Genomic DNA, 72089 nt, shown 5'->3' on the forward strand with positions numbered 1-72089 from the left:
GCCGATAAGGAATGATGTCCCTCGGTAGGGTATCACTTGATCGTATTACTTCTATAATAGCCTGCACCACACTATTTGGATTATTGTTAACTAATATTCCTGTCAGTAGATCGAACTTGTTTCTCCCAATGAATTGAATTGGTCATACTACTTCCTTATAAAAATAAGCTTCATTGGTATTCAAAGTGGCCAAGAAGGGTTTATTATCAACTCGGACCAGTTCAACCTTACCTTAGTTCCAGAAAATCACGAACGAATGTAGGGAGGATGGGATACATACAAACAAATGAATCTAATATCTATCTAACAAAGCATTACAATTTGATGAAGTATCGACCACGAAAAATGACATTAATACTGTCTTGGTCCCAATGGTCAAATCGACCGATAGGACACCATAAGTATTTGTAACATCTTAATGGTAATTATTACTTTTTTTACCGTCCACTACGCTGCATTAACGTGATTTAACATGATCTAAACACATTCTTAATGATTTGAGCCAAAGCCCACTCAATGTTAAATTGTGACCCTGATCGGACGTCTTTCAGAGTGGATTAGCTTTTACCCAATAACATCTCAGTGGGTGTTACGCTTATAGCGTGGGGCACACCTGATGAATGTATTATATATCCATGCCACATTTCTGTTTTCTCAGCTCATCTCTTGATGTTATTCCAAAACTCAAGGCTATCCAAATTTCCCGTAGATCATACCACTGTAAATAGTGGTGAATAACCATTAAAAGGTTGTCATAAGTGGTAGAAATTTTGGGTTGGATGGATAATAAACATTACAGATTTTCTTACATGGGGCCTTGGGAAGTTTTTAATGGTGAGTATTCAATCACCACTGTTTCCTGTGATGTGGTCCACCCGGGATTTAGATCTGTTAAAATTTTGGGACATCGTCCTAAAATGGGCTTGAAAAACGGACAGATGGCCTTGATATATAACAAATTATCAAGGTGGCCCCACAGTAAAGGTAACACCCATTAACTTGCCACCGGAGTAACACCTAATCCGACGGCTTTAACATTTTCACGGAGCAGGGACTCTACCGGGGGCGGATTAACCTCGGCCTCACCTAAGAAATGTGGCCATTACGGTGGGGTTAGCATGGGCCCCACCTGGATGTATGTATTAAGTAAAATGAAGCGGATCTAATTATCAGGTAGTCCATACAACAAGAAACATAAAAAACGGTTGTGATTGACTATTAATGGGCTACAAAAGTTTTGGATCAGGCTGATATTTTCCCTTCATCCAGGCTTACGTGACTAGGACGGTCAATCACCACTGTTTCTTATGTATGGTCCCCTAATAATTGGATCTGCTTCTGTTTTAAGATAAGAACCTAAAATAATCTGAAAAAACGGATGGACCGCGTGGATACATAATACATACATCAAGGTGGGCCCCACGGTAACCCCACCGTAAGGCCCGCACCGTCTTGGGTGAAAACGGATGGGCTACTCCCCTGCCACCAGTCGGTGATCTGTGGGTTCCACCATGATGTATGTGTTTCATCCATGCCGTTCATCTATTTTTTTTAAATTATTTTATGGTATAAGGTCAAAAATTAAGTATATCCGAATCTTAAGGGGACCACATTACTTGAAGCAGTATTGAATGAATTTCGACCATTAAAAATTTTTTGGGGCCCGTATAAGTCTTGGATCAAGCTGATCTTTGTTTTTTTTTTCATCTGGGTCTGTATGACCTAATCAACAGATTAGATGTCAAATAAACAGTACGGTGGGCCTTAGGAGGATTTTAATGGTGGATATCCAATCACTATTGTTTTCCTGTGGTGTGGTCCACCTGAGAATTATATCCCTCTAATTTTTGGGATCAAGACTAAAATAATCTTTAAAATTGGCTGAACGGAATTGATGAAACACATACATCATGGTGGAGCCCACAGAGCACAGACCACCAGCCACCAGGCTGGTGGCAGGGGAGTAGTCAATTCGTTTCCGTATTGGGTGAGGCGGGGTTCTGGACTCTACCGTATCATCTCCCGTAGAGGCAAAAAACAAGACACTCCAGAGAGCAAAGCAGTATGTCCGTATCTTCCACGATACGTCGCTCGCATCTTAGAACCTGATTTACGGGTTTTCAGTTTTGACAGAAGGGGCCCACGATTTGGTAATCGAAACCATCCATTGGTCTGTTTCTTCCCACCGAGGATCCCAGGGAAGGACCCTACGGTTTGTAACCTACAGATATCAATGATTAAGAGAAAAATAAAAAATACAGCGATGGTCAACATTCAACCGGAAATATTTAATATTGGTGGTTGAGGTCTTCTCATCTTGGGAAACTTTCCATGGACGGTACTATAAAACATACCAATAGGCTACAAATTTCGAATTGAGTGGGCGTGAATAGTGTGCGAAGATGCGGCGATACCACGTATACATTTCTTTTGATCCCGATGCTTTCGTCTTAACATAAATTAAACATAAAGCAAGACTACAACCACGCGGAGTTATTTAATACTCTGGCGGCTTGTGATGCTCCATACGCATCCACAAAGAAATTACAAGCGTGGCAATTATGTACTGAAAATTAAATTACTTAACTACTGTAGACGTGGAATATCCCATAAATCAGATCGATTGGAGCGATTCTGACCTCTGATCATGGGGAATTCGTTCGTTGAATTCGGAAAGTTTTAGCCCGTCAATGAGATACCACCGAGCAGCCAGCCAGTGGCATATATTCAATTCAACATGGAACTTTCCGCTCATGGGCCATGGTCTAATTCGATGTACATTATCCCACGTGTGCACTTATAGTTGACTTGGATTCGTTAGTGACCCTCCATTACTGATGTAATGATGTTGGTGTAGCGTGACTCAATATGATATACGTTTTATACATATATCCCATCTATTTTGTCAGCCCATTTCCAGCTTTTAGCCTAATAACGAGACATATCCAAATCTCAAGTGGACTCCATTATGGGAAACAATAGTAATTGAGTGACCAATATTAAAAATCTATTAGGATAACAAAAGTTTTGGATAAAGTTGATATTATCATTATTAATTCATGTAACTTAATCAATAGGTTGGATGGCAAACAAACATTACAATGACCTCGGTGAGTTTTTAATGATGGACGTTCAATGACCACTGTTTTCTTTAATGTGGTCCAACTTAGATTTATATCCACCTTATTTTTTGGCTCATGTCCTTGAATGAGCTATAAATGTTGGATGAACGGCACGAAGAAACCACATACATCATGGTAGAGAGCCAACCATTACCGAATCCGAGTACCTTATAATTTGCAAGAGTATGGAGTAGGAGGCGCTGTGGGAGCATCAAAGGTTTTCTCCACCTAACCTCCCTGTATAAGAGTTTTTTCTCGTACTCCTCACTTTTGAGCCACGTACCTTATCATGTCTGGCCAAACCTACCTTCTTAGACTACTCCTTTACTGTGTGGATAACTTTTCACTAGACCAAAATACCCCTGCCTCCCTTTCAAAAGCAGATTGACCGGTGTGCAAAGATGAGTGCTGATGCTCCTTGAACTCCGAGTTGTACGAATGGTTCAAAAGAGATCAAAGTAGTTACATGGGCCCACAATTATGTATTTATCATATCCACAATGTTCATCCATATTTCGAGATCATTTCAGAGCATTATATATATATATATATATGTATGTATGTATGTATGTATGTATGTATGTATGTATGTATAAATCATATTCAAGGATCAATTGGACCACACCACAAATAGTAGCAGGAAAATTGATTTTCACCATTAAAAATTTTGTGGGGCCCACCATAACGTTTATTTTCTATCCAATCTATTCATAAAGTCACAAAGACTTGGATGAAGAGGAAAAGCAAATTTCATATTGATCCAAAACTTTTGTGACCCTTAAAAGGGTTTCAATGGTAGACGTTCAATCCCCCATTACTTTTTATGGTGTGGTCCACTTGATAGTTAGATCTATCATATTTTTCGTCTCAAGCCTTAATACAAGCTCGCCAAATAGATGGACTGTTTGGATATAACACATATCCCATGATAAGACCCACAAAAGCAGCAGAGAATTGCAGCAGCTAAAAAAAAAATTATATCCAAAGATCAACTAGACCACACCACAAATAGCAGCGGGGAAATTGATTTTCACCATTAAAAATTTCGTAGGGCCCACCATAACATTTATTTTCCATCCAATCTATTCATAAGGTCACAAAGACTTGGATGAAGAGGAAAAACAAATTTCATATTGATCCAAAACTTTTGTGACCCCTAAAAGGGTTTCAATGATAGACGTTCAATCCCCCACTACTTTTTACGGTGTGGTCCACTTGATAGTTAAATCTGTCATATTTTTTGTCTCAAGCCTTAATACGAGCTCGCCAAATAGATGGACGGTTTGGATATAACACATACCCCATGATAAGACCCACAAAAGCAGTAGGGAATTGCACCAGCTAAATAAATAAATATAAAAAAAAACAAACTGGATAGACTATGGCGGTAATGCCGCCGCACTCTGTCCAAATTTTTTTTTTCTTTGAAAAAAATTTTGAGGAGAACTTTTTTCCCCCTACATTTTTCTCTAATACATATTTACGCAAATATGTATATATAAGCATATAAAAATATTTTTCTCTTTTTATTCATTTATTTCTTTATTAATTTAACAAGCATATCTCCTAAACCAGAATGAGTTACTTGACGTACCATATATGATTTTGGGGTAGGAGAAGCTACTTTAACCAACCAACCTAGTTATTTTCCAAGATTCCGTCAGGTCGATGGTTGAAAATCCATTTTATTCACTTCGCGATCAATTTCAATCAGTTCGTGGTGAATTTTATTCACTTCATGGTCAATTTCATTCACTTCGCGGTCAATTTTAATCAGTTCGCAGTCAATTTTATTCACTTTGCGGTGAATTTCATTTACTTCGCAGTCAATTTCATGCACTTTATTCACTCCGCGATCAATTTCATTCACTTCGCGGTCAATTTCATTCACTTCGCGGTCAATTTCCTTCACTTTGTGGTCAATTACATTCATTTCATTTACTTCACGATGAATTTCCTTCACTTCGCAGTTAATTCTCTTCAATTTGTGGTGAATTTCCTTCACTTCGCGGTGAATTCCATTCAATTCATCTACTTCGCGGTGAATTTCACTTACTTCACGGTCAATTTTATTCACTTCGCGGTGAATTTTACTCATTTTATGGTGAATTCCATTCAAATCATTTACTTCACGATGAATTTCCTTCACTTTGCAATCAATTACATTCACTTCATTCACTTCGCGGTCAAATTCCTTCACTTCATGGTGAATTTACTTCACTGCGCCATCAATTCCCTTCAGTTCGGGGTGAATTCCATTCAATTCATCCACTTCACGTTGAATTTCCTTCACTTTGCGGTTAATTCCATTCACTTCGTGGTCAATTCCATTTACTTTATTCACTTTGCGGGGAATTTTTTTCATTTTGCGGACAATTTCATTCACTTCGCGGTCAATTTCCTTTACTTTGTAGTGAATTTCCTTCACTTCGTACCTAATTCCATTCACTTTGTGGTCAATTTCAATGGATATGGTTATAATCCGTAGCCATAGCTAACCCCATCTTTAAGAAATGACATTTCTGACAAAGCAGGGGCATTTTGGTTTAGTAAATGTGTGTTTGTGCAACAGGGGGGTAGTCTGGGAAGAAAAGTTGGGAAGTGCTTAATAATGTACGTGGCTTCAGAGTGAGTTGTACAGTAGAAAAAAACTCCCCATTTAATCTCTTCTTTTCTCAACGTTTTCCTTTTGCAAAGGGGATGGATTTGGTTTTGATTTGTGGAGATGGACATCGAGTAAAAGAAAATGGTCGTTATTAGAAGGATGGGAGTGTAGTAAGTATAGATAGTTTTCTCCTTTTCTTTTGACATAAACCCAAAACAAAACCCATCCCAATCTCAAAACAACATGCACTGTAGTTAGTTGTTGGAATTTATTGAGAAATCAAATCAACGGTAAGAAAAAAAGGAGACACATTCTTTCTCATTTCATCAAACATCATCATCCCAAATGCATTTGTAATAAAAAAGCAGAGAGGTTGTCCTGCCTCTCTAAATCATCTGGAGGAGCTTGTTGTAAGTAGAAGATCATTCCTTTTCTTTTGGGTCGAAAAGACTGCTTTTTCTTTTTTCCTTTCCTCCCTGACTTGCACCTTTTGTTTTCCTTTCAATTTTCGTTGTATTTTTCTATAAATTTTTTTTTTTTCTTTTTTTTTTTGGTTTTATGGATCATGGCAGATCATCTTTCATCTTTTGATCTAGCTGAACAATAGAAGGTGAAAGAAGAAAAAGAGAGAAATAGGAAAAGATTGTAAATTTGGCATAAAAAGGAAGAACAAAGGGGAGAAAAGAAGAGTTGGTTTGATTTGATTTGACCTTATTTTTTTTGTTGATACTTTTTTCTGAAATGGGGTTTCTTGCATCTGGGTTTTCGATTTGAAGGTTAAAGGTTGGATTCTTTTCACTTGATTTGGAGGAGAGGAAGGGGAAAGAGAGAAATCTCCCCTTCTTATGTGGAAAAATAAAGAAGGTTTTTGGGGTGGATTCAAAGCTGAATTCTGTTTGTCTGTTTCCTGTTCTGAACTGGGTTTTCTCCATCAGGGTTTTTGTTGTAGTTTTTTTCTCCTTGATTTGGAGAAAGAAAAGGTAGATAAATGCAAAAAATCCCCAAATTTCGAATGGAAGAAAAGATAAAAAAGTTTCTGGGCTGGTGGGAATATCAGCCCTTTGATGATCCCTCGATCGAAATGGGTATTTGCATCTGGTTTTTTCTCATCTGACTAAAGGTGTGGTTTTCGTCCTTGGATGGAGGATATTCTTCGTTGAAGGAGGTTTGGACTGCAGCAGCTTGATATCTTTTTGGGTCTTAGGGGTTGTTATTTTCTCTCTCAGTTATGATCAAACAGATACTGGGGAAGCTCCCCCGCAAGCCATCGAAATCGGCAGAAAACCGTGAATTGGGGGGAAATGCTTCCATGTCTTCAAATGCTTCTACAAATTCTAGAGGCAGCGGAAGCAGCGAGTCAATGAGTAACCGATCTGTGTACCCAAACAATCCAGTCCTTCAAAGTGCGAATTCTGGGTTGAGTCATGGAAACAAACAGCCCCAGGCTGTTAGTTCGAAGCTGAATGGGAATTCTTCCACGTACGAGGCACTGCCTGGTTTCCGAGATGTCCCTAGCTCCGAGAAGCAGGGCCTGTTTATCAGGAAGTTGAATTTATGCTGTGTTGTGTTCGATTTCACCGACCCGACGAAGAACCTGAAAGAAAAGGACATCAAACGACAGACACTGTTAGAGCTTGTGGACTATGTTACATCTGCAAATGGGAAGTTCACAGAAAATGTCATGCAAGAAATCACAAAGATGGTGTCCATGAATTTGTTTAGGACACTCACTTCTCCTCCACGTGAGAACAAAGCTTTAGAAGCATTTGATTTGGAAGAGGAGGAACCTCTGATGGACCCAGCATGGCCCCACTTGCAAATCATCTACGAGTTCCTTTTAAGGTTTGTTGCGTCGCCTGAGACAGATGCAAAGTTGGCCAAGAGATACATTGACCATTCTTTCGTTCTTAGGTTGCTCGATCTCTTTGACTCTGAAGACCCTAGAGAAAGGGAGTACTTGAAAACAATTCTTCATCGTGTATATGGGAAGTTTATGGTGCACCGCCCGTTCATCAGGAAAGCCATCAATAACATCTTCTACCGTTTTATTTTTGAAACAGAAAAGCATAATGGGATTGCTGAGCTGTTAGAGATTTTGGGCAGTATAATTAATGGGTTTGCCTTGCCCCTGAAAGAGGAGCACAAATTGTTCCTTGTACGTGCACTGATTCCTCTCCACAAACCAAAGGGCATTCCCATGTACCATCAACAGTTATCGTACTGCATCACACAATTTGTTGAGAAAGATTGCAAGCTTGCTGACACTGTTATCAGGGGTTTATTGAAATACTGGCCAGTCACAAATAGTTCGAAAGAAGTCATGTTCTTAGGAGAGCTAGAGGAAGTTTTGGAGGCAACCCAGCCTGCAGAATTCCAGCGTTGCATGGTGCCCTTGTTCCGCCAGATTGCTCGTTGCTTGAGCAGTTCACACTTTCAGGTAGTAAGCTCTTTGAAAATATCATGTCGTGAAAGAAGTCATTCTCTGATTTTTCTTGTAACACAAAAATATTTCATAATTCCACTCTGACATGATTTCCTTTTTGTGAAATGTGCTTCCATTGTTCTAAACTAAATATTGGATCTGGAAACCTGCTTTAAGCTTGTGCTTTGTCTCTCTAGACATCAGTGGTTCTCCTAATATTACATTTTCCTGTTTCTCTATAATTGCTACAGTTTTCCCCATTGCCTGTTTATAGTTGGGTCCTTTAATTGTTGATCATTCTTGTCCGTGGTAAATGGGTCAGGTTTTATTAACTTTGCCGTCTGACTAGTGACTAGAAACCCTAGAAGTATATTTCTGTAACTCAGTTAAGAGGCAATTCTCAAGTCGAACTTGGGAAAACGATTTTTTTTTTTTTTTTTATTTTTTGTGACTGAAATTTATTTTGAGGACCAGCACTCCCTTTGACTGTAGTTGTTGAGATCGTACTTTTAAAACTTGTTGAGTAGTTGCTGAACTCCAGCCAAGTTTATTTGATTGTTTGAATTTTTGAACAAAGGTTGGCAAACCGACTTGGACTCAACTTGGTCCACCTATATTTTTTTTCTTTTCTTTTTTTGATTAGTAACGGAATTTAATAAGAAAAGCCCATGAAAGCACAAGCTAAGTGGGGAAAGAATGCAATGCGAAACGAATTGTATCCCAAAAAAAGCTTAAAAGGTTACAAATATCATTGCTTCCACTTGAGACTCCCCATCCCACCACCTCCACCTTTCTCATCACCTCCTCCGTGGATCCACTCCTATTCTTGAAACATTGACTATTCCTTTTGCCCTTGATTACTCACAAAATAGCCATGAGGATAAGATGCCAAACCTCCTTGCCCTCTTTCCCAACCCCACCACCATGCCAGGCCCACAAAAGGTCTTTGGCCCAGATAGGCATCACCCACTGAACGTTGGATAGGACAAGAAAGTGCTCCCAAACCTTGCGGGTAAAAGAGCAATGGATGAACTGGTGGTTGTCTCGGCCTCGTTCATGCATAACATATAGATGTTGGGGAGAACCAAAGCTCTCTTCTGAAGGTTATTTATGTTCAACACTCTTTTTCTTCCCAGCAACTAGATGAAGGTCGCAAGGGTGTCATAGTGCCAAAACAAGAAGCACGTGCTAGCTTCTCTCCCGATTGCTTTTTTTGGACCAAGCTATATAATGACTGGACCTAGAAGCAACTTGAGCTATGCTTGTGCCATACCATCGACGACTCACCCACAATAGGATGATGCAGTTGATCTAGTAGCTTGATGAAGATCCACTTCGAAACTCAACAGATCCCTATCACATGAAGGCGACAAACAACCAAATCACCACAAATAAAGTAATAGTGAGCTACTGTAACACTCTTATTCGGTAACAAGCGAGCTAATCTTGGAAACTCTTCCTGAAGCGGGCTTCCTTTACATCACATATCCTCCTAGAAGCGCACATGTCTTCTCTCACCAAGCAAGAAGGGCACTGCTCTAAACTTCGGGGTCAAAGAGATAACTGCCTTCCAAACAAGAAGACTCCTGATGGCTTTTTCCGCACCAAGCTATAGAATGACTAGAATGAGAAGCAACCTGACCTATGCACATGCCACACCATCGAAACCTTCTTACCTGCTATGGGTTGATTGCCCTACAGTTGATCCAGAAGCTTGATGAACTCACCCACTTCCTCATCCAAATGATCTCTACGACACGAAGGTGACCAAACGACCAAATCGCCACAGATAGAGTAAACGGTGAGCAGTGTTCAAAATATCGGTATCGCGTTACATATCGCACCCTTAGGATACTGATACGTATCAGTTATCGCATGGGATATATCGGTTGTATCACATAATGTATCACTGTTGTTGGAAACATTGAGAAATTGGTTGAATTTTTCAATGAAACTTCAGTGATTGTTAAAAGGACATCAATACACACTTATAAATCAAAACATTAGAAAAAACAAGTGCGCATAATAGATTTTCTTTGTATGGGGTCCTAATTTATGTGTTGTCTAACTGAATTGATGTAAGTATATTCAAACTCTATTCATATAATTTATAAATGTAAGAAGGCATGTGGAAATACAAACAATATATTCAAAAGCAAAAGAAGAATCAATAGATCAAGTTAAATACATATTTGATTTTATGTTTGGACACAAAGATTGCAACCGATTTGCGAGAAATTGAGAATTTTTTTTTTTTGTTTATTTCAATTTTCCGCAACTCGACCATCTCCTCCAAATCTCAAAATCGAAGCTCCCAATCCACGATTTTTCATACAAAACATGAAAAACTCATGGATTTGTAACAATTTGACATTGATTTAACATGATTTATAGATAAAAGGATCGAAAATAAAAAATGCTTACTAGATCGAACATATGAGATACATCCCACTACTTGTGCGTTTCGTATCGCACTGGTGGGATACAAGATATATCGTGGGATATATTGGTTGATATCGTCGATACTTAAAACACCGATAGTGAGGTACTGTAACACTCCTATTTGGTGACAAGTGAGCCAGCCTTGAAAACTCCTCTTGAAGCAGGCTTCTTTCGCGTTGCGTTACAAATCCTCCCAGAAGTGCGCACGTCTCTAGTCTCCGAGCGAGAAGGATGCTCCTTCTCTAAACTTTGGGGTCAAAGTGACAACTGCCTTCTAAAGACCTGGTGCAATGTAATTAAAATCTCACAATTTTACGATCTAAATCATACGATTTGGATTATATGGTACACATGTATGATTTGAATCGTGCATGTGGATTGCAGTTTGGACTGAATCATATGATTCATGCTTGAATCGTACAATTAAATTGTGAATCTGAATCGTATGATTCAGTCCAGTGACAAGTGAGCCAACCTTGAAAACTCCTCTTGAAGCAGGCTTCCTTCGTGTTGCATCACAAATTCTCCTAGAAGCGCACACGTCTCTTGTCACCAAGCGAGAAGGATGCTCCTTCTCTAAACTTTGGGGTCAAAGTGACAACCGCCTTCTAAAGACCTAGTGCAATGTAATCAAAATCGCACAATTTACGATTCAAATCGTTCGATTTGGATTGTATGGTACACATGTATGATTTGAATTGTACATGCAGATTGTAGTTTGGACTGAATCATATGATTCATAGTTGAATCGTACAATTAAATTGTGAATCTGAATCGTATGATTTGACATTGTCGATTTTTAATTTTTTCTTCCAGAAAACGGTATTTACGGCATTAAAAAAATCGTATTTTTGCTTTTTTTTTTTTTTTTTTTTTTTTGTTTTTTTGCGATTTTTTGGTGCTGTTTATTTTTAAAAGTTATTTAGGGCCCACATACATTAGAATATCACCCTTTTTTTTTTTTTTGAGAGAGAGTTTAGAGACTTTAGAGATTGTGGGCTATAGAAAACCTGGAGAAAGAAGTTGACATATCTTTTTCGTCGCTCAACGGAATCGAGTGCCACTTGCTGCATTCGATTTGTACATTAAAATAGGTCAATATATATAAAATAGTCTTTTTATCTTTTCTATTTCATTTCTTTCATGTTTAGGTTAAAATATGCATTTTTTGGAAAAGAAATTGTATATTTCCATTTTTTTGCTGATTTTTGTGAATTTTTTTAGGGCTTTGTTTTAAAAACTCATTTAGGGCCCACCCACATTAGAATATCACATCTTTTCCTTCTTTTGAGAGAGAGAGAGAGAGATTTGGAGTTTATGGCCCACAAAAAACTTAGAGAAAGAAGTTGTCATATCTTTTTCGTCGGTTAACGGAATTTAACGCCACTTGTTTCACTTGATGTCTATATCAAAATAGGTATGAAAAAATATAAAATAGTTATGTAATCTTTTCTTTTTTCCTTTCTTCCATTTTTTGGGCAAAATATGTATTTTTTGATGACTTCTACATTTATTTTTCATTTATTTCAAGAGTTTTGTCATTTTCTTAATTATTAATAATCTTCTATGTTTGTGTTAGCCTAAATAGTTCTTTTTTGTTAATATGTAAGGTTGTGTGTTGATTATTTTAAAGCCAATGATAATGACCTTACGTGGGAATATTTTTAGAATATGGGAAGGAAATCGAAGACCAAGGATAATGACCTTACGTGGGAATATATTCTAAGCAGTCCAAATATGCATTCATTTATAAATTGGAACATATTTATGGTGGTGTAAGGTCCACTCTTTGGTGAGAAGTTGTATCGAATTGTCTGATTAATAACCGGATAACCTAAATTTGACTACAAAATTTATATATTTAATTTTCTAAATATCTAATTTATGATACTTAACAACTTGATATCATTTCTCCCAATAGTTCTTTAAAAAATGAAATTAGTACGGTTGTTAGATGGCGTTGCCAATTTGGGGCTGACTTGGAGGACCAATCTATGCACTAAATCAGCCTCAAATTCATGCAATTTATTGTCATTATCCTACTTATGAATTGGTGGACATTTATTGGATAGTGAATCATGAAAAAAATCAGAAGACCCTATTTTAAAAAATAAAAGTCCACAAATTAACAATTAAAACTATTCAAACAATTTGATTTTGGCATTGTGAGTTAGCAATTGCAGTTCATAATTTAATTGCTAAATTTTAAGTTAATATATGTATCGTGTACAATTTTTTAAGGCTCGAATTAGGCGGGACTCGGATTGTGAAGTGTAGCACAAGTGTCAAAGTTTTTTGGGCCCCACCTGTGATGAATGTGTTATATCCACATCGTCCATCCATTTTGCCAAATAATTTTAGGGCATGAGCCCAAAAATAAGGCACATCCAAAGCTTAGGTGGACTGCACCATAAGAAACAACACTAATTAAACGTTCACCATTAAAAATTTATTGGGGGCTATAAAAGTTTTAGATCAAGTTGACATGTGTGTTTTCTCTTCATCCATGTCAGTGTGACCCAATTAATAGGTTAGATTGAAAAGAAACATTACAATGGACCTTAAGAAAATTTTAATGGTGAGCATTCTATAACCATTGTTTCCTATGGTGTGGTCCACATGAGATTTGGATATTATTAATTTTTTAGATCCTGACGTAAAATGACATGGCAAAATGGATGGACGACATGGATAGAATATATACATCATGGTGGGGCCCACTCGGGTCTGATCAAATCAGATTGGGTGGAAAATAAACGTTACCGTGGGCCCTGCGAATTGTTTAATGGTGAAAATATTATCTCTGCTGCTATTTTTGGTGCGGTCCAGATGATCTTTGGATATAATTCATTTTTTGGGTAGTGCTCTAAAATGATCTCTGAAAATAGATGAACAGTGTAGATGTAATAAATAAATCACTGTGGAGCCCATATAACTTTGATCTCCTTTGAACCGTTCGTACAACTCAGAGCTCGAGGAGTGTCAGTGCTCGTCTTAGCGTGACATGTACCCCTAGCTGGTGTGCGGTACGCCTGAAAAAAAAAAAAACAAAGAGAGGGAAACCGAAAAGAAAAGATGGAAAGAAGAGAGAAGAAAAAAGAGGGAAAGAGGGAAAGAAGAGAGAGAGAGAGAGAGAGAGAGAGAGAGAGAGAGAGAGAGAGAGAGAGAGAAGAAGTAGGAGGAAGATGGGGCCGTGACCGCCATAACTGCTGTTACAGAAAAATGACCCGTAACGACCTGATATGGGGCCGAAAACAATTTTTTTTTTTTATTTAAGGCCATGAGGACTATTATAGCCTGTATCGTAACAGCAACGGTAGTGGCCTTTATAGTTTATAATCTTCTATGTTTGTGTTAGCCTAAATAGTTCTTTTTTGTTAATATGTAAGGTTGTGTGTTGATTATTTTAAAGCCAATGATAATGACCTTACGTGGGAATATTTTTAGAATATGGGAAGGAAATCGAAGACCAAGGATAATGACCTTACGTGGGAATATTTTTAGAAGATGGTGTGGACAATAATCTCCATTTAAGATGTAATTTTTGTGGGAAGGCGTATTGGGTAGGTGTGTTTTGAATGAAACATCATTAGCCCGAATGAAGAAAAATGTAGCAGCATGTACCTAAGTGAGTGATGATGTCGTGGAAAAATTTAAGAGTTGTTGGATGATAATGTGAATGAGAAGAAGCAACAAGAAGAAATACCGTACGGTGTTGGAAGAGTTCCCATTATTGATGATGTGGAGGAAAAAGAAAAAAGAACTATGGATGAATTTGTGGGAAGAAAGAGTGGGCTGAAAGAAAAACAACAAGCCACTATAAACAAAATCTGGAAGAAAGGAGATAGAGATAGTGTGTGCCTTTCTATCTCTTCTTGTATGTGAAGGCTCTACCGTTTAACCTTGTAAAGAGCTTCTCTTTACACATGTAATGAAAGCAGTTGTTGCATTTCGGCTGGGATTGAAGCTTTCGTCATATCATGAAGTAAGGAATAAGTTTTTGAAGATGGGGGGTTGAATCGATAGAGAAATCCATTGAGGTTTATGAGAAGGACTAGGCAAAGACTTGGTGTACAATAATGTTAGATGGGTAGACAGATGGAGTGAATCAATCTACTACAAAATTTTTGGTTAATAGTCCGAGCAGTACTGTCTTTTTAAGATTTTGCTGATACATCCGATATTTCAAAAAATGCGGACAATTTGTTTGGTTTACTTGAGTTAGCCATTGATGAGGTGGGCGAAAAGAATGTAGTATAGGTCATTATGGATAGCGCATCCGCTTATGTGAAGACCGGTCAAATGTTAATGGAGAAGAGGAAGACATTGTTTTGGTCTCCATGTGCGACCCATTGTATAGACTAATGCTTACACATATTGGAAAGTTGTAACTTCATTCGGAGACCATGGCGAATGCAAGGGCTATAATGGTTTACATTTACAAACACTGTTGGGTCTTGAATTTAATGAGGAAGCACACAAACACACAAAGGGGGAGTTGACAAGGCTAGTCGTACTACGATTTGCTATCTGTTACTTGACTTTGAAAAACATCCATGAAAATAGAATTGGCTTGAGGTCCATGTTTATCTCAAAAGAATGAGAAGGTGGCAATTTCTCTAAGACTGCAAGGGGGAAGCATGTTCAAGATATAGTTTTGGCAGATGTAGATTTTTGGTCATCCATCAAGTTTTGCTTGAAGACCACTCTCCCATTGGTCAAGCTGCTACGGCTAGTTAATTAAGATGAGAGGCCGATCATGGGATATTTTTATGAACAATGGATTGGGCGAAAGAGGCAATCACAAAGAACTTGGGAGAGGTGAAGAAGCGGTATTCGGTCATATGGGAAATCATCAACCAACGGTGGAATCTTCAATTGCATAGGCTCTTACATTCGATGGCTTATTTTTTAAATCCCAAATTTTAGTATAATGACAGTTTCCATCTGGATTTAGATAATAAAATAGGCATATATGACTCTATGTAAAGAATTATCCCGAATTCAAGGCAAATCATCATCATTGATGACCAAATGAATAAGTTCAAAAGGGCTTATGATTTATTTGGAAGAGAGATTGCAAAATTAACCAAAACGATAAAACAACTAGGTAATTTTGCAATTATGATCATGTATGTTTTTACTTTTTCAGTTAGTTTATTTATATAATTATATATGATTGATTTATTATAGGTTTATGGTGGGAGAGTTACGGTGACGAGTGTCTAGAATTGCAAAAGCTGGCTATCCGTATTTTGAGTTTGAAATGTAGTGCTACTAGTTGCGAGTGCAATTGGAGCACTTTGAGCAGGTGAGACATTATTTAAATTCATTCGTATTCACCATATAGTGACCAATAGCCTCATGTAATTTTGCGTTCATTGCAGATACATTCAAAGAAGAGAAATAGACTCGAGTAACAAAGATCGAATACACTTGTTTTCGTAAAATACAATCTCTAGCTCGAAGTTCACCATGCGAAGAGAGATGACCAGGGGCTTGATCCTATATGCATATCAAATATGGAATTCAACAATGAATGGATCATATAGGAGTATCCTGCACTTCCTACGTATAACACCTGAATGGACATAGGTGAATGCTTTGCTGAGGGATTGGAGGATGTGCAAGGTCTAGACAGATCCATCTTACGATCGGATGGGCGACATGGTATGATTGCATGTTGTATTCTTGTTGTTAGGTTATCCAGTCTTATAATTGTTAATTAATAGTCTTATAATGCATCATGCATAAACTATTTTGTAGGTCCTAGAAAAATTAAAATTCCAAGTAAAGCAAAGGAGAAAGCGAAAGTGGTAGAAGAGGAGGAAGATGAGTTTATTTTTACATCAATTTCTGAAGATGAAGATGATGTTAATAATGTTGACCTCATTGATGATGATGAGGATGATAGCGCCGCCACAGCCGGCGAAGAATAGATTTGTTGGGACTTTTTGTTCCCCTTTTGATTTTTAGAAATAAGTGAATATTGAATACATTATACATGTAAATAGGGATGGGGAAAATGTTATTTTTTGAATCATGTAAAAAACTTACATGTAGATGGGATGGGAAAAGGGTTATTTTTTAAAACTTGATTATGACATGATACAACACATTCACAATGATACATTTAGTCAGTGTTATCAAAATCATACGAGTCACAATATGAATCGTATGATTCATATCATATCGTATGGGTGTACAATTTGAATCGTACACCCAAATCGCAAATCCCAAATAATCGTACGAATCGCATCTCAGTGTACGATAATCGCATCGACTCGTATGATAATCGTAGATTACATAAATGGACCAAAAAATTACTTAAAAATCATTTTTTATTTTAATTTTCTTTTTATTCATTTTTTTTCTTCTTTCTTTGTACCCTTTTGCTCATAAAACATGAAAAAGGCCTCCCCAATTAAATATATCCTTTTGAGAGAGAGAGAGAGAGAGAGAGAGAGAGAGAGAGAGAGGAGATTTTGAGATTTTTATATTCAAAAACCCAAAACAAAGAAATCAAGATACTATTTACAATGGAATCGAATGACATTTTTTCTAACATGATTTTACACTTAAGAAAGGTATAAAAGAACAAAATTATCAAAGTACTCTTGTATGTTTTTTAAGGTAAATTTTTTTAAAAGACAACAAATGAAAACAAAGGAAAAAGACAAGAATCCTTTAATATCATGATATGTATACCATATACATTTTCTCAATTGATAATATCATGATATATATTACTTTTTCCGTACATATTGATGGGAAATGGATGATTAATGAGTTTTTAATCTTTTTTTGATTTACTTATATTTTTTAATCTGTTTTTCATATGTATATTTTTAAAATAAGAATAAATCTTACAATTTACGATACGATTTATGATTCGATACGATTCAATCCCCTTTACGATTTGTGATACAATAACGATTTTGACAACATTGCATTTAGTATACAATTGATCACAATTTTAGTTAACCTTATCATGGTTATTATTATTATTATTATTTTTTTTTGTGTGTATATTCATGAGAAAATGGATGATTGATGTGTTTTTTATTTTATTTTATTTTTATTTTTTCTATTTTATTTTCAAATTTTATGTTTTTTAATGATATTTTTATGGAAAGTTGAAAAAAAATCTTACGATTTATGATATGATTCATGATATGATATGATTCAGACTCGATTACGATTTACGATACGATAATGATAATGACAACATTAACTGGGGGCACAATAGTGCCAAACAAGAAGATGGATCCGACTTCTCTCCTGATGGCTTTTTCCGAATCAAGCTATAAAATGATTGGACTGAGAAGTCACCTAAGCTATGCACGTGCCACACCATTGAATCCTTCTCACCCACAATAGGATGATAGCCCTGCAATCGATCTAAAAGCCTGATGAAGTCACCCACTTCCTCGTCTGAAAGATCCTTATGACATGGAGTTGACCAAATGACCAAATCATCACAGACTGAGTAATAGTGAGCTATTGTAACACTCCCATCTGGTGACAAGCGAGCCAGTCTTGGAAACTCCTCTGAAGGAGGCTTCCTCCACATCACACATCCTCCCAGAAGCGCACATGTCTTTGGTCAACAAGCAAGAAGGACACTCCTCTAAACTTCGGGATCAAAGAGACATCTGCCTTCCAAAAACTAGGGGGGTGCCATAGTGCCAAAACAAGAAGGCGTAATCTAGCTTCTCCTGATGGCTTTTTTCAGACTAAGTTCTAGAATGACTGGATCGAGAAGCGACATGAGCTATGCATGTGCCACATCATCGAATCGTACACACCACAATAGGATGATAATCCTGCAGTTGATCCAGAAGCTTGATGAAGTCATCGACTTCCTCGTCTGATAGATCCCTCAGCACGAAGGTGACTGAACTACTAAATCACCATAGATAGAGTGACAATGAGCTACTATAACGCTCCTATCCAATGACAAGCGAACCAATCTTATAAACTCCTGAATGGGCTTCCTCTGCATCACACGTCTTCCCAGAAGCCCACACATCTCTCATCACCTAGCGAGAAGGACACTCTAAACTTCAGGGGTAAAGAGACAATTAGCTTCCAAAGAACAAAAGCCCTGTAATGCGATGGCTTCTTCACTTCCTAACTCTTCTCCTGGGTGCCTTACTTAGTCATTAAAATTTGTCTCTACAATCTTCCTGCTTCTGTACCAAACCGCCATAACCTCTTACCTAATAACACTAGATTCATGGATCCCAATAACTTGATACCCGCTCCTACCATAAGCTTGTTCACCTCTTCCTACTTGAGAAGATGAAATTTCTGCTTATCTTTTGCCCCTTTCATAAAAAGTTGTCCCTTGGCTTCTCCAACATGCCTCGGATCGATTGTGAACACTTGAATAAGGACATGAAGTACTCTGGCATGTTTGAGAAGGTGGCCTTGATAGGAGTCAATCGATCACCTATAGATAGATGATGGCTTTTACACCCGTGATAGCTTCCTTTAAGCTCTTCCAACCACCTTATCCCATAAGTGCTTTGCCAACCTTCTAATGCATAGCAGGAGGCCAAGATAGGTAGAGGGAAAGGATCCTGCCTTACAATCAAACACCCCGGCCATCCTCGAAACCTCAATCTTGTCCAAGTCGATACATAATATCTCGCTTTTGTAGTTTACTTTCAGGTTTGAGACCACCTCAAAACATCAAACAAATTTCCACAAATTGTCCGCCATGACAACATCAACATCGCAGAAGAGGATGGTATGATTGGCAAACTAGAGATGAGAGATTTGATTGCCTGCTTTCGCTACCCTGAATCCGTTGATGAGGCCCACCTCTTTACCTTTGTCTAACATTTTATTGAGGGCTTCTGTAACTACTAGAAAAAGGAATGGAGATAGAGGATTGCCTGCCTCACACCCCTTGATGCTTTGAAGAAACCTTTCAGTGACCCGTTAACCCATACGGAGAAAGCGACAAAACGAACGTATTCTTGAATCCAATTCCTCTATTTCTACTTACACCCCATCCTCCCCAACAAATAATCCAGAGAGTCCCAATCAACATGGTCATATGCGTTCTCGATGTTCAGCTTGTACACCACGCCTCCTTTGCCTTATGCCTAGAGTCAATGCACTCGTGAGCGATGAGGGCACCATCTTGGATTTGTCTAACTGCCACAAAAGCTCCCTGATTCTCAGATATGATGTTGGCAAGGACTGCCCAAAATCTCATAGTGAGGATCTTGGCTAAGATCTTACAGGGACCTCCTATCAAACCTAATGGGTTTGAAGTCTTTTAAGCTAGAGTCAATGCACTCGTGAGCGATGAGGGCACCATCTTGGATTTGTCTAACTGCCACCCTGATTCTTAGATATGATGTTTGCAAGGACCGCCCAAAATCTCATAGCGAGGATCTTGGCTAAGATCTTACAGGGACCTCCTATCAAACCTAATGGGTTTGAAGTCTTTTATGCTATCTGCCCCTTCAACCTTTGGAATAACAGCTATGAATGACGCCTAACCTTGGAAGACAACCGGCTCTTTGAAAGAACTTAGTAACAAAAGCAACCACGTTGCCCTTTAGCACCCTCCAAAAAGTTTGGAAGAAGGCCATGGGACAGTCATCTGGACTTGGGGCCTTATCCCAACCTAGAGAATCCACTGCTTTCTTTAATTTCTTCCTTGGTAACCGGCTTTTCAAGAGAGTCCACAACAGACTCCAATAGCTGATTAAAGCCCATAATATCTAAACGAGACTGCTTCCGCTTCTCTCTTGTAAGCAAATTCCTATAGAACTCCATGATTGCTTCACTAACGTGGGCCTTTTCTTCTTCCATTTTGCCATCCACCACCAAGCAACTAATCATGTTGTTCCTTGCCCTTGCACTAGCAATATTGTGGAAGAATCGTGTGTTTTTTGTCCCCCTTTTTTTAGGCAGACAACACTTGAACGCTGCCTTCATTTGGTTTCCTCCTTGAGACGATTCAAGTAATCTAAAGACAACCATAAATGCATGTCTTTTTCGGTTTCTGCTGACTCACACTTCTCTTTCTTTACATCCAAGGCATGGATTTTCGAAAGCATGTTATCAATCTCAACCTCCCGAGCCCCAAATACCTCCTTCTTCCATATTTTCAGCTTTTCTTTCACAATTTTAGTTTTTGATGCAGTCGGAACCCGGTGAAGCCTTTGACCTTGAATGATTCCCACCAATCTTTTAAGTTATTTAAAAAGTACAAAATTACTTATAAAAATCACGATTCATGTTTTAGAATTTACATGTGTGGTTTAAAGAATCTAGAGCATATATATAATATATCATAACCTGGACAATCAACGGACAATGCAAGCTTCTTTTAACTATTTCTCTTTCTAATGTCAATGAACGATGGCACTCCCCTTTAAGTTAGAGCATATATAATATATGTCATGAATGCCCAGGTTGATAGAGAATCTGTCTGGATGAGCTCGACTTAAAGCCTTCATAAATATGTCCGCCACTTGATCTTGGGATTTGACAAATGGCATGCACATTTCCTTGTTAAAAACTTTCTCCCTAATGGAGAGACGATTGACTTCATTGTGCTTGGTTCTTTGGTGATAGACTGGTTTGTTGGCAATATAAGATGTTGCTTGATTATCACAGTACAATCTCATAGGAGCATCCATACATGAACCCGAGCTTGAAAATTAATGTCTTTAGCGAAATAAATTCGCATGTTGCATGGGTCCATAGCCCTATACTCTGCTTTTAAGCTGGACTGAGCGACAATATTTTGCTTCTTGCTTTTCCATGCCTTCTACAAATGTACAACAACTTGTGGTCGACCACCTCTTAGAAAGAGAGCCAATCCAGTTTGCATCATATAACTCTTCTACTCTAAAATGTCTATTTCACTTGAAGAGAATTCCATGGCTAGGTGCTCCCTTCTAATATTTAAGTATGTGAAGCACGTCCTCCGCATGAGACATACGAGGAGCCTGCATAAACCGACTAACTACATTGATTGTATAAGTGATGTCTGGTCGTGTAACCATTGAATAAATCGATTTGCCAACTAGCTGGCTTTATCTCCTTAGATCATCAAATAGTTCCCCTTCATTTATACACAACTTTGAATTAGTATCCATGGGAATTTCAACTGGCCTACCCCCCTATAGATAGAGGTGGGCATTCCTGACCCGATCCGGCGGATCCGACCCGATTAGAGCTGTTCCGAACAGAACCGATGGCCCAGATCGGGCCTGATCGAGTCTGGAAATCCAGATCCAGTCGTTCTTCGGGTCGGGTCCGGATAGAGGTCTATCCGGACAGTTCCAGACCGAAAAGCCGATCTGATTGGAACCGAACCGATCAGACCCGACCCAACCCGACCCGAGCGGACGTGTATTATCACATTCGGTAAGAGAGAGAGAGAGAGAGAGAGAGCTTTCATTTTCACGAGAGACGAAGCCTTCGTGAAAGAGAGACGGAACTCTCAGAGGGAGAGAGTGCTTTCATAAGAGAGAGACATGGAACGGATTGGCTACTCCCCCTGCCACTAGCTCCGTCGCTGGTGGTGAGTGCTCTATGGGCCCCACCATGGCATATGTGTTTCATCCATTCCGTTCATCTATTTTTTAAGATCATTTTAGATCTTGATCCCAAAAATGAGATGTATATAAATCTCAAGTCGATCACACCACAGGAAAACAATAGTGATTGGATATCCATCATTAAAATCCACCTAAGGCCCACTGTACTGTTTATTTGACATCCAATTTGTTGATTAGGTCATGCAGGCCCAGATGAAGGGAATAAACAAAGATCAGCTTGATTCAAAACTTTTATGGCCCCCAAAAAGTTTTTAATGGTTGACGCTCATTGAACATTGTTTCCTTTAATGTGGTCCACTTGATATTGGGATATACCTGATTTTTAGTTTCGTATGATAAAATGATATGGACAAATAGATGGACGGAATGGATGAAACACATACATCATGGTGGGGCCCACAGAGCACCGAGTTTCTGTAGAGCTATAGGTATGTTGTAGCTGTCACGATTTCAGCGTGAAAGATGGGTATTGACTCTCCTCGAGCTCCGAGTTGTACGAACGGTTCAAAGGAGATCAACATTATATGGGCCCCACAGTGATGTATTTATTATATCTATACCGTTCATATATTTTTATAGATCATTATAGTGCATTATCCAAAAAATGAATAATATCCAGGATCATCTGGACCACACCGAAAATAGCAGCAGAGATAATGATTTTCACTGTTAAACAATTCATGCAGTCCACTTGATAGTTAGATCTTTCTTATTTTTTGTCTCAAGCCTTAAGACGAGCTTGCCAAATGAATGGACGGTTTGGATATAACACATACCCTATGATTAGACCCATAGAACTTGCTAACCTCGATACAGCAAAGTGCACCTAAGTATGCACTTTCGTGCTGTGCACGTAAGACTACGCCTCGAGCTCTGAGTTGTACGAATGGTTTAAAGGATATCAAAGTTATAAGGGCCCTACAATGATGTATTTATTATATCTACACCGTTCATATATTTTTAGAGATATTTTTAGAGCATTTGAAGAAAAAACTAATCATAGCTAAAGCTTAAATGGACCACACCGATAATAGCAGCAAGGATATCCGAACCTTGCCCGATCCGATCCGATTGGTTTTTCTGACTGAGTTGGACCCAGATCGGATTAGGCCATATACACTTCGAATCGGTTCGAGTCAGGTGGCCGGGACTTGGTCCTAGATCAGATCGAGTTCGGATCAGGCTGTTGAGATTTAGGATCGGATCGGGTTGGACCCAATTTGGTTCGACTTGGTCCGATGCCTAGCTCTACCTGTAGATTTGTCTCTTCTAATAAATCCATCACATACTTTCGTTGTGACAAGTTAATTCCCACCTTCGACCTTGTTACCTTAGTCCTAAAAGGTATCGAAGGAACTCTAAACTTTTTGTGCAAGAGTGTTGCTGCAAGAACTTTTTACTTAGAAATACCTGTACTATCACTGCTAGTAACAATGATATCATCTACATATATGACTAACACGATAGTACTTGTCTTGCAATTTCGAACAAAAATTGAATGATCTGCCTGACTTTGTTTCCTCCTAGAATGAAGCACCACCTTACTAAATTTGTCAAACTAAGCATGAGGAGATTGTTTTAATCCATAAATTGATTTCTTTAGATGACAGACTTTATCCGGCTCTCCCTGATAGGGTTGTCAATGGGCCGGCCTGGCTCAATGGGCTTTTAAGCCTGGCCCGCCTTTGATTAGGCTTGGGTTGGAATTTCTGGCCTGAGGGCTGGGTTTGGGCTAAAACTCGGATCTCGTTTTTAAATCGGGCTTGGCTTGGATTTAGTTAAAAGCTCGACAGCCTAGCCTGAGCCTGTTAACATTTTGAAAAATTCAAATGGCAAATTTTTTTCCCTCATGTTTCTCCAAATTTCCCTTCCCTCTTTTTAAAAGAAGCAAAACCTTCCCTCCCCATATCTTGAATTTCTATCCTTTTTTATGAAAGGAAAACTAAAATCCTTTTTTTTTTTTTTGTGTGTGTGTGTAAATAAAACCAATTTAAAATCTTTTTTAGGAAAGACCCTTATCTCAAATTTCTCTCCTTTTGCTGAAAGTTGGTTTGGTAGCAGGAGGGCAAGATCATCCATCATTCTAAGAACAAAGAGGTGAGTTCCATTTCTTCCTTATCTTGTCTTATGTGTTTAGAGATGATAGAGGAGTTAGTAGAGAGAGAGAGAGAGAGAGAGAGAGAGAGAGAGAGAGAGAGAGAGAGAGAGGTTCAACTTATTGTCTTCTTTGTAGGTAATGCCTTCTCTCATCACCTTTATGAGTTCAACCTTCTTATGATTTTCATGTATGGCGAGAACTCAAGAATCAGGCCTCCTATTTTGAATTTCTTCCCTTCTGAGCCCATCCAAGTAGAGCCACTTGCCAAGTTGTTATATTCAGTGGATGGAGTTAGTGCATTAGGCCTCGATCTATAAAAACCTCAATGCTACTCGTCCCTATCAGGAAAAGCTTCAATCCATTTGGGTTTTGTAGATTTTCAACTGGATCTTTTAGGTCCAATCTATGTAAGCACCTCAATCCATTAGGATTTTTTGATTTTCGGCTGGATCTTTCAGGCCCAATCTCTCTCTCTCTCTCTCTCTCTCTGTCTTTGGATTGGCCAGGCTTAGGCTGGGCCTTGTGTATGTATCCCGGGCCGAGTTATGGCTGGACTATTTTGGCCCATCATGGGCCTAGGCCGAGTTTGGACATACCTTCAAAATACGGGCCGGGCTTGGACAAAGCTTGGCCCAGGCCTAACACGGTGCGTTGACACCCCTACTCCCTGGGGAACAAAGCTGGGCGGTTGCTTCATGTACACCTCTTCAAGCAGATCCTCATGAAGAAAGGCGTTCTTCACATCAAGTTGGTATAGTGGCCAGTCTCAATTTGCAGCAATGGAGATCATCACATGTACGGAATGAAGCTTGGCCAAAGAAGAGAAGGTCTTGAAGTAGTCAACCCCTAGAATCTTAGTGTATCCTTTTGCAACCAATTGAGCCTTTAAATGATCCACCGACTCATCAGGATTGTATTTGACGGTATATGCCCATCTCCACCTAACTACATGTTTTCTTGCAAGTAGCTTAATTAAAGTCAAAGCTTGATTTTGATTAAGTGTAGCCATCTCTTCTTCCATACCGCACTTCCACCCATTATTGTTAAGAGTCTCCTAGAAAGAGTGAGGAACAGACACAAAGGACAAAGATAACGCAAATTACCAAAAAGCAAGAGATAAGCTATCAAAGGAAATAAAATTTGAGATAGGATGTTGGGTACAAGAGTGTATACCGTCACTATGAGCAATGGGCAGACCATCTTCATTAGGTATTATTGGTGACGACTCAAGAGAATGATCTTTAAATGAGGCGATGGGATTGATAGAGGACACATAGGTATGCACTTCATCACCTCTCTTGGAACATCTAGAGTAGACCCGCGGTGGTGGTGGATCTGAATGTTGCATAGGAACTCGCTCTATAGATGAGGTTGCATTTGGCCCCATAGGAAGAGTGATGGAACCTCTTGCAAGTTGCAATGATCTTCATCCCTTAGAAAAATACGGAGTACTTTCACAAGAGGTGACATCATCTGAGACATACCATCTACATGAGTGACTGGATTATAATACTTGTAATCTGTTGAGTATAAGAGTATCTTAGAAAATACACTTTACTACCTTAGGTTCAAGTTTTAAAAAAACATGGTCAAATTGATTTACAAAGAATATACACTGAAAAACTTTAGGAGGAATTGAAAATGGTTGATGTTGGGGATATATGATAGAAAAATGAGTTTTACCACCTAAGATTGATGCAGGCATTTGGTTTATAAGATAACACATAGTTAAAACTACACCACTCCAAAAACCTTTTGGAACCTTAATAGTTAACACCAATCCCTTACAAACTCAAATGACAATTTTGTGCTTTGTAACTCCACTCTGTTGTGATGTGTGTGCATATGGTGTTTGATGAAAATTATGCCATGGAATAAAAGATAGGAACAAAAATAGTTCGATGTATATTCGTTAAAATTGTCAGATATTATAATACACACTTTAGCATCAAACTGAGTTTGTATTTTCATATGGAATTCTTTAAAACATGTAAATACCTCCAAATGGTCTTTCATCAAATATAACAATGTTATTCTAGAGCAATCATCCGCAAAGATAACCAAGTATTTAAATTCAGATGAACTTGAAACATGAACTGAACCCCAAACATGTAAATGTATCTAGTAAAAGGGTTTGTCACTTATCCTCACGTGAAAGAAAAGACAATCTATGATGCTTGCTTAACTTGCAAGCTTTACACTCTAGCTTAGGCACATATGACAAAGATGGGACAAGATTCTTCAAACCATTTCAAGATGGGTCGCCAAGCTTGGAATGCCACTAACGAGGAGAGACTTTGGTCTGCAATGCAGCTCCAGTTCCTGTCATTCCATGATTGAGGTAATAGAGGCCATTTAATTCTTGTCCTCCACAATCCTCCTCTCTGTCTTTAGATTCTGAAACTAACAATAGGAAGGATAGAATTTGGTGGAACAATTTAGGGCTTTGATTATTTTGCTAACAGATAATGAGCTTAAAGGAAAATTATGAATGTATAAAACTGAAGATAATGAGAGATCTAAAGTAGGATAGACAGTGCCCAATCCAGATACACAAGTTGATGCACTATTAGCTTGTGTCACAGAAGAGATGGATGAGGACTAAACTAGCTGAGACAACATACTACGCTTATCGATCATGTGATCGGAAGCGCTAGAATCAATAATCCAAGTGACGCTTTCGGAAAAAGTAAAAAAAAGTTGTACCTAACTCGGCAAAAGTAGCTGTAGATGAAGAGGCATGGGTGGAGTGATCTCTCAAAAGCTTGGTATATTCTTCCTTGGACATAGTAAATGTGTCACTTAAATACTTGGCTTAGTCAGAATGACAATCTTGGCCATATACCCTTCAGAACCATCATCCAATAAGCAGACTTTATTAACCCAAGCTGGATTTCCCACCAGGCCCCAAGATGTATCAGTTGTGTGATTGTTGAGGCCACAGTGTGTGTAATGATGATTGCCACGACCACGACCAAAATTTGTGCCATGACCACACCAAATATTCTTGCTGCCAACACGACCTCTACCAGAGTCTCTACTGATATTTCTACAGAAATCTGAATTTGGACACGAGGAACTGATGGTGTGGTCGAGGCAGTCCTTTCATGAAGATATTAGCAATTTAAAGGTTGGTGGAGACATGAGGGAGGCTGATGACCTGACGCTCATTTCATCACTAATGAAGTGACAATCAACTTCGATGTGTTTTGTATGCTCATGAAACACTGGATTCTCTGTAATTTTAATGGCATTGGTATTATCAACATGTAAAGGCGTAGGGTGAGGTTGAACAAAGCCTATATTAGCCAGAAGTCCACAGAGCCAAAGGATTTCAGAACAAGCAGAGGACATAGTTCAATACTCTGCTTTTGTAGAAGATTTTGATACCCGATTCTGCTTCTTACGTTTTCAAGAGATTAATGTGTTGCCAAGGTACATTCACCAGCTAGCGGTTGATTGGCACGTGTCGGGGCAACCAGTTCAATCAACATCAGAGTATGCATGTAGGGTAAGATCATTAGCTGTGGGAAAATATAAACCCTGTTGGGTTGTGCCAAGAAGGCATTGAATGAGGCGTTTGATCGCTGCTAAGATGCCGATGAGCACTCATAAATTGACTTGACAAGTTGACAACATAAGATATATCGAGTCTTGTGATAGTTAAATAAATGAAATTTGCTCAACTTGACATTTAATTCAAGAGTTGTGTCAATTGGAGTAGAATGCTGAAGATTGGCAAGTTCAAGGAGATCCTCAGTATACTTGTGTTGATTGTGAAACAATCCTCTAGAAGATTGATAAACCTCCAGTCCAAGGAAGTAAGTGAGCGGACCCAGATTCTTCATATGAAGTGATGCATGGAGGGAAGCTTGAAGACACTTTATCATGTTGGAATTGGTACCAGTGATGAGAATATCATCAATGTAGACAAGGAGAGTAGTAAGGCCAGTAGAAATTTGATGAAGGAACAGAGATACATCATAAGTACTTTGAATAAAACCAATGTCACGAAAAGAGCTTCTGGATTTTTCAAACCAATTATGTGCAATCGACACACATTATAGCGAGAAGTAGAGTGTACTCCTTGGGGTAAGTGCATAGACCTCCTCCTTAAGGTCACCATGAAGAAAAGCATTTTTGACATCCATCTGGTATAACGACCAAGATTGTGATGCGACAATGGTGAGGATAATACGAACAATATTCATTTTTGCCACTGGTGCAAAGGTTTTTTCATAGTCAATCTCGTATTCCTGTTGATTTCCTAAAGCCACAAGATGAGCTTTATAGTGGTCCAAAGATTCATCAGGTTTGGGTTTAATAGAATAAACCCACTTGCATCCAATCGGTTTGATACCATGCCAAACAACTACTTGCTCTAAAAGCTCGAGCCGTTAGAGGATGGTGTATCAATCTATTGAATACTTGACCTTCCGCTCTGATACCATGATATTTCTACAGAAATCTGAATTTCTGGGATATTGAAATGAAGTTTTGATTCAATTCGGGTGGTCCTCGTTGTGAGATTCCATCCTCTTAATAGATTACAGAATGCTATACACGGTATATGTTGACTCATAATTTTGGGTGATTACAATCCCTGATTTAAGGGATAATGAAGGAGACTAATTCTATTCCTAAAATAGACAACCTAAGTATAAGTACATGATTGAATGGGATCCACGTTTTGAGGGTGTGGTCCCTCGATTGACATCTACTTCCAAACCGACCATCAGGGTGTGCCGAATCGGTTACGTATCGGCCGTATCGGCCTATACGTAACGGTAACGGTGCGAACCGTTACCCGTTTCGGGGCCATATCGGCCGATACGATTTTTTATACCCATATCGGCCGATACGGGCCCGTTACGGGGTGTAACGGCTGTAACGGTAACTTTTTTTTTTTTTTTTCATTTTTAGCTCATTTTTTGCTGTTTTTTTGAAACCTTTTGCTTCCAAACTGTTTTTCACTCCTTCTACTACTAATTTCGACCAACCTTAGCTAGGTATTTGAGATAAAAACACATTATATCACAGATTTTTTTGAATCAAAGCTCGGTGGGCCATTTTTCAGAAATTCGTCAAAAATAGGTATTTATACTTTTTTTAATATGTTTTGCTGTTTTAATCATGTCATATGATGTGTTAATCATAGTAGAACATGTTAATGTACATTTTACAGATTTGGGGTGCCATTTAATAATTTTTTAATATTTTTTTCTATTTACGCATGAATTTTGGCCCCTTTTTTTAAAATTCGAAAAATCAAATTTTAATGGTTGTTTTGATGTTTTAATCATGCCATTTGATGTGTTAATCATAGTAGAACATGTTAATGTGCATTTTACAGATTTGGGGTGCCATTTTATATTTTTTTAATATTTTTTTCTATTTACGCATTTATTTTGGCCCTTTTTTTGAAAATTCGAAAAATCATTTTTCAATGATTCTTTTGCTGTTTTAATGGCATCATATGATGTGTTAATCATAGTAGAACATGTTAATGTGCATTTTACAGATTTGGGGTGCCATTTTATATTTTTTAATATTTTTTTCTATTTACGCATTTATTTTGGCCCTTTTTTGAAAATTCGAAAAATCATTTTTAATGATTCTTTTGCTGTTTTAATGACATCATATGATGTGTTAATCATAGTAGAACATGTTAATGTGCATTTTACATATTTGGGGTGCCATTTTATATATTTTTATATTTTTTTCTATTTACGCATTTATTTTGGCCCTTTTTTGAAAATTCGAAAAATCATTTTTAATGATTCTTTTGCTGTTTTAATGACATCATATGATGTGTTAATCATAGTAGAACATTTTAATGTGTATTTTACAGATTTGGGGTGCCATTTTATATTTTTTATATTTTTTTCTATTTACGCATTTATTTCGGCCCTTTTTTTGAAAATTCGAAAAATCATTTTTTAATGATTCTTTTGCTGTTTTAATGATGTCATATGATGTGTTAATCATAGTAGAACATGTTAATGTGCAATTTACATATTTGGGGTGCCATTTTATATTTTTTTAATATTTTTTTCTATTTACGCATTTATTTCGGCCCTTTTTTTGAAAATTCGAAAAATCATTTTTTAATGATTCTTTTGCTGTTTTAATGATGTCATATGATGTGTTAATCATAGTAGAACATGTTAATGTGCATTTTACATATTTGGGGTGCCATTTTATATTTTTTTTATATATTTTTTTCTATTTACGCATGAATTTTGGCCCTCAAAAATAATTGCAAACACCTAAATGTAAGATATTTTCATATTACATTCATTCTAATATATCTATCATTGATAGTAGATAGTTAGAAAATTAAATATATGAATTTTGTAGTCAAATTCAGGTTATCTGGTTCATAAATTCATCAGATAGTCCGATACAACTTCTCACCAAAGAGTGGACCGTTACACCACCATAAACATGTTCCAATTTATAAATGAATGCATATTTGGAATGCTTAGAATATTCCGGATTTAATCCATATTTTTTCATATTTTTTTGACAAAAAAAAAAATTTGCACCGTTACGGGCCGTTACGCCCCCGTATCCGTATCGGTTTTGGAGGTCACCGTTACACCAACCGATACCGATACGGGACACCTTGCCGACCATTGCGACCATGACCGCATCAACTCCTCTTATCACTTCTGCTAGATGTAGAGATAAATTCATACCTATCAGATGATGAGGAATCCTTCGTGGTTATACTAGGTTTTTTTTTTTTTTGAAACGATTTGCGGTTATACTAGTATGTTGAACTTTGGAGAATGTCTCTGTGACTGATGGGATCTCACTTCCTTCAAGAATATGAGCTCTCATGGGTTTGAACTTAGGTTGGAGGCCAAAGACGAATTTGGCAATATGAATTTTCTCCCTCTGCCTTCGTATAATCTCAATGTCTGTTAATATTGGCTGATACACATTCAATTCTTCCCACATACCCTGTAAGGTAGAATATTACTCTCCCACACTCTCGTCTCCCTACTGGAATGAAAATATATTCCATAGAAGCTCATAGATATGAGCTAGATTTTTCTCACCTGAATACATCTCCTTCAAGTTATTCTAGACATTTTTGGTATTCTTGAAGAAGATGACATTTGCACCTCCATACTGTTCCACAACAATGCCCTAATCTGGACATCTTTTGCTACCCAATCATCATAGTCCGTTGCGGTCTTATCAGGTTTGGACGAAGTCAAATATTTCACCTTTCATTTTCTCGTCATAAAAAACCTCCACAGACAGCCCACTGTAGGTAGTTTGTTCCATTCAGTATAGTCGATGTGATTTGGAGAGACATCAACTCAGATGGAGACATACTATTATTCTTTGATACATTCTTGGTATCCATCTTGTCAAAGGGAAGAACTTTGAATACACAATAGAGAAAACTTTTAACTGAATTGGACGTTACACAAGTAGAAGGATGTATATATCCATGAACATAATCAACTAGATCATTACGGGCCTTTATTGTTCCTTGAATTTTATTTTATTTTATTTTTACCGTTACAAGGTTATAACGGCCATTATGGGCATAACAGCCATAAGTCTGGCCATTACGACCATGGTTACTTTTATTGAACACCTTGATAAGACTGGCCATGCTTTATGGAACAGAATGTTGGGCAGTTAAGGTACGTTTTCATAGGATGATTGTAGCTGAAATGAGTATGTTGAGATGGATGAGAAGATGAGGAAGGATACAATTAGAGGTGAACGAATTCCATTGCACTTTAGGTGTAGCACCAATAGGTAAATAAGATGAGGGAATGTAGACTTAGATGATTTGGTCATGTGCAATGGAGACCAAAAACTATGCTGCTTAGAAGAAGTGAGTTGGTACAATTTGAAGGCTTTAAAAGAGCAAGGGGAACGCCCAAAAGGATGTGAGTGGAGGTAGTAAGTAAAGACTTGATAGTCAATCGTCTGATTAAAGTGATGGCTCTTGATGGTGGTATGGTGGAATAGGATTCGTGCAGCTGATGCCAATTAATTGGGATAAGGCGTAGATGATGATGATCATCTCTGCTTACTCCTTTATCATTGTTTTCCCAAAATCAGGATATTTGGATCCTTGGAATCCAAGGGAAAAGAGATTCCAATTTTAGAGTTCTTGTTGGATAGCAAGTGGAAGTCTCATATTCCTCTTACAAAAGTTCCCTAGTTTTTCATGCCAAGAATCCAAATATGGAAAAGTGTAATGATTGCTTGCTGGAATCCACCCTTTTCTTTGCTATCTGAACAATACGAATTTCACATCAAACATGGCCTAAGTGAAAGCCAGCCTTGTTTTTGGTCCAGCCGTTAAACTTGGTGAGCGGACATATATGGTGCACTGGTAATAGTTCACTGCTATAGGTCAGCTAAACCATGAAGTTTCCTCAAGTTTTCTTAACCTATTTGTTCAGCCGCTGGGGTTGCACTTCCGTGATATTCTGTTTACACACTTTTCCTTGCGATGGTTTCCTACTTAGTGTACCATGATATTGACTTATCTCCCAAGTACCTGGAGCCCGGATGTTGATCTTCTGTCCTTTAAATATCCAACCCAATTTTTATTGATGTATCAATATGGGCTATTAAAGGCCACCTTGTAGACAAGTCCATTAGTAACAGTTCCTTTCAAGTTTCTAAGGATCCTCTTGCTTGACATCTTCCAAGAAAGATATTCTGGGCCAAACTTGAACTAACTAATTTGATTTACAAGTAGTTTATTGTATGATCGTAAAAAGGCGAGAAATAGAGAACTTGCAGTCCTCCAACAGTGCTCCTGTGTTTGGTTTAATGTTCGAGAAATCACATCATCAACTCTTAGTCGTTTTTTGACTTCAACTGGTGTGAGCATGTGTTTACATGTCTTCATTCTAAAGCTTTTTATTGAGTGTCATGAATTTGTGCTGAGTTAATCTGAATTTTGTTTTACTTTGGTCCAGTTCAATGCCTTAGGATATGGTAATCCCACTTTTGGCAGCAAAGGTAATGCACTCCACACAAATATCAATCGATATAAGAACAGTTTTCGAGTACATTATGCCAAATCTAGATCGAGATTAGTACTGATTCCATGTGTTCTTATCTTGATTCAGAAAGTTTGGGTAAAAAAACCTGGCTTAATTTGGTTACTGTTTTGTCATTCACTTAGATGAGTGGTTTCTTCAGTGTAACCATTCTGTTCCCAATTTGGAGTACATCAAAATGGGCCCTTAGAAAATTGTGAGCACTCCAAAGATATTTCATATTAAACCATTGTTGTAAAAGTATCTTTTATGTATTTGATCTCCTCTTATGGGTAGGGAGGGAGGTGGATGTTTGTTGCCTGGGCATGAGTATGAATCTCAGGTCTAAGCGTGGGACTCGCTTCACCTAACCCTCCAACTTCATGACTCCATGGTATCAGTCACGACCATCTATTCGATAGTTTGATATCTAGCATTTATCCCATACACATACCGCATCATGTCCAACATGGATTTGAAAATATTGGGCATTATAGGGCTGGACTATAAGCAGCACATAATCAAGTGGATCGAGGTAAAAGACTGGGAGCGTGGGGATTTGCAAAGTAGAGAGAAATCATCTTCTAGGGGAGTTGCTATGGATGTTTAGAATGATGGGTGGAAGTTTGCAGAAAGCTGATAGTAGAAAATTGCAGGAGAGAGAAAGGGTGTGATTAGAATGACCTGATTTTCAATGGAAGGTTCAAATATTTCACATGGTCAGACTGCCTTTTAAGAAACAAGAGTGGGCGACAGTCTCGATTTTTATGACAAAGACTAAACTTTCTCTATGGTTAAAATTATTGCCTACAAATTCTTTAATACTCTTAGACATGAAGCCCAACTGAGAGCCTGAGATGGTTTGGCCGAGGTTCATCTAGGCAAGAGTTAATGCGGTCCATATTTTGGTGGTGAAAGATAAAGGGCCATGCAACTCCATTCTGATTCCCATCAGTGACCACAAGCCATGGCAATGTTAAAAAGAATAGTTGATTGGCTCTGCTAGAGTAGGAAAAGGGGAGAGGGGTTCCCCGTCAAAGGCCACGAGAGAGATCAAGAAGTCTAACCTGGCCTCGCTTTGCTAGAATCAAGTTGACTGAGGAGATCTTAGTTGCACGAACCTTCCACCCAGTTGCCTCTCTTGCTTCGAATTATATCTCATGCTCCCACGCTCACTTCCACTTTCTAGCTATTTGTACGTGCTATGAAGCCATTGTCTTAAATATTGGTATTGGCCCACTCCCCACTGCAATAGGTACAACACAAGTGCATGAGTAAAGGTTCTATTCATGCATGAGGCACACACTGACTTCATTTACATGGTAGTACCATCAAATTTGAGAAGTCATTCTAAGTACAACATAAGCATCGACCAACCTTTGTCAGCTTCTCTATGTAGTGTATAGTTTACGCTACATGACATAGCTTAGCCTTGATGCCACGTAGCTCACGAAAATAGCTCAAGTCATGTGTAGCCTAAGGTACATGCTAATTTTGCATACGGTATACGCTACATAGTTTATAGAAGTTATTTTTCACTAAAACGTTAAAATAAATTAATGTTTTCACTGATTTGTTACATTTTCATTATTTAATAAAAGTTAGTTAATTTTTTCAATGATTTTATTAAAATAATATAAGTAATAGTATTAAATCAGTTAGGGTGCTCTTTCTTTATGTTTATATGCAAAACTTTGCCTATTTTTTCTATTATTTTAGGCTGTTTAGTTGCACCAAATGCCATTCAATTTCATTATTAATCAGACTAATTAGGTGAAAAATATCATAACATTTCATGATATTTGGCGCAACCATGCACATCCTTAATTGCTTTTGCACCATAATGCTTTGGTGGGAAATCCTCATCCGACGCATCCTCTATTTTGCATTTGTGGATTGATAACACAAACATGATTTATATAGTTACTCATGCTTTTCCCATGAATTCTTTTACAAGGGACCACTTACATACACTTTCATATTGGACAAAGGACACCATCCCTTACCCATTCCATCATCTCTCTCTCTCTCTCTCTCTCTCTCTCTCTCTCTCTCTCTCTCTTTGGGAACTTCTCATAATCTATTGAAAGATTAACAAGCTCCCAGGAATAGTTAACTTTTTTAGATTTTAATTATTTTTTTTTTTTAAAACTCGCATCGGGTTTTATAGCTGAAAGGAGATTTTGAGGATGAACAAGCCAGAAATTGTTGTTATTATAGGTGATATCCTAATCACATGCTTCCTCTAGATGATGGGATATGAGAGATCAGAATCTGATGGGTGCTCTGGAAAAGCCAGTACCCACCCTCAATATTTGAAGAGTAAACAGATTTTTGAGTGTGATCTATTGGAGGAATTGGGACATGGATGTGAATGGTGAAAGCGTACCAACTGAGATCACTTCGAACTCAAGAACATGTTTCAAGATTCACATATCCATTAAGCTTTTGTTTAGAAGTTTGGATTGACTAAAAATTGTTGGAGATTAGAATATTGAATCTATTGATATTGATTGATGACATTTTCACGACAGATTTGCTGATATGTTAAGGAATGTGAATTTGTTTAGGTAAAGTGTTGTTGGACAAACTCTTGCTGCTAGGATCAGAAGCATGAGAGAAACCTTGGTAGAAGAATCTATCTGGTAAGATCCCTGGTTTTGGTTCACGAAACAACTATAGTAGCTCTAAAAGGTTTAGGTCAATAGATGTGTTAGAACTTTAGTCGGAACACGCTTGTTCCAGAAATAGGAAAATCTATTGTGAAATGTGAAAGTAGTACTTAAATACAATTGAATTAGTTGTTTTGGTGTGAACTGTCACCCTCAGGCTTAGGAGGGGGAAAGCTCCGCCACCTCAATATTTTAAGATCTCTGTGGCTGTGGTTTTAAATTGGCCACACGTCTTAGGAGAGGCAAGTGCTATCAAATCTTATTCTGGATTACAAAAATAAGTTGAAAGAAGAGGAAATTAAATGGATACAATATTCAAGGCCAGTTTAGCTCAAAGAGGGGGACAAAAGTACAAAGGTTTTCCATGGGATCGCTAGTGCAAGACATAGGAATTGTTGCATCTATAGTCTCATAGTAAATGGGAAAAGAAATGAGAAAAAGGTGTTATGTGATGCCATTGTTAACTTCTATTCAGAACAACTTGCAAAGAAGTGTGGGACTGTCCAAGCTAGATAATATATCAGTTTGATTAATTGTCTAGTGAAGAAGCTGTCTGGGAAGGAAATCAAAGAGGCTGTGGGGTCCTTGGGGAGGGAGAAGGCTCCTGGGACAAATGGATTCCCATCACCTTCTTTCAAGTGTTTTGGGTGGATGTTAATGTGGATTTGAGTAGCATTCATCTTAAGAGTCCTATTACAGAGCTCATTTCTCGACAGAATTGGGTTCTTTCATAACACTACTACTGAAAAAGGAGGGAGCAGGTTGTGTGAAGGATTTTGGACCTACTAGTTTAAGTGGGGGTCCTTACAAAATCCTTGACAAGATTCTTGTATCTAGATTTTGGATTATCTTGGGATCAATTATCTTAGAGGCAACATGCTTTCATTCATGGCAGGTAGATATTGGATGAGGCATTGATTGCCTTTGAACGAATCAATTCAAGGTATAAAGAAATTAAAAAAAACGGTGTAATTTGGAAACCGATTTGACAAAAGCTTTTAATAATGTTGATTGGAACTTTTTAGATTATGTGCTTGCAAGGTTGGGTTGCAACTCGAGGGGGAGAAGATGGATCCAGAAGTGCATCAGATCAGGCAGTTTTTCAATGTTAGTTAATGGATCTCTTGAATGTTTCTTCAAAGGTTCGTGGGGCCTTCGTCAAGGATATCTGCTATCACCATTTTGTGGTGGTGGTGGAGGTGCTTAGTTGAATGCTAGAAAAGAGATCTTCAGTGGGATTAGTGACGCAGGGACATGTGATTACCTAATCCTAGATGCGTGTATAATCAAGTTAAAAAATGTTCAAGTAAATACATGAATCAACTAACCACTTCCAATCAAAGGGATTAGGTAAATTTCAACACAAAGATGCGGTCATTGTCAGGATCATACCCCTTAGCATAAAATCGCGTAAACAGTAAAACTGGAGGACGTAGGGATATAAGGATATCCCAGATCTAGCATAAGTCAGTCTACGATCAAGTTTAGATCTGATTCTACTGACTAACCATTCCTCTTTTCCGTTCAAACTAGAAAGGGGGTATCCAGAGAGGAACGAAAGGGGTGAAAAATGAAGGGTTCGAGATGAAGAAAGTACGGGTCCTTTTGTTGTCAAAAGAAAAGGATGATGATTCTTACCTTTTCCTACACATCGAAGATCTAGAAAGAAGGAAATCTGAAATCTGGGTGGAATCCTCAACACCCAAGGGCCAATCCTGAAACCCTAATCTCTTGAATAAAGAGGAAGAAAAATATAAATTTCTATTCATTCAATAATAATGAAAATCGGGTTCTCACAACGTATATATAAGCTATGGAAAAAGTAAAAGTGCATTAAAGCCCCTGAAAACAAGAAAAATAATAAAAAGACGAAAAATTAAAGAAAGTGCAATAAAGCCCCTGAAACAAGAAAAAAGAACAAAAACGCCTAAAACTAAAACACCCGTGTGGTAGGATATGAAATCCGACCCATGGATCTATGGTCAGGGTGCGGTCATGCCGCTCCTGCACTCGTAGCGCGTCAGAAAATGGGTCCGATGGACCCAACGTCCATCTACATCAACTCCTCTACTCCGGTATTCTTTCGGCGACGCCGCCTCTTCTGGTACACTGTAAAGGGTGCACCATTGATGTCCGCATCAATTAGTGAATGACACATTAGAGCGGAGAACACAAAATTTCATGTCTCCCATATTCATAGTGTTTTGAATGTCGGTATTATATCGATCGATGCAGCTGTATCATATTCGTATCGACTTAATATGAAATGCGATACGGAGTTGAAATGGCCCATCTTAGAAAAATGGGCCATATTGGCCTGTATCAATCCATATTGGCCAATACATCGATATAGGGCCAATACAACCAATACAGGTCAATACACCCATAAAAGCCCAAATTTGATTTTTATTTTTTCAAAATTTCTGTCCTTTCATTTTTTTTTTTTTTTTCATGTCAGCCATGGAGGAAGCTTAAAAAGTCATTTTAGACTAGATCTAAGCTTATTGTGGCGACCTAAACAGAAGGTTTGAGTGAGATTCAACAAATCAAAGCGGAATGGACACTTGTGAAAATAATCAGAAAGAAGGATGACCATTTTTTTAGGTTTTCATCTATTTCATTGTAATGGGCTCGAATTTACCAAATCCTACTTGATTCGTGTTTAATTAGGGTCTTTTTGGTGATTTTCAGCAAGTCAAGCTGACATATAGTAGAGAGGAAGAAGATGGAAGAAATGGAAGAGAGAGAGAGAGAGAGAGAGAGAGAGAGAGAGAGAGAGAGAGAGGTTTGGAGAAAACGTGTGTTAGGGCTCCTAACCCACACCTTATTATTATAATACTTGAGTTACAATAAAGTGCTCCACAGGAGCACCAAACACTTTGTGAACATGCACACACAAAAGGACATAAAAAACATATAAACGTACATCTATAACTCTTTGTACTCCCCCTCGAGTTGGAGCATAGATATTTATCATACCCAACTTGTTAGAAAGACGAAGAAGCGCATCCCTACTCAGAGATTTGGTAAGAACATTGCCCAATTGGTCCTCAGAGCGAACGAAAGGAGTAGAAATTTCCTTTGTAGCAACTTTTTCCCTAATGAAATGACAGTCATCCTCAACTGGATTGCTAGCAATGTGAATGGCAGCCTCGTTGTCGCAATACAAGGGAATGTGATTTGAAGGAGGATAACTGAGTTCTTATAAGAGGGTTCAAAGCCAAATAAGTTCACATGTTGCATGAGCCATGGCCCGATACTCAACCTCGACAGAAGATTGTGCGACGACAGATTGTTTCTTGCTCTTCCAAGTTACAAGGTTGCCACCTATGAACGTACAGTACCCGTACGTAGAACGTTGATTATGTCTACTTCCAGCACAGTCGGCATGAGAATAAATAGACAAATGAAGATGACTATGTAGTTGAAAAAGTAAACCTTTGCCCGGAGAGGACTTGAGATACCTGGGGATACGATATACTGTGGTCAGATGGGTGATCCGAGGAGACTGCATGAACTGACTTACAACTCCCACAATATATAAGATATCTAGCCGAGTAATAGTGAGTAGATGAGTCTGTGAACCAACCGTCTATACATCCTAGGACCAGATCCAAACCCTACTAGAGCTGAATTTTAGGCAGGTCTAGAATGGCATTACTTGAGCTCAACCTTATCCCTAGAAATTTGGACATGGACCTGTTAAAATTTGGTTAGGTCCATCCAGTGTTGGAAGTATTGGTATCGCTATAAGTTTCGTTGACTAGGGATACGAAAACAATATCGATATCGTTGATAACCAGAAGTGTGGGGAAACATTGGGAAAACGGTGGAATTTTTAGTGGAACTTCAAGAGATGCTAAAAATACACATATTTGCATATTTATGAATTAAAAAATTACAAAAAGAATGCATACATAATAAGTTTCCATTTCATGGTGGCCTAAAAGCATGTGCCTTTGTAAGAAATCAATCTAACCATCCCATCCATCCCATTTAGCCATCCAACTTTCCATCTAAACTTCCATTGATATTGTAGAATATCGACAACACATGAGGTTTTGCCAATAAATCATCAACAACTTGAAAGGAAACGAAAGATTTTGGTCTCCATATCGCACATGTTGTGATAACACTAATATTATGAATATTATCAATGACGAATTGAACACTGCATATAACCATGTGCCCATAAAAAAAATTGAAATGGATTTTTTTTAATAAACAATTTTTAGTGATATTAATACGTTGGTGATATTATTAAAATATCGCTGATAGACTTGTGATACAAGCATCACCTAAAATTTACACAGTCAAAAATATTGACGATATCGATACATTGGCAATACAAGTGACACTTGGAATTTACACAGTTGAAAATATTGGTGATTAGATTGGCTATATCAATACGTTGGCAATACCTAGCGATGCATTGTTGATACCCTGAGTTTTTTTATACTACCAGTGTTATTGGTATCGCTACCAGTATTATCGGTATCACCGAGCTGGAGATAAAGATAATCTTGGAGATATTTCGATAATAGCAGGGATAATTCAAACAATGGGACCATCTAGTGCCCTGGTCTAGGTACCCATTGACAGCTCTAATGCCACTTGACCTAAATCCATTGTGCAGGTTTTGGTCACATGGGTTTCTATAAATCCAATTTATGAAGGATGACAGAAAATGATTAACCCCAAGTTGTCACATTGGGAAATAAAGAGATTAAGACTCCTGGTTTGTGATTTAAGACTCGTGAATTAGGAGATTTGTGTGCAATTCAAGCCTTTTATTATTAAATGGCTTGTGCCCTATTCACTGATGATTGCCTAGGCACCTTGGGGTTGTCATTTGCCAAGGCCATTTTACGCTTTTTGACCAAGGTACTCAATAATGATAAGGGTGGCCGTAATGGCCAGCCTTATGGTCGTTACGAAACGGGCTGTAATGACTGTTACGGCCTTGTAATGATTGAATTTTTTTTAGATGAAAAAATGCATCAGACTGTTACAGCCTTTAGATGCTCATTACAGGCAATTTTTCAAATTGGGTGATACGGCCCCATATTGCATAACGGGCATCACCATTACTGTTGTGGCCATTACATAACTGTTTTTGAATACCTTGGTTTTGACTATCTTGCAATATAATGAGACCCGTTTGTCATGATATTTGAGTTCGAGGAATGACATGACCTATTATAGTAATTTCTTTTATATTGTTTCCTCTAAATTTCATAATCAGTCCTATTCCTCTGTTTTGGGTGATGTTAAAATTCTCCGTGGTAAGAATGTTCTTTTAATAACCATGCTGATGATGTTGGTGAGAAATCAGTTGATTATGGGAAAGAATTTGAACGAATTTAGTTCGTCTGGACTTGTTCTACACCGCTTCCTGAATCGTACTCTGCGCAACTGAGTCATACTAATTTTAATCTTGGACATCTATGCTGCCTTGGTTGCAGGTGGCAGAGAGGGCTTTGTTCCTTTGGAACAATGATCATGTTGAGAGCTTGATTAAACAAAACCGGAAAGTCATATTGCCTATCATCTTCCCTGCTCTGGAGAAAAATACAAGGAACCATTGGAACCAGGCAGTTCAAAGCCTGACCCTGAATGTCCGTAAGATTTTCTCCGACTTTGATTCAGAGCTGTTTGAAGAGTGCTTACTCAAGTTCCAGGAAGATGAAGCCAAAGAGAAGGAGATCAAATCGAAACGTGAAGCCACATGGAAGCGCTTGGAGGAGATTGCTGCATCAAAAGCTGCAAGTACTGAAGCCGTGCTCGTTCCCCGCTTGACGTCAAATCACACTTCTCCAGGCTAAACTGAGACTGCCTTGAGATCTTGACACTGAATCCTTCGATGGATGTGAAATTTGTGAAATGGCTATCATGATTTCAGGAGGTGGAATGCTAATGGATTATACTCTTTCATGCTCACTGCATTACTTGTGATTGTTTTTGGGTTGTCAGATCCCACAGGTTCAAGAACGCTGTACAGGGAATGAACTAGCCCCACTTTCCGGTTTTATACATAGGGAATGTATGTATATATGGGTATAGCGAAGTATGCAATTAAAGATGGCATGGATTGAAGCAACTGGGGTTTATCATAGAACCAAGTCATCGTGGATTTTCAGTTATGTTTGAAAATGATAATGAGCCTGAACTCACAGGTATCATCTATCTTCCCATTCATCCTTATCTGAATTTGGTTTGAATTTGTTTATGGAGATTAATCAAAGCATTTGTGTACTATGTATGCAGTTTTACTTAAATCTTTTTTTCTCTATGAAAGGAACTTTTGCTTAGCCATTAGTCATGAATATGAGTGCATATTAACCCAAAAGAACAGTAGATGAATCCGTTCTGTGACTGAATATTACACCAATTGAGTACAGAAGTATCTCTTCTCTCTCTATGACATGTAGGATTCTCCTGATTTTCTTCCGAGGGGTTGTTGACGGATGAGAGGATCATTTGATTTGGAGGGAGTGCATTTTGTGGTGGATTTGAGAGGATAGGATGCCATCATGTTTATCCCACACAACCCCTCCTTTGCCCCTGCTTCAATCCTCTGCATCTGGATGTATCCATCTTCCCCCCAATCCGATCCCCATGAGTTCTTCACGATCCAATACTTGATCCCTTTGTTTGTCGTTCCATATCCAACAACAGAAACTCCGTGGTCCAGATTCGTTCCACAAGTCCCAGTGAACACACCCTGCAGAGAGAAACCAAGTCCCATTTGATGAATTAGGAGAAACACCCATGCATAAAGACTTTTTAAGGGGGGCCAAAAAAAAAAAAAACCCACAAAGTTATGGTCTAGTTATCGCATGTGTCATGTGTACGATATACAACCCGTTCAATAGCGCCACCATGAGGATCATTTAGCCGAAAATCACCTTTATACACTCATTAGGTGGGCCATGAATGTACAGTGGATCAGATATGTGGCTGTAAATTCTTTTTTACTGTATGGTCCACGTGATCCACTGTTAATTCATGAACAAGTTGATACATTTGTTGTTGGGGCGCACCATGGATTTCATATGGCTCAAATGTCTCACTTTCATTAAGCCATCCATGGCTTGGGAAATGAATTGCTATGAAAGAGAACCATCATACGGATAGATATGATCATTCAATTGGTGTGATTATTTCCAATTAGCCATGGACTGTCAGGATTGGTTGATTGGACTGTCCAGGTGTCCACTCAGTGCCTATGCAATCTTTTTCCTCTCATCTTTTCTCATCAATTTTCCTTGTAATTTTCTTTTTTGTTTGGTTGATAACCAAGTAAAATCATATTGGGCCACATAGGGGGAAAGTATACTATTTTTACCAGAGGACATTCATTAAATCTGCCCACCTTGAGTGTCCAAGTGGGGCCTATTGTTCAGGAATTCAGCCCGTTGATCTGAATTGTGTGCACTGTGGACAGACTTTCGATCAAATCTCCAAGATTAGATATCACACCCAACAAATCTTTTGGCTTATATATATATATATATATATAGAGTCATGCTCACCTACGCACGTGCGCACCTTTGTACACGTGTCATGGGTGTCTAATCTGAACGGTCCATGTGATGCGGAATCCCATGAAACCTCATGTGCAACATTTTCACCCTGATCTAAAATTATGGTGGACCATATCAAAGAGAAATGCAAATCAAGGGAGGAAACTGTTTTAATTTTTCATGGCCCATAAAAGTTCTAGATCAAAGTAAAACTTGGTCCTAGGAGGTTTCACTAGGTGTTCCTTCACATGAACGGTTCAGATTTTGGATCCACATCACGTATGATGGGTTCTCAAAAAAGTTCGTATGTAATAGGTACGAACTCGTTCGCAGGTGAGCGTTTCCGTGTATATATATATATATATATATATATATATATTCCTCCTGTTAACTGTATTTTTGCAGGCACTAATTGAAAGGTTGAGAATTTCAAAATTGGGAAAATCTTTGGGACGTGTTCATCCAGTGGGGCCCAGCAGGTAAAAATCTGGATCACCAACCCATGGGCCTTTTTTGTACCAACTTAAAATGTCCCAGGGCCTGTGCGCATCATAGACATCCTCTGTAAACGATTGTAGAAACCCTTTGGAGAGAAGGCGCTTACATTCAAATAGAACTGAAATTCTAGGCCACCAGCTTCTATGCCAACCGAAACAGGTTGATGGGCCACTGCTCTCATCAGGGCATCGTCACTGTTGACAGGAACGTCTTCATAACCATCAATGACGACAACACCGGACTTCTTCTGCAAAAAAACACGGAGGTTGTTTATACCGAAAATCAGTAAATTGACAGCATTTGTGTTGGTAGCTTTCTCCATAGTTCACAGCTAATTGAAATACCTTCGTGAGATCACATTGGTTATCAGTTGCAGTGTAAGGATAATCGCGTTCGCTGCTGATTCCACCATTTTCAACTATAAATTGGAATGCATAGTCCATGAGGCCACCATTACACCCTTCATTGATCTTCTTATCACAGTCGACCAGCTCTTGCTCTGACAACGCAACCAGTTCTCCTGTCTTTATTTGGTTGATTCCTTCGACCGCGGCAATGGTTGAAAATGCCCAGCAGCTGCCTACACTTTCAAAAGTGAAATGATCAAGCTATGTTTTGACCCAGTTGGGACGCCCTGCCTTTCATGGATGCTCCAACATGCAATGTGATGGAATGGATTGAGTGGTGATCATGGGCCCTGTTTGCCGCAGCATTTTATGGGTTTTATTTGCGGATGATCAAGGTTCAAGGCAAGCATTTTGTGGGTTGGACGAGCTGTCACATATCTACCAAAGATGTTTATGTATAGATGCAGAAAAATGCCAGTGCACTCAAACATGTCTTTGAAGACATGGTGATTAATGGCACAGCATAGACCCGAGTCTGTTAATTTTAGTTTTCAAATAGAATTTCGGTTTAAGAACAGATATTTAAAGTGTACCACAAGAGCCCTGGTCTTTGACGCCTGTAACAGCGCCCTTTTTCCTCCAATCCATTGTCGCTGGCAAAGGCTCGCTAGTGTTTCCATAAATGAAATTCCGCTTTGCTCCTCCTTCAATTTGTTGTCCGAGCACTCTTTGTGGCTGTTGCGTGTAAATTGCCCGGAACTCTTCGTTACTCAAATCTGCAAACTTGTTGAGTCCGAGCTCATACGTGACATTGCTCCTTTTGTTGCTTGCATGGATGTACATGGCATTGTTCTTAAATACATGAAACTTCTTTAACAACATGTCGTCCCCATTTCCGTAACTTCTCTCGTCGGGGTGATAGATGGCGAGCCATTTTCTATATAGTGCAAAGAGATCTGTTTCGGACCTCACATCATCGTCGGTCACCCTGAGATCTGATGCAGAGGTGGTCGGACAGAGAATGCATAGGATAGCAAAGAAGATCAACACCACCATGGTCATGTATGCATGCATAGGGTGGAGGAATTGAGAATTTGATAGAGGGATGTGGGTTTTGGTTATGCTACGAGGAAGACACGTACATGTATGTAATGGTGTTTATATGTATGAAATGAGGTTTGAGGGATTTTGTATGGGTGAGTTAATGTTTATATAGGAAGTGAGGAGAGGAATACTGGGCTTTGCTTGCGTTTTGAGGTTTTGTGAGACAAGCATGGTGCTAGCGGGTGCTTCACGAGAAGGGTTTTGGATGACGTAAGAAGATTCCTTTTGAGGTCAGCTCCTCTGCAAGTCCTTGTAGAATCTGCGTGTCGGGCCTGGAAGTGTATCCCCTCCAACCTGTCCAGCAGGATTGCCTACTACAAAAACTAGATACTCCAAAAATCGCGTCAATCTAACCATGATGTGAGCCACCACGTGATTTTGGAGGGTTTCGGATGTTTTTGGACCACCTTGTGTTTGTAGGATTGTATAGGCATGTTTTGCCTCACGTAATGAATGGAGAGATGGCATATACACAACATGGTATGCCCTGTTATGGCCTGTTATGGACAATCATAAAGAAAACTTCTAAAATTCACAGTGGCCTACACGATGGTTGGATCAGCCTGATTTTTGGAGAGTTCAACTTTGATGGCAAGGCAACTGATGGGATGTGTTGGATGTCACACACACACACACCCAAGTAGGCCCTATGCAGTTGCAACGTTACTTGCTATTCCCTTTATTGTTGTGACGTAAAAAAAGGGATTAAGTTTGTTGCTGCTTGAATTGATTGACGGGTAAATGCATTGAACTCTAACCACACAATTGGAAGGAAAGGTGTTTCATGATGTTTAGGATTTTTGGATTTTGAAAACTATTTAACATATATAAAATAAGAATAAGAGAAAGGGAAAACTTATCAGTTTGTAGAAGTTGAGACGTGATTTGGAAGTATGAGAATGTGATGTAAAAAAGTTCATGACCTGTGGGTCCATTACCTCCATGCGGTATTACAATGTCAAGCTTTTTTCCGTTGTAGAAAATTTTCCATCGTTACCTCCCGTAGGAGTCTAGGCCATGTCTAGTATGATTTAATCATCCTTTTGGACCAACTACAACTTATTGCCTTGATAAGCTATGGTCTCACCATCTAACTACTAAAAAATGAGCATATGCTTGGTCAGATTCTTCCTTTTACTCCTCAGCTTGGGGGGTATTAGTAGTCGCTAGATCTAACTGGCGATTAGGGTCATCATCAATATGCTTCATACTTGCAACATTAAGAAGTTATGAAGTCTTCCACAGTCAATTGCAACCTCTTCGATGATTCAAATATCAAGCTAGCACATACCAAATTCTTTTATAACTTCACAGAGTTAGCAACTATGACTTCATCATGTAACAAATATTTCACCATTGTTACTGTCTATCACTTTTATTTTGGTAGTTGTTGTGTCACTATTATGGCATAAAATTCATTAAGTTGTGTAGGTTCTGAAGGTGTATTGCAGGTTCTTAAGATGTACCGTGGGTTCTCAAGATTTATCGCGGGTTCTTAAAGTGTTGTGTGGATCTGAAGATGTTGTATGGATCTAAAGGTGTTATGCAGATCTAAAGTTGTTGTGCGGATCTGAAGTTATTATGCAGTTCTGAAGTTGTTGTGTAGTTTTGAAGGCTGCTATGCGGATCTGAAGTTGTTGTGCGAAAAAATGATGATATTATACATGAGATTGCTCTGTCGTGTAACTGCGCAACACAAAGAAAGTTGCCAGATTAGGGGCAAGCTACTTAGACTAGACAGATAACATGTTGCGCGACCGCGCAAAAGTGCTCTGTTATACAGTTCACATGTGTGAAGGCCTATAAATACTCCCCTCCCTCTCATTTCATTCATTCACAAGTGAGGAACTTTAGAGTGATCAGGGGGATCTTCGAAAGAGTCTTTGAGAATTTAAAGCCGCGATATTCAGGTATCCCATGGTGCGGTATGAGAGGAGCAAAGAAGGAGATACAGGGAGTAGTGCAGAAGTTCGTTGCGTGACTACGCAACATGGATTGCTTGCACAACCACACAACCACAGTCCTACGATATATGTATTTGGTGATTGTATTTTCCTTACGAGATCCAGAATCTCCCACAAGATTGGTTTTCCCGCGAGATCTAGAATCTCCAGCGAGATCAGTTTTCCTGTGAGATCAATTTTTTTGTGAGATCCAGAATTTTCTGTGATATCAATTTTCCCATGAGATACAGAATCTCTCGCGAGATCAGTTTTTCCGCAAGATCAATTTTCCTGCAAGATGCAGAATCTCTCGTAAGATCAATTTTCTTCGTGAGATCCAGAATTTCTCGCGAATTGATCTCTTATGCATGTATTTTATGTACATCAGCGCGGAACAAGGGTTTCAAACCAACACAACTCTTCTGTCATTGCGACGGACGCCATACAATTCAAGATGTTGCCGAAATCATGATTAGACCATTTCTCTATTACATTGATTAAATGTACTTTGTCTTAGAATCAAGAGCAACACGAGCGATGTAATAAGGATTCAGAATTAATAAAATAGGCGATGATGTTTATTATTTAATTTTTCTTTATTATTATTGAATGTAGATATTCCAATCTTCGATACTTTTGTTTCTTGTCGAAATAGTCACTAGCCCTTAATACATCCTTGCCATTCAACCATCTTCACCAGTCTACCATTCAACTAACTAGAGGTAAAGCTAGGTGAGCAAATTGTATCTGCAGTATAAAGATGCTAAAGTAATTAATCTATCATGCATATATATCAAAACCAAATGGAGTATCATCTCCATACAATTGCATGCACCACAATTTAACATCATCACTTGTTGCATGTTACTTAATATGAAGGAGAAAAGTCTAAATTCATGATTAAGTATGTTAGCTGACAGATTAAACGATAGGTCTTATGGGGGCGAAAGTCAACTTAGTAAAAACAATACATTTGTTGTAGAGCAAGACAACATAGTTAATCATAGTTCATTAAATAAACTATATTCCATTGATCAAACAATTATCTGTTGTATTTAGACTACAGACGATTTTCTTTCTAGCAATTTATTTGATAGTTAAGTATTAGACCACTAAAGTAGATAATCAGTTAGAAGTTCAATTACATTAGTCTTGCCACCTCATAGCATTGCTATTTTGAGACGATATACTATCGAGTGTGAAATATTGTATATTTCTCCCTTATTATGCATTGGTTTTATAAAAATAGATGCACTTAATTGATCTAATTGCATACGTTTTACTATGAGAGGTGATTTGGAGAGTTAATGTGAAAAAGGACAATTAAAAAGAATAATTAATGCTCAAAGAATAACCAAGTGAAGATTTCAAGTACCAAAGATCAAAGAAAACCAAGCATAAAAGAGAGAAAAGACCGGTAAATCACAAAGTGTAATAATAAAAATAGCACTGTTCGGTCCCACCTAAGGTTGGCTCGGTCCAACCGAAGATGCACAGAATAGTTCAGTAAGAACATGTGATTTCAAAGATAATTCGGCTCGATATTCAGTCCGATTGAAGGGAGACATATACTTCAGATACAAATTGAAGAAATTCGCCTGTAATCGTGTAACATCCTGAATTTTCGTGGCTCGAGTACATAGTCGTGCCTGAAAATTCCTGGTGTTGATAATGTAAAGATTTGGATGCTTCAAAATCTTACAATGATTTTCTTTCCATTTAGATCACATCCATTTACATTCATGAAGGTAACCATTCACGAGAGTAAAATCAACCGTATTTATTATTCCATTGGATTAAAAGAATTCAACAAATTATCAAATGTCCTTTCAATGGGAGCTTATTACATTATCAAAGTTTGTAGAGGAAATAAATAAAACTAAACACAGAACTATCTCCTCCTTTATTCATAATAATCTTCCTTAGGAAAATCGCTATCCGTATCTTCAATTTGTACATCACCAGCATCATCTATATGATTGGATATGGTCAATACCCTACTTATAGTGATAGTTATCCTTTAAGATTAATAATAATTCAAGAGATTCATAAGAATAATGTAAAGGTTCTGATACGTCTCGTACTCCACCACTACGAGTGGTATCAGTATGCGCAACCAATATATATATGAATTCATGTCTAGCAACGACTCATCATACGTAGTGATCATCTCAATGTGGAATATGATTCATAGAAAATCCGACTCACCCCGCATCTCATAATTACGGAGATTCGCTGGCATGTCCGACGCTACTATGGATTTACATAAACACTTCGAGGCATCACAACACATGAGTCAGATGAATTACTTGAGATAATTTGTTCATGGAGTGATTATTTGTGACATCCAATCTCGGAAGTGATGTAACACGCATTGCGAATTACTTACATCGATTTATGCACCACTACCTAAATCCATAGAATTACGCATCGACCAAGATGATCATTACCCAGAGTGCATTACGTCCACGATAAATATTTGAATCACTAATTGTGATACCTCTAACACATCACTTGCATAAAAGGAAAATAAATTGAAACATGGGATTTTTAGAATTCCATTATATATGCCCAAGTCATAAAGGGATGTAGCACAAGGCTAATATAATAAAGGAGAAAAGTAACATTAAGCTATCTTAATAAAAGAAAAGAGTAGCAAATAGGCTAACTCAATAAGAATAAATGGAGATGAACAAAAGGCTAATTCAATATAGAGTGGAGGCACTCGTTGCTCTCAAAATTGGCAAAGGGCAATACTTGTATCCATTACGCCACATATATTTATAAAGATCACTCATAATTAAAATTATGCCTTAACGATAATTTTCAAAGGATAAATAATTGATAATGTTAAACTAAACAATTGCATGGAGGATTCACGGTAATATGGAAACATGTAAAAATAAGATAAATCATACCAACTCAAATTAGTGTAAGCTTAAAGGAATTCCTCACCTTAACCTTAGATCTAAACCCTAGGTAGATATCTATGTAGGAAAGCTTTTACATGAATCACGACATCGCTTGAGCAAGAGGGAGATACCATATGCTTGGATAAGGAAGTTGATGATGGACGTCTAGGCTTCTCTTTTTCTCTCTTTCTCTCTCTTTCTCTCTTTGTCTCTCTCTTTCTCTTTTTCTCTCTTCCTTGGGCGTTGGGAGATTGGGCGTGTGAATGGAGAGGGGAACACACACCCCTTTTTAAAAGGAGTGGGCGTGTGAGAGGAGTGTGTTTCACCTCCCACTTGGATTGGGTTTCTCCAAATTTTCCTTTTCTGACGATCTTTCTTTAAATCTAATTCGTCCATTGTGTTAGGGTCGTCGAATAGAGCCAGTGTATATGATTTTCTTGATGATTCGAAATTTAGATTGACCTATCTTGAAAATTCTCTTAACGGGTGCCAAAACAAATTTGATCTCAATTAACAGTCCACACTTAATGATCAAGGCCCAATTTTGGAAGAAATGTATAGTTAGAATAGAAAAACGGTTGGACAAATTTTACTGGTTGATCGATGGTGAAAAAAGCCTAAATCTAAATTGTAAGTGTTATGCTGTATATCGAGCAGCTTGTATTGTCAAATTTTGTAGTGACAAACCACTTTGGAATGATGGACTTGATTATGATGGAAAGTTCACCTTTAAGTGACCTTCAAGTGATGGAAAGTTTCAAGTGCTACATCGACTTCAAGTTCAAGACTAAGTTCAAGTACATGTTCATGTTCTAGACTAAGTTCAAGTGCAACTTTAAATGCAAGATCAAGTTTCAAGTATACAAGCTCAAGCTTCGAGTACTTCAAGAAGAAGATCTACCAGATCTACCAAAGCTACAAGTTCAATGTTCAATATTTCAAGTATAAATGACCTTAGAAAAGACCTTAGGTTTAGGTCATGCATATTGCACATTTAATATGAGTCATTGTGCTTATTATAAGCTTTGCTTCGACTAGTCCTAGTCAATGTTCAACTAGTCTAGGCTTTAGCTCGACCAGTCCAGGGTTTTTTTCGACCAGTCCAAGTTTAAATTCAAAATTTTAGATTTTTCTGGTAGGTCCTCGACCAGTCGAGCACCCTGCTCGACCGATCGTGGAGACTAGCTCGACCAGTCGACTAAGGCTCGACTCGAACTCAAGTAACCATTTTGAGCCCCAATCCACCAGTCAAGTGCTATGCTCGACCAGTCGAGGGTCAGTTTTATCTGATCGCGCTAGAATTTTTGAAATTTGGTTGCTCGTAGGACCAGTCGAGACTGACCTTAGACCAGTCAAGGGAACCGTTTTTCTGCTTATAAATAGAGGACTTTTCTCAGTTTTTTTCATTTATTCCAAGCCAATTCAACCCACCATTTTGAGAGATAAGTCCCTGTGATTGTTAAGCTATTGTTCGGTAATTTAAGATTCTTGTTTGTAACTTTTTGATTTCTAATTTCTTGATCTCTTGCTACTTCAATTTGATTTGATAAAAGGGAATTCTGATCTACCCCTTTTGAGATCCAAGAAATTGAATCAAAGTAGCCCAAAGTTGGGTTATTTAAAATTCATTTAGATCTAGAACCCTTGTATATGTGTGATTGAACATTGGACATCTTTATCTTCAAAAAAGCAATTCTACTGGCCTACATCGAAGAAGAATCTTCAGATAAGTATTTTCATTTACAGCTTTTGGTTTGTGAGATTGCCAGAAAATCTCTATTGTGGTTTTAACTAAGATAGCTAGAAAATTCAGCGTGGGGTTTTTAATTGTGGTAGCCCATTGAAAATACAATTATAAAGGTTTTAAGGTGAACCTTGGAAAACCTTCTTTCATAGTGAAAGCCAATATCACGTGGGTTGTGATTATTGGGAGTGGAGTAGGTGTGGCTGTTTTAGAACAGTTGGTGTACACACCGAACCACTATAATTCTTAGAGTTTGGTGGATGATGATGTATGTGATGTATATGTAATGAATACTTGTATTTATTTCATGTACTTGTGGTGAATGTTGTAATAGCTAAATTTGTTTCAATTGCTTCTTTTATTAGTTTAAGTTTTTGATCCTTACAGAGTTCAAAAAATCAGGTTGTCCTACCATAAACTTTGGTTTTTGGTGTAAAGTTGTCCTTTGAACAACGTTTGTATCAACCTCTCAATACTATTGCAATTGAGGTTGTTATTTGTTTCAGCTATCTGCATTATATTTCGCATTTATTTTTTATTTGGCATAGTCCTATTCATCCCCCCTCTAGGACTGAGAGCTCGCCCTTTTCATAAATTTTCACATTTTGTACCAAAAAGAAGGAACTAGCTTCAACCTTCAACGATGTAGGATCATAACTCGGGGCCTAAATTTTATATAATCTCGTAGTCATATGAGACTAAAGTATGGTCCAAATTCGAGTTGCTATGAATGAAAGAAAGTGGTTAAATCAGAAGATCTAGATTTATAAGGAGTTTGTAGGCCTTGACAGGATAACTTCGTGCCTAAGGAAAAGCCTACCAAAGTGGAGTCTTTATATTTCACACTTAGTCCATATGATGGGCAATCCAAGTCATTCATATGAATGGAAATATTCGACTACGACTACCCGCTAAGTTTCTTCACTCGATGAACACTAAAATCAACGATTAAGGGGCTAATTTGTCAATTGAGTTACTTTTACAATGATCTAAGGGCTGAAATTTGACATATATGGTTAATTTATTATACATAGGCATGATATAAAATTTCACATCAAACAGATCGTAAGAATTATGTGATCTAGAATTCAATGGTCTATGTTAATGGCATCTTTGTAATTATTACTGATATGAGAGTTTTGGAAAATCTAATGGTTCTACATGGTTATAAACATGTTTTTAAGTAATTCTTACAAAAGAACTTATATCTAAATCATTATGAATAAATAATTATTCACCAAATTAATTAAGGGAATGTACATATATCAACCAACATAATGGATGGTCAGATGACGTGTTAAGAATAGAAAAACATGATGGTTAGTACTCTGATCATGTATGTAAATGGGTGTACAGTTAGTTTTGTAACCAGATGATCACAAGTGGGTTTTTGGAGTGATCAAGAGGCAGAACACGTATACCATTAAATTCAAATGACTTGTTCACATGTGTAAGTTTCTCGGATTATAGTTTTGATAGTAGGTTAAGTATATTCATAGGTGGTGAACAAGATGAACGGATCAGAATCTCAATTCGATATGTGTACGAATAGATGCAGAGATCAAGTAGCTAGTTTACTATAGTCAGGTGGTCCAAACTCAGAGTGAACGGTTAGATATCTTTAACTAGCGGTGAATAGTTGACTAAACGGTCGATTATGATGGGCAAGTGAGAATACTTGAGTATATGATCATCCTATCTCAAAATCAACGGTCAGATGGCTTGATCTATTAATAGAGATTATTCCCAATAGTTAGATTCGTGTTGGAGAATAGATGTAAGGTTAGGATAGTTAGATTGGTATCGTACACATGTACATAATAAGTTAAATTTCATGGTAACACTCGAAAACTTTCAATACTTGGGTATTGAAAAGTTCGGGGTGTTACAAATAGAGAGACAAATTCAGTATAACCAAAGTGAAATTTAGTGGGACTGAAGCATGATAAAAATGCGTAAATTTGAAGTCAGTTCCAAGTCGGTGCGGATTTTTCTTATATAAAGGGATGACTCTAACTTTCCTAAACACGAATTAGGATAGAAGGGATAAAGCAAGGAATTGTGGAGCTTCTTTGGAGTCATTCTCCAGGCCTTCGGTTCTTATTCAGTTTTTATGTTTTATTTGAGTTTTAATTCAATCATGTCTATGATTGGTTAGCCTCTTAGTTAGGGTTAAGATGTAAAGCTTGTAGTTATTTTTAATGTCTTTGTTTACTTTGATTCAAGCAATTAGTTTGATTGTTAGATAATTCATTGATATTTGGTTTGAATGGAGATTTATTTTTAGTTTGATCCATTATTGACTTCAGGTATATTGGATGCTTAGGAAAGCTAATGATAATTGCTTATCTATTTTGTAAGGGATTGATCTGTAAAATCCATTAATCTATAGTCGACTACGGGCATGATAGATGCTTTGAATTCCTTATGATCAAAACTTGGTACTTTATTTGGGAACCAATTCAATTGAAATTTAAATCTGTTTTGGTACGTGGATGTTTCTTTAACCACTCTATTATCCGGCTTGATAAGATAGGACTTCGATTCCAGTTAAGTTATATGATTTAATAAAGTGAATTAAACATTAAGAATGACTATAAGTGGATTATCGACGCTCTAGTATTTTTAATATTTATTGATTTCCTTCTTAATTTCATCATTACTTCTTAAATCAAATTATATAAGTTATTTCTAGTTATAGTTATAAAGTGTTATAGTAATCGCATAATCACAAGTCCCTATGGGTACGACCTTGGTCTCACTGAGTTATTATTACGTCGCAGCCCTACACTTGGGGTTTGTTCAATCATACACTCTCATAATTTTAGATCTCACCTCGAAAGATATTTTCACATCTCACCTAATAAACCTATTAATCAAACTACTGGACTAAGGAAAATCCACCACGAGAACCATTATATAAATCAACTAAATCTAACACGTGTCCTAGGTTAGCACATGACTAAATAGAAATAACATATCCTCCATCGTTTTAAGCAAGGAATTTGTATAGAAAATGAAAAAGAAATTCAAGCCTACTATTTGGCGATATCGATAGTGAATGTGACTGGTTCTAGAAACCAAACGGGTTCATTCATATAAGATAAAAATATGAGTAATTTATATAGGAACAATTATAAGTGGGCCTATAGTTTAATTGACCAAGTCATTGATATGATCATATCTATTGTAGGCCAGTATTCTACACAAGCGGAGCCAACATTACTACTAGATTAGCAAACCCATTATTTGGAAGAATTTTGCTGCCACTCACCAAGGTGATCTAACTGATAATGTTTAAATATTGCATATTTATCATCTCAATTGCATTAGTTTCCATGCATTCAAAGTGCTTAATTGATAACTAATATATAATTTGTACATACGAAGTAATCCGAAAAACAAAGATGAAATCATGCTTAAGAATGAGGATTGAAGTTCAAAGATTAATCAAGAGAAGACTTGGAGATTTGGAAGACATTAATGAAGAATTCAAGTGTCAAAGATCTAAGAAAATCAAGTACAAAAAATGAAGAAAAGATTGTAAAATCACAAAGTGAAATAACATAAATAACAAATTGTTCGGTCCCGCCTGAGGTTAGTTCGATTCGACCGAATGTACATAGAACAATTCAAAAAGAAACTATGATTTTTAGATATAATTCGGCTTGACACCTAGGTCCGATAGAAGTCATGTTCGGTACCACCAAAGGAATGTTCGGTGCAACTTAAGGGAGACATAGATTTCAAACAAATTTTTATAGTGCGACTTTGGTGTGACTTTGACACAACTGAAAGTGATTGTCGGTGCAACCAAAGTGTAACATAAGTGTGTAAATTTGAAGTCGATTTTGAGTCAGTGCAAAATTTTCATATTTAAAGGGATGTTTTAAAATGATTTAAGTATGAATTAGGGTTTAAGAGAGAGGCCTAGGAGTGACGGAGCTTCGGAATCATCATTCCTTCTCAATCCTTCGGTTTTAGTCTATTTTTCTATTTTTTTAATGTTTTATTTAATATGTTAATCATATTTGGTTAATCTGTTAGATAAGGCTAAGAGATAAACCTTTTAATGGATATTTGATAGTTAATTTATTTTAAATGAAAGCTAATGTTTTTATATTGAATTATGATTGGATATAATTAAATTTAGATTGAGGTAGAAATCATTCTATAAAGTTGTTTGATTTATTGTCGCCTCTTGGTATATTAGATGCTTTCAATTCCCCGCGATATGATTATTTAGATTTTCATAAGAGATTAAGCCTATCATGATTCTAATATATGTTGGACGTTTTTTTATATATTAATATTACTATGTTATTTTCCAATTAAAACAGATTAGAATCAAATTGCAGTTAACTTGAGAAGATCTTTAGTCATTTTTATTAAAAAAATTTTTACGACTCCCTTATTTCATTGGATTAAAAACTCAAATCAGCTGTTTCCTTTAAATTAAATTCTTAATATATTCTCACCAAATTCCCTGAGGATCAACCTCGGTCATACTAAGTTATTACTGCATCGCAATCCTATATTTGAGGTTGTTAACCCTTAGGTTCAATCACTAACCTAATGAACAATATGGATCTCTAAAAGTGGCCCCTAGCATATGCTAAAGTGTTGGCCCAAAAAATTCAGTCAGAGATCATACATCTCAATCCATTCCAATCAATACATGTGAGTACCACTATTCTATAGAACAATCAATGGTGGGTGACATCTAGGATGAACTATAATCACAATTCAATTCTGATATAGTGGTAAATCCAAACTACACATTTAGTGGGTCCTTCTGGTCAATTGTCCTGATTGAAAATCCACCACTGGTGATCCAAGCTCTTTGTGTGTGTGTGTGTGTGTGTATTCACTTTTCACCATATGACATTTTGGGGTTCATATGATGATTATTTCCCATCAATGCTGTCCATGGAATTGACCTACTAGATGGGTAGCATTGATGCCATGTGTACCAAATGAATACCCCCTCCACCCACGTCATCAAAGGCAAACACTTGTTTATGATAATTCCAACCATTCATCTTATATCCATGGATCCGTCGGTCAGTGCGATCTCAGGATACACATTATTTTCAATGGGTAACATACAACAGAAATACATGAGTGGTCCGCTTCACAGCATATTGCCTCAAATTATGAATATTCACAGAAGACTCACCTAGTGAAAGTCTCATATGTCTCTTTATGAGACGGGGACTTTATATGCCATTTTTTTCATCACTCCGTCATCTGACAAACCTTGGATTCATGCGGTGGACTAGATAATGGTTGGATTCACCCCTACACACGGCAGCAGAACCCCCAAGCTATAAAACTTCTTAGAGACTCCACTACTGATAATGATTTAACATTACTTGTAAAACCTTTAACAAGTCTCGATGAGCTCCTTTGATTTTGCACTAGTGAGACTAGATGAGACGTGTGAGGTTGTGCATTTCTCATTTGATATGCCACGTGTACAATTTCACGTTGCTGGCATAACAAGAGACACTTGCAGCCCTAGCACTTCCCATCCAACCTCTGAGTGGCATTCTTGTTATTTGTTTTAAAAATGAGGATGACTGTCATAAGGCAGGTACAGAGCAAACATCATTGCGTCAATACAAGTGGCTGCATTTCAGCTTAGTTTCATCAAAGATAATCTACCACTTTTTTTTTTTTTTTATATCCTCACCGCCAGTTGGAAATTCCATTTATCAGATAAAATGGATATATATATATATATATATATATATATATATATATATATAGTGGAAAACTAGATGAACGGTTAAGATTGATAAGAAACTCTGCTACTAGTAGAATTACTGAATGCCTGACTTATAAACTATGGTGCCCTACCAAACACTATATTAAATTAAATTTGAATTTCATCTTACCAGAAACCGGATTGTGGTACTGAGTTACTCGGCATACTCTTCTCGTACCGAGTCAATTCTATTGGGCCCACCGTTAATTTATGTAGTTTATCGACACCATTGATGCGTTTTTTTCAACTCATTTAAAAAGTTGAGACCAAAATTGAAGCTTATACAAAGCTCAAGTGGACCATACCTAGTGCTGTATATGAGTTGGACCAAGCCGAGCTTGGAACAACTTGACTCGGCTCGGCCACTAGCTGACCCCAGCTCAAACTCAGCTTAATTAGCTCGGTCCTCGAGCATGACTGGCCAAATCGGCTCAATTCGGTTAACAACTCGGGCCAATTTGAGCCGAGCTCGAGCTAAGACCGAGCCTCTGCATTATTTTCTCGAACACATGGAGTGCACCCTTAATTTATCACGATATGTAAAACAACAACAATAGCTTAAAGGTATTTCATCAAACACCTGGTGTGCAACATAAAAATCAAGATACAAGGGTATCTGTTTCATATCTAAACCTTCCTCGCCACTAGCTGACACTTCGTTGAGTCATTTCATTAAACATCTTGTGAGCAACATCAGTAGCAAAATAACCAAGTCACCAAACTGGTTCTATCCAAGTTTTAATCGAGTTGGAGTTTGATCCGAGTCAAGCTCGGGCAAGCTCGAACTCAGCTCGAATTTTTTTTCGAGCTAAAAAAATAAGCTCAACTGGGCTCAAACTCATTTTCAAACTGAGTTGAAACGAGCTTTTTTGAACCGAGACGAGTGTCCCAACCGAGGTCACTCGTTCTTGTATAGCTCTAACCATACCATGGGAAACAATGAGAATAATGATTTCTACTGTTGAAACCTTGCTAGGCCCCACATTGATCTTTATTTTTCATCCAACATTTTCATATAAGATAATAAAAAACATAGGGAAAAAACAAATATAAGCTTGATCCAAAATCTCAGTGGCCCTTGAGAATTTTTCAACGGTAGACGTTCAATTCACACTGCCTTCTGTGGTGTGGTCCATGTGAGCTTTGGATATACTTCATTTTTGGGATCAAGCCCTAAAATGATATGGTAAAATGGATGGAAGGAGTGGATAAAATATATAAATCACGGTCGACCACTCAAGGTTTACTCAGTACGCTTCCCCTAACGACACGCCACTTGATCTCCACGCCTCTATCTTTCTTATGGGGTTAGACGGTTGATGGCCATTGTATTCAAAATCTCTCTCTCTCTCTCTCTCTCTCTCTCTCTCTCTCTAGTTTTTGTAATGCAGAAGAACGAGATCAAACGAGGTGACTCATTGGGTGTAGATATAGATCGAAGTCTGAGCAATGCTCTGATCGACTGCTACCGCCCTCTCCCGTCATCACCACCACCACCACTCGCTCTTGGGGTGTAGTGGATGGTTTTCTTCCCTGACTTCCACGCCACTCCCACAAACAACAACCATAGCCTGACCACATTGATGAGAATGACTCTCATACCCATCCGTTTACTACATACTGGGGCAATCGACCACAACAAAGAGAAAAAAAGAAAAAAAAAGAAGAAGATCTGGACATTTCTGGTTTGAAGCGGGTACGAGTTCCCAAGAAAGTTTCGTAATTTCCGCTTCTTCTTGATCCAGTTGGACTCGGTTATTTTCCACCGTCGGTTCAAAGGCCACTCATCGGTGGCAAGGATTGCTAGATTGGGTATTTCTCAAGCAGTGGCCAATGCACGAGGGTTCTACTAAATGGATGGTTAAAAATAAAAGAAATAACAAATGTAACAGGAATGGGCTCAACTGGACCAGTGTGATTTTTGAATGGATGCAATTTTCAACTTCTTGATCATTTGCTGTTTGGTTCACCATATGAATGGTTTGGATTGCTCAACAACATTGGTCACACTTGCATGTAACTCTGGCCTGACTAGATCTCTTTTAGTTAGGAATGTTATGTAATGAAATCTGCTGGTAATCTCTGCCATAGCTTTATCAACGATGGCAACCATCCGATTCCAATCCATCCAGTTCGTTTATCATATGGCATCATCATTTATTTTCCCAGTCATTAGGTGAGAGAAACCATGGGTTAATTACCATTTTCACTCATGTTAGGCCTATCCTATGACTTCGGCCATGGTTGAAACAGAGTGCCACTGGATGAACAGCCCGTATCTCATGTACACATGCCACATTGCCACGTGCTAGCAACATGGCACTCAGATAGATGGCTACTCAGCAAGTAGGCCAAGACAAATATTGACGTGAATTGCTTGTTACATGTAATGATCGATGTAGTGGAAATTCTGCAGACTTTATCAAAATTCTGTAAGGTGCCTTTTTAAAAAAAAAAAAAAAAAAAGGCTCTATGATTAGATTAAATCAATTGCAATCATAGTTTCAGTTAGATTTTCAAAAATATTCAATTTCAAGATGGTAGGAATTTAGAATTTTGAAAATTATCTTAAATATATAAAATAAGAATTGTTGATGATGATTTTGGCTCGCTCCCGTAATGACCCTTGGACCTGCACAGAAAGAAGGAAAAAGGTGACCCTGGCTTTACCAGGGGACCCTCCGATGCTTAAGTTAGAACCTGGGTCTTTTGATAGAGGTTTTCAGGGCGAGAGTTTCTGCATACCTTTCGCTATGAAGGCGTTGTTATTTGTAATGGTGTCGTGCCCCGTAGGAGTTCCGTAATTAGAGTTGATCTCAATTTCTTAGGATCCATAATCCCTGATATTCCTGGATTTTTGGGGATTTTAGTTTATCCTCCGAAAATATCGAATGGAGATCTACAGTTTTACTAGGTAACTTCCGGATATAGAACGATATAGCTCGGCCGACTCTTTCTCTTTAGCACGGTCGTGCCGAGATAGGTTTTACGGCTAATATCCGCCCACTCTATTGGTTGACCCAATTTATGGTTCGGACTAAAGCTTGGGCAGCTCTAGGGCCTACTGATCTTAAGTCGGTTTGGGCTTTCCTCTGTGAGGCTTTTGATTGAGCCTCGAGGTGCACTTCCTCTCTTAAAAGTTTCACTTTCTGGCTCAGGACATTTAGGCTACAGTTGGGCTAGGCGCCTCACGATCCGAGCTACATCTCTCCATTCAGCATTTCGGGGCTTTGGGCTTTATTCAGACTCGGTGCCTATTAAGTCTGAGCCATTGCTTCATCGACTCTTCTAACCCTCAAGTCGACTCAAGGACTTGTCATATTTTCCCCCCAACAGTGAGCCCCCCTACTCCGCGTATCACTTTAAGGCGGCCGGGGAGTATTTTGGAACTGAGTCGGGTTGTATCGGAGCCGAGTTCATGATGAAGCATTTATTGATTGTAAGGCAGTTCGTATGGCTTCCGAGACACATCGTGTCGCTTGGCCACGCGTCGATTCGTTTATCAAGGCCACGAGCGGAGCAGCCGTCGTTTTGGCGCCAAGACGTATGAAAGTCGGACACGTGGCGGAGTACTTGATGGGAATGCATGGGGTGTCGCCACATGTAAAGCTGGGGCGCCCGAGGGAACATCGTTTCAGCTCTTCATTTAATGCTGGAGACACGTGGCAACTTTATAATAAGAGGTTGCTCTAAATAGGCTTTTGATATTTTCACGCCCTCTTTTGATTCTTTCCCTTTATCTCCTTGATTCCTTCTGCGGACTCCGGCATAGTAGTCCTGTAAGACCCGTATCTTAGCCCATACTGTTCCATACACTTTCTATTAGGGATTTGTGCTGGGGAATCGCACAGATCTAGATCTAGGATAACAATTCAATAGTAACAAGCAATCATAGAAGAACACAAAGTTTTAACGTGGAAAACCCTTGCGGGAAAAAACCACGGCACAAAGCGACAGAAATCCACTATGAAAAGAAACTTATAAGAGAGAGGGCTTACCCGATTCGAATAACCTCGAATCTCACCCTTGCTACACCCTTTTGATAACCCTAAAACCCTTTAGAATGCTTTAGAATAATTTCTCCATTATTTAGAAAAGCCCTAGGGACCCCTATTTATAGTTTAGGCAACTTCCTTTCGCACCTTACGAAAGACTGACTCAAATTTTCGCAGTCTACATCAGATTTGGAAACGAATCTGCGTAACTACGACTAGTCGAGCCGAGGCTATGACTGGTCGTAGGACCCCTTGACCGGTCGAGCAATCACCACGACCGGTCGTGAGTCCCGGACACCAAAAAATTGAGCTCGCTGGACTTTGAGTCGTGTAGTGCTCGACAAGTCGAGCAGCTCCCTCGACCGGTCGTGTAACAGAAAAATCTGAAGATTTAAGGCTTCAGACAACAATCTCTACCAAGTCTTCAATCTTCAGCCGTGTAGCTCCTTGACCTCTTCTCTTATCTCTTCATTTCGTCATAGCTTCAATCAACGCTTCTCATGCACACTCTGTCCTTCTTTTATGCCATCGCCAAGCCCAAAGAAGTTGCACAGAACTTGAACTTCTCTGTAGGAACGACCTTAGTGAGCATGTCTGCTGGATTCACACTGGTGTGAATCTTTTCCAATGCGACGCCTCCTTCCTCGAGCACCTGTCGGATAAAGTGGTGACAAACATCAATATGTTTAGTACGAGAGTGATAATAGAATTTTTTGCCAAATTGATAGCGCTCTCGCTATCACAGTTAACCGGCATGGTCTCCTGCTGAAGTCCCAACTGATATATCATGCCTCTGAGCCAAACACCTTCTTTAAATGCTTCTGTCACTGCCATATATTCTGCTTCGGTCGTGGAAAAAGCCACCACAGACTAAAGCTTCGACATCCAACTGATTGCTCCACCCGCTAGTACAAATGAGTATCTTGAAGTAGACTTCCTGGAATCTATACTGCCTGTGTAATCAGAATCCACATACCCTACTTACTTTGTTCCTGTCTTTTCAAAAGTTAAGACGTAGTCTTTCGTACCTCGAATGTATCGAAGTAGCCATTTCACCGCCTCCCAATGTTGCTTGTGGGGGTTTAACATATATTTGCTCATAACACCAACTGCATGTGAAATATCCGATCTCATACAGACCATGACATACATTAAACTACCAACCGCATTCAAATAGGGCACATTAGACATATCCTGCTTTTCCTCATTGGATTTAGGACATTGTTGCGAGGAAAGCTTGAAGTGAGCCGCGTGGGGAACGCTTACCGACTTTGCCTGGTCTATCCCATACTTGATCAATACCTTTTCAAGGTGTTCTGCCTGTGACAACCAAAGCCTGCTCCTCTTCCTGTCTCTATGAATATCTATGCTGAAAACCCTCTTTGCAGCCCCCAGATCTTTCATCTCGAATGTCCCTGATAACTGAGTCTTCAGTATGTTGATGCCAGACATATCATGACAGGCGATCAACATATCATCAACATACAGTACTAGGATGATGAATTTTCTATCACTCAGTGTCTTGTAATAGACACAGTGATCGTATTCACTCCGAGTAAATTTTTGACTCACTATGAAAGAATCAAATTTTTTATATCACTGCCTAGGCGACTGTTTCAGGCCGTACAATGACCTCATTAACCTGTAAACCTTTTTCTCTACCCGTTTAACTTCGTAGCCCTCTGGTTGTTTCATGTAGATCTGCTCTTCCAATTCCCCATGCAGGAATGCAGTCTTCACATCCATCTATTCTAACTCGAGATCGTATTGGGCAACCAGCACCAACACGAATCTGATAGATACTTGCTTAACCACCGACGCGAATATCTCTGTGAAGTTGATTACTTCTCTCTGAGCATAACCCTTCGCTACCAACCTTGCTTTGTATCTATCCTGTTTCCTTTTGAATAACCACTTGCATTCGATCGCTTTTTGGCCCACAAGAAGCTCTACCAGCTCCTATTTGTGATTTTTGTGCAACGAGTCCATCTCATCATCCATCGCCGCCTTTCACTTTTCTACATCAGGCTCATCAAGAGTCTCCTAAATAGTAGACAGGTCCCCCTCATTTGTAATGAGGGCATATGCACTATTAGAGTCGTCCCTATATCTTACTAGTAACCTGCGATCACGCGATAGATTCCTTCTCACAGGTGGCTGCTCCACCTGACCATGTACCTCTGTTTTCGCATCTGTCTCTACTTGTGTATCATCTGTATCAATCTGGACGTCTACGATCACCTTTTCTGGTTCCTCTTGCTCCTTTTGATCATTCTTACAAAATAGGGAGCTTTGATCGAATCTGACGTCATGGCTAGTGATGGCTAGTGATGACCTTGCGTGTGACCTTGTCGAATAACTTGTAACCTTTCACACCAATGCCATAGCCAACAAAGATATACTTTTTGGCCCTATGGTCTAGCTTATCTCTCTCAACTGACGGTACATGAGAGTAAGCCTCACAACCAAATATGCGTAGATCTGAGTAGTCGATTTTCTGACCACTCCATACTTCCTCTGAGATTTTACATTCAATTACCATTGAAGGAGACCGGTTCACCAAATAACAAGCCATGTTAATGGCCTCAGTCCATAGGTCCTTGCCTAACGTAGCATTACTTAACATGCATCTGGCCCTCTCCAAGAGAGTTTGATTCATTCGCTTAGTCATACCATTTTGCTCGGGTGTGTGGCAAACTGTGTTGTGCTTGATGATCCCTTCATGCTTGCAATAATTATTAAACTCAGTGGAAGTAAATTCTCCACCATTGTAAGTCCTTAAAACCTTTATTTTTCGCCCTGACTGTTTTTTTACCATTGCCTTCCATTGCTTGAATATGGTAAAAACTTCGGATTTACATTTCATGAAGTAAACTCAAACTTTTCTGGAGTAGTTGTTAATGAATGAAACAAACCATGACGACCCCCCAATGGAAACTTCTAGCGATGACCCCCATACGTCAGAGTGCACATAATCAAGCACTCCCTTATAAAAATGTTTTCCAGATTTAAAAGACAGTCTAGATTGTTTACCATATATATAATGCTCGCATATATCTAAATCAGAATTTTTAAAAAATGGAATCAAACACTGATTAGAAAGTACCTTCATGCCCCGCTCGCTCATGTGGCCCAGACGAGCATGCCATATATGTAGAGACATGGAGTCTGCAATAGCTGCTGCCACTCCACCTGCCGAAATGCTCCCAATCAACCTGTAAAGGTTTTCATGCCTCTGCGCTCTCATAACCACGAGTGCCCCTTTTGAAACTTTAAGGACACCATCAATACCAGTGAACTTGCACCCTATAGCCTCGAGTGCACCGAGAGAAATTAGACTTTTCTTCATATTAGGAACGTGCCTGACGTCAGTCAAGATACGCTCCATCTCATCAAACATCTTGATACTCACTGTGCCAATAGCCATAACATTACAGGCATTGTCATTGCCCATAAAAACCTGTCCACCATGGCATTCCTTGTAACTGGCGAACCAACTCCAATGAGGAGTCATGTGATAAGATGCTCCTTTGTCAAGTATCCACTCATCTTTATGATTGTCGTGTAAGTGACTAATCATAGAAACAGATAGAACATTACCACCACTTGATTCTTCATCAGATGTGACCACATTGGCCTCCTTGGAAGAAGCCGCTGAATTTTCTTTCTTCGTTTTAAGATTTCTATAATCCTTCTTCATGTGTCCAGACAACCCACAATTCCAACACTTTAATTTTCCTTTGCCCTTGTCCTTGGATTTGGATCTAGGTCTTGAGGATCCATGTAATCTGTATCCACAATGTCTATCCACTCTGTCAGATCAGGTGGCCCCACAAACTCAGGTGGGCCTCACCACATTAAATGATGTGGCTCCAGATCTTTAGTGGCCCATATTTTAGGAAATAATGTGATTGAACGGCCACCATTAAAAATCTCCTTGACCATTGTAATGTACATTTGCCATCTAACCAGCATGTGCAGCCCACAAGGGACCACCCCATGATGTATCTGTCCTCACCGTCCAACTGCCTGGACAGTGGGAAAATCATAAATATCAGCTTGGTCCCAAGTTGTGGGCCACGTGTATGTGGGACCCACCTTAGTAAATGTATTTGCTGGTAGGGCCCTACTTTGATGATGTGTTGTATATTACCAGCCGAGAAATATGTGTTCTCCACGCAGTTCAACTAATCAACCAGGCCGTCCATCGTGGCCCACCATGATTTATGTACTTTATCAGCTCTGTCCATTTGTCCAGGACGGTGGGTCTACCTTGATGATGTGTTGTATTCACATTGTCTGTCCATTTTAATGGACGTGTGGTCCACCTTGATAAGGACGGGGGACCACCATGATGTATGTTTTATCCACTCTGTCCATGGGACGTGTGACCCACCTTTGATGTATGTATTCTATATCCACGCCGACCATCTAGTGGGGCCCATTTGCTGCGAGGGCCCACCATATACAGCCCATTAGTGCGGCCCACATGATAAGACCCACTTGATGATATGGGCCCATTGGTGCGGTCCGTTGATGCGGCCCACTTGGCGTATATGAGGCCCACCTTTGATGTATTTGTGGCCCATCCATGAGGCCCACCTTGACGCACTTGTGGCCCATTTGTAAGGCCCACCTTGATGTATTTGTGACTCACCCATGAGGCCCGCTTGTTGTGTATTTGAAGCCCATGGTATTAGGCCCATTGATGCGACCCATTGATGCAGCCCACCTGATGTGTATGAGGCCCATTAGTGCGACCCATATCATACGGCTCACTATGATGTGTTCATGACCTTTGGTGAGGCCCATAATAATGTATATTAGGCCCTTGTACGAGGCCGTGGGCCCACTATGTGTTTGGTTCTATGTGGACCACTCCTTGGGAGCAATGTTGGTTAAATGGCCACATTGATGGGCAATGATCGTTTAATGTCCACGTTGTGACCTTCCCTTAGGCCTTGTTCGGCCCATTCTCATCGAGACCGATTACCGATTAACATGACCGATTTGCCGATTCTGATTATTGATCGATTCCGATTGTCGTGACCGATTACCGATTCTGATTGACGTGATTGAATTGCTGATTCTGATTATCGATTGATTTCGATTGTCTTGACCGATTGCTGATTTCGATCGACGTGACCGATTTATTGATTTTGATTATTGATTGATTTTGATTATTGTGACTAATTGCTGATTCTGATTTATGTGGCCAATTTACCGATTCTGATTATCGATGATTCCGAGTGTTGTGACCGATTGCCAATTTCGATTGACGTGACCGATTTATCAATTCCGATTATTGATCGATTCCGATTGTCGTGGCCGATTGTCGATTAGCGATCGAGGCCGATTATCATGACCGATTACCAATTTCGGTTGACGTGACCGATTTACTGATTTCGATAATCGAGGCCAATTCTGATTGTCGAGGTCGATTTCGATTATCAAGGCTGAGTATCGAGGTCGATTCTGATTGGTCGAGGCTGATTGTATATGTCGATTTTGATTGTCAAGGCTGATTCTAATTTGTTGAGGCTGATTGTATAGGCCGATTCCGATTGTCGAGATCGAGTGTCGATTCTGATTATTGAGGCCAATTTCGTTTGTTGAGGCCGATTTTGATTGCCGAGGCCGTTTGTTGAGGCCTATGTGATGAGGCCCATTATGATGCATTTGAGGGCTAGGCGATGAAGCCCATTGTAATGTATGTTAGGCCCATGTGAAAGGCCCATCATGATGTGTATTAAGCTCTTGAGTGAGGCCCATGGTGTTGTATATCAGGCCCTTTGTGAGGCCATGGGTCCATTATATGCTAGGCTTTATGTGGGCCACTCCTTGGGGGTAATTTTGGTTAAATGTCCACATTGTCGAGGCCGATTGACGATGCCAATTGTCGGTGCCAGTTATTGATACCGATTATGAGTATGTGACAACATAGCATCACAATACATGTCTATACGCATCATCTGCATGTTTGTTATGAGATGTGGTTGGCCATTGCATATGACGTTGAGCATGTTGTTATGAGACTCCCTGATAGGCGAAGATTGTCTCACATGAGTACACGGTATGCGTAGGATTGATGCAAAACTGGATTGTATGACTCATGCATCTTACATTGTGTGTTGTGATTACTGTATGCCCTAGCGACATCAGGGTCGTAGCCTCCATAGGTATTTCGTGGATGGGTAGATGGGACACCGAAAATCTGTTCTACATGGGGTGCTATAGATATCCCTGGGTGAAAGTTCCTAAACCCTCTTGGTTCTAGAGGTTCTCCAATGTCTAGACCGAGTGGATGCATGAGCGCATGAGGGCCATATACTGTTAGGCCACGTCTCCCACTATGTCGTGGTCAGTTGGAAGGGGTTACGGCCTTACCTACCCAAGAGGAAGGGGCAATGCTAGGCTGAGTCTGACCAGCTCGAGGAATGGGTCCACTATCGACGAGCCGGGCCCGATATTGGCAGGCGGATAGTGAGGTCTCTTCCACTCACCTTATTGCGCGCGATGGGGTGACAATCTGGTTTGGAGTGTAATAGACCTCAATGATTTTTCAGAGAGGAAACGTACTGTTATGTGGACTTATTGACTAGGAGTTGCATACTCATACATTCATTTCATTCACTATCCACTCGGGCTGGTAGTGCGCAACTAATTGTTATGTACCTTTGCATAGCCAGGATTTGATTAGGAGTGCGACTAACCTGAGATCAGGAGTCTACTATATTGGGCCTGACTATTTAAATTTAGGTATGGGACTGGTTTAGATAGAAGTCCTTTGTGATAGACACCGTAGCTTGCGATACTACGTATTATCATCCCGATTTCACACTTCAGCTTGGTCATTTCATTCGCATCACATATTGCATTGCATCCTCAACACATAGTATTTGGCTTACTGTCTCCGCATTGCATAGCTAATCTACATTGCTTTATCAGCGTATAATATTGGTTTATTATATTTTTGCATCACATAGCCTAGTTAAGGCTGATGGTATTTATTGGCCTATCAGCATGTCTTCGCATTACTCTGATATCGTATGATTTATGAACTTGCCAGTATTTCTGATATTGTATGATTTATGGGCTTGTTAGTATTTTCGCTTACTCTGATTACTTTGATATTGCTTACTTGGCACTTATCTTATGCACACACTTTCACTACCCACTAAGCTTTCTATAAGCTTATGCACGATAGGTGCGTGCAGGAGGCATTAGATGGCAGCAATGTTGAGCTTGGAGCGTGCAGCGGTCTTGTAAAGCTTGATTTTCGACTTATGTATTTCCCTTTTCAGCCTTGTACTCAAATGATTATATTGGTGGATATGTGATGATGGTGTTGCCTTTGTGATTTGGGTAATCTTGTAGTTATGCTTATTACGAGATAAATGTACATTGGAAAATCCTCCTTATAGGATCCCAGGATCGGAATCTAACGTATGTACGCTGGGAGCCGAGAATAGGGTATTACGGAGGTAGTTAGCACCAGATTCAGCGATCGGGAATTTTGTGAGCCCATTTTCTGAGTTTAGGGCGTGACAAGTCCATTGCTTCGCTATCCATTTTCGACGCTCTTGTGTTTCTCCCGGTGAGCTCCTTCTTCCTCCCTTTCTTTTCTTTTTACAATGTCAGGCCTCGCAAGCCTTAGGGAGAGAGAATACAACGGTGAGGGTGAAGCGAGCGGCTTTTGGGCTGCTTCAGAATCACCCTCATTGTTGGTGGAGGTTGCTGGAGAGGCAGACATCCTATTCCGCCACTCACAGAGGGTAGTGGACCCTCCAACAGAGAGGCTAGTGGCGTCAATGGAGGCGTTGGACTCACCTCCTGAGCGCATGGCCGTTGAAGGTTCCTCCAGTCGTTCCAATCCCGAGGAGGAAGTTGAGATCGAAGGATAGGTTAAAGGGCCCATGCCTTCGGTGATAACAGCAGAGGAGCTGTCTAAAATTCCGTCTGGATACCACATTCCGGATTTGGTCATTTTGACTCTCCCTCTACCAGGAGAACTACCCGTCTAACCTCCCCCGGGGCAGTTGCAATTTTCCATGTTGCGCTGTAATGCAGTCTTCGATTACTGCTTCAAAAGATTGCTCGGGACCTACTGGGCAGTCTTGGCATAGCTCCGAGATAGGTTGTGCCGAACGGGTGGAGAGACTTGTTCAGTTGTGAGGTGCTTTAGGCCGAGATGCAGCAGCCCGAGCTAAGTGTGAATGAGTTTCTTCATTTATACTAAGTGTGGGTGCACACTCAGCATCCTAGCTGGTTCTTTTTCTGCTCTTGACGGAATACTGGCGGACCTTTAATAACTGACCCTCCTTCATTGAACAAGCATTGGAGGGATAGGTGGTTTTAGTCGGGCCTATCCGCCCCTTCGTTCCTCGAGCTTTTTGCGTGGCAGGTAGTATTAGTGTTGGATTTATTGCTCTTACTTAGTTGAATTTTGGTTGGGTCGCTGATGCAGCTTCTCTTTTTCTTTCAGTGATACCTAGGCATCCTTTGAAGCTTGATTCGTGCTCTTTAACTTGGATTCAAAATTTTCGAGCCTTGAGTCCAGAAAGGAGATCTTGTAAGAGGCTTCTCCAGCCGGAGCTTCTTTTCGAGTGGGGCTTTGACTCTACTGTGACCAGTGAGAGACTTAGTTCTCTTTTTGCTTTTTTTTTTGTATTGATGCTTATCTTTTGAACACAGACATGTCTGAGGCTTAAGCCCACTCTTCGTCCCTCGTCTCAGGTCCAACCCCCACCCCGATCTGGTTCCCGAGCCTCGAAGAGGCATAAGACGGTCTCGAAAGGCCCGATGAGGGCCACCCCTCCTGCTCCCGCGGCCGTTATCGAGGTCGAGGAAGGTACAGAGGTGGCGGAGGGATTGAAAGCGATAATGACGGAGGTGGTAGCGACGGCCTCTAAACAGCCTTGAGAGGCCCCGAGGCAGAGCCGGCCGAGGCACCCATTGTCCTGAGGCCAGAAGAGAGGGGGCCGCGTAGGGTGGGAGTAGCTGAGGAAGAGAGGATAGCCTTCCCCCAGAAGGTTGAAGAGATCCTTCCATGGGCGAGTCGACAGATGTTCGCGGGTGAGTTCTTCGGTCTTATGAAGTCATCTTCCGTGGACAACACGTTCGGGTATCGGGACGCTGTTGCTCGAGGTAACATCATCAGTTTTCTCAGTCATTCCATTTTAGACTTATCTTTTAATTCAAAAGAGCTTTTCTCCTTGTGCAGTTCGCCCTTGCATGCTGAAGGCTCGTGCCGAGGTATTTACTTTGGCTAGGCGAGCTGGTGATGTAGAGGCTAAGCTGTCAGATGCTGAGGCTTGACGGTCGGAAGTGGAGGTTCGACAATCGTTTGCTAAGTGTCAGGCCATATTTGCGGAGGGCCAGCTCGAGGAGGCAAAGGCTGCTCTTGAGTCGGTTACAATGGAAAGAAACCGCGTGGCCTCGTGACTGGAAGAGGCCAGGTTGGCCTTCGAACAGGCTGCGACAGAACGTGCCTCGGTTCAGAAGAATCTTTAGGAGCTTGCAAAGGGGACCAAAGCCGCTCTCACGACTGTGAAGGTTAAGGGCATGGATCAGTATCTTTCATCTTCAGCCTTTGAGGAGGATCGAACCCTCGTCTTTCGAGATGGCTACGGAGAGTGTATCAAGGTGATGAAAGGTGCATGCTTTCCCCCATCTAGATCTATCCGGCTTCGATGAGGGTGAGTCAAGGTCTGGTGGCGAGGCGACAGTAGATCCCGAGGCATACATTTATGACGCCTCTGCTATTGCTCCTGAGGTAGCTACATCAGCCCCTGATGCAGCTCCATCAGCATCTCCTGGGTTAGCTCCTGATGCGTCGGGCGAGGTCGAGTCTTGAAGTCGGTGAGGTGGAATAAAATTCCTTTTTGTTCACCACATCTGCTTCAAGCACTTCAAGCACACCGAGCTTCAAGGCCGAGCAAGTCAACAACAATGAGAGTCATCTTTTACTGATATCCGAGTATCGAGCATTTATGGTCTTCTTAATTCGATACAATTGTAAACAATGAACTGACTAATGTAACACTTTACTGATCAATGAATATATGTTTTTTGCTACCTTTTTGTGCATTTTACATTTTCTTTTCAACGATTCCTCTAAGTGTTTAGAATAGTCGGGCTGAATGTAGATTGCCCTTTAGCTGAGCTAAGGATAGTATATCTTGAGATACTTGGCATTCCAAGGATGAGGCAGGAGTTGCTCTGTTAGGTCTTCTAGTTAGTAAGTACCTGGTCGAACAATATTTG

At 39.1% G+C, this 72089-nt stretch overlaps 2 protein-coding genes across 3 annotated transcripts; one reads left to right on the forward strand and one right to left on the reverse strand.

Moving 5' to 3' along the window:
- Positions 1-5808: 5808 nt before the first annotated feature.
- LOC131239888 (serine/threonine protein phosphatase 2A 57 kDa regulatory subunit B' theta isoform-like) lies at positions 5809-42242 on the forward strand. 2 transcript variants are annotated; one of them, XM_058237796.1, is made up of 3 exons: positions 5809-6137; positions 6300-8164; positions 41450-42242. In XM_058237796.1, exons 2-3 carry the CDS (start codon positions 6956-6958, stop codon positions 41807-41809), a joined length of 1569 nt encoding a protein of 522 aa, XP_058093779.1. In that variant the 5' UTR covers positions 5809-6137; positions 6300-6955; the 3' UTR covers positions 41810-42242. The 2 variants fall into 2 exon arrangements, with proteins under 2 accessions (XP_058093779.1, XP_058093780.1); XM_058237797.1 differs by having other exon boundaries at positions 5809-6017.
- A 57-nt stretch (positions 42243-42299) lies between these two features.
- LOC131239889 (cysteine proteinase COT44-like) lies at positions 42300-45544 on the reverse strand. Its single transcript, XM_058237798.1, has 4 exons — positions 44949-45544; positions 44353-44588; positions 44115-44255; positions 42300-42708 (listed from the first exon to the last, which is right to left on the reverse strand). The coding sequence occupies exons 1-4, from the start codon at positions 45427-45429 to the stop codon at positions 42403-42405; spliced, it is 1164 nt and encodes a 387-aa protein (XP_058093781.1). The 5' UTR covers positions 45430-45544; the 3' UTR covers positions 42300-42402.
- Between the last annotated feature and the right edge of the window lie 26545 nt (positions 45545-72089).

The sequence above is a fragment of the Magnolia sinica genome, chromosome 3, assembly GCF_029962835.1.
Source record: "Magnolia sinica isolate HGM2019 chromosome 3, MsV1, whole genome shotgun sequence".
Lineage (NCBI taxonomy): Eukaryota > Viridiplantae > Streptophyta > Magnoliopsida > Magnoliales > Magnoliaceae > Magnolia > Magnolia sinica.

Coding starts and splice junctions, on each gene's coding strand:
- LOC131239889 (XM_058237798.1), bottom strand. CDS start 45,429: ATGCATGCATACATGACCATGGTGGTGTTGATCTTCTTTGCTATCCTA. Junction 44,589..44,948: donor CAAAGACCAGGGCTCTTGTG/GTACACTTTAAA, acceptor TTGAAAGTGTAG/GCAGCTGCTGGGCATTTTCA. Junction 44,256..44,352: donor ACCAATGTGATCTCACGAAG/GTATTTCAATTA, acceptor GTTTTTTTGCAG/AAGAAGTCCGGTGTTGTCGT.
- LOC131239888 (XM_058237796.1), top strand. CDS start 6,956: ATGATCAAACAGATACTGGGGAAGCTCCCCCGCAAGCCATCGAAATCG. Junction 8,165..41,449: donor TGAGCAGTTCACACTTTCAG/GTAGTAAGCTCT, acceptor CCTTGGTTGCAG/GTGGCAGAGAGGGCTTTGTT.